Genomic DNA, 72089 nt, shown 5'->3' on the forward strand with positions numbered 1-72089 from the left:
ACATTCAGGGGCCAATTAACTCCTCTGGCAGGCTCAGTACTGCCCCCGCAGGAGTTAAGTCCCTTTAAGCAAACGACTCAGAACTGGGCCTCCGTTCACATGGGCCTGGCCCTGCCCTTGACTCTCCCAGCCCAGCGATGCGTTTTGATTTTGAGGCTTGGACGTAAAATCTCTTCTGGTTTTGTTTATCGAGGACCCCAGCACCTTCTGCCTTGGCCCTGCTGGTCTCCATCTCCCAGTAGCTGAGGGTATGGGCAGAGGAGTCAAAGAAGCTTAGATTCTGGTCTTTTCTTTGTGTTTATCAGTGGAAAGAATTCAGGCAGAATTGTTCCTACAAGTCTCAGTTGCTCACCTAAAAAATGAGGATAGTAATAAAACCTCTGTCAAAGAGTTGGTATGAAGATGAAATGAGATACAGTACATAAAGCACTTAGCACAGGGTCCATAAAAACTGCTCGATAACCTTAAGCAATTACTATTAATATCAATACAATACATACAGAAGTATAGCAATTCTATTGCTCTGTGCTTTATTTAAGAGTCTTTTTCTCTTGGATGGAAATTTGTATATTTCTCCAAAGGTTAAGATTTTCCTTAATTAATAGGTCAAATAACAAATATTTTATGATGTAATTAAAATGGTGCAAGATGCAAAAAAAAAAAAGTCTTTTCCCCCCAACCTGGATTGTAGATTTTTTTCAAGTCAGGGGCTATGTTTGAAATGGTTCTCAGCTCTCCTTCACAACTGGGCCAAAAGGGTACCTGGGGGGAATGAATAGAGTTTTTGATTGGTTTGAAACCAGAGCAAGGTATAAAATCATATCCTATGACTAGAGCTCAGATGGAAATTTTGCACCTGCATGCTGAGAAACGCAGAATAAGTAGTCTTCAGAAAGCAGGACTTTAAGCCCGTTCAACTCAGAGCACCGTTACCTACGTCATGTCATGAGCCCAGGGCATGCCGACCACTGAGAACAGAAGCAGGTCTTCAGTTGGCCCTCAGCTACTAAACTGTCTATGCAGGACCTTGCGTTGAAATCAAGCGCAAGCTGTTAGATAAAGTGCTCAGAAAATAAAATAGAAAACTAAGGAGAACCTACTGTGTAGCACAGGGAACTCTGCTCAGTGCTCTGTGGTGACCTAAATGGGAAGGAAATCTAAAAAAGAGGGGATATATGTATACGTATAACTGACTCACTTTGCTGTACAGCAGAAACTAACACAACATTGTAAAGCAACTATACTGCAATAAAAAGTAATTAAAAAACAAAAAAATTGCTCAGTTTATACACAAAATATTCTTCAAAACAGTTTAAATAAAACCTTCTTGCTCATCAGCTTCGACACCTAATTATTTATTAGACTATCTGGCAATTATAAAACCACAACAGACATAGCCTTTCTCTCTCAGATACTCACTAGAAAACAGGGGTACAAAAAGGGGCAGCAAGGGCAGCACACATCAACCACCACCAGCAAAAAACAACTCTTTGGGTGTTTATGTGTCTGGAACGTTTTTTGTTTGAACACAGTATGGTTAATAAACACAGATTTATGAAATCCTTTCTTTCATCAGTGATCTATGGGAGATTTGAAATACATGGATTCTATTTCTGAGTGTTGAAATTCAAAAGGCCAGAAAAGTCCCAGGACTGGATTCTTAACCATAATCACAATTTTTATTGATTTGGAGAATTACCCTGACATTTCTCCTCAACTGTATTTAAGCATCCAAGTGTATGTTTTCTTCTAGTCTTTTAACTAAAATAATCTGCACATAGGTTGCCTTGGAATATAGCCAGAGAAAGAAAAGGTAAAACTATCAAGCATATTCTAAGTTTGCTATTAGTAATTTCGGGAGCTTGAATATGTTCACTTCAAAGATGATAATCAAGAGTATGTATTCTTTGGAGTTGAAATATTGCTCGTGAGATTTAAGGGACAACACTGTAAATTCTAGAAGAAGAAATCTTTTGCTTGGTTTATGTGTCATTGCTTGGAGAAAGCCATAGAGTATCTTCAATCATCATTGGCTTTATTGTTAACTATGAAAGGTAAAGAGTGGATTTTTTTCACATGGTTTTCTTTATTTCAATTAATTGGTCTGGTATTTCCCAGATATTTTCATCTGTCCCGGCCCCTTTTAATGGTATATTTTATATTGCATTTGTTGCAAGGAACACTGTGCAGTTTCTGAAACCAGGTAAAAGACTTAATTTGTTTTTAAAAACTTTAAAAGTTTTGTTTAAAAAAAGTTCTTGGGGCTTCCCTGGTGGCGCAGTGGTTAGGAATCCTCCTGCCAATGCAGGGGACACGGGTTCTAGCCCTGGTCCAGGAAGAGTCCACATGCCGCGGAGCAACTAAGCCCGTGCGCCACAACTACTGAGCCTGCGCGCCTAGAGCCCGTGCTCCGCAACAAGAGAAGCCACTGCAGTGAGAAGCCTGCGCACTGCAACGGAGAGTAGCCCTCACTCGCCCCAATTAGAGAAAGCCTGCGCGCAGCAATGAAGACCCAACACAGCTAAAAATAAATAAATAAAATAAATAAAAATTTATAATAAAAAGAAAAGTTCTTGTTCTGATAAACAAAGGTTTAGCAGGAATTAAATCAGTGTCTGTTTTGGAATATCAGAACTGGTTACCTGAAAGAAGAGTTTACAAACATGGTTCTTTCAGGTTGACTTGTTTTGTGATATGGAAAAGTATTGGATGTAAGCAAGTCTGGGTGATGTTCATTGACATGAAGGAAGCCAAGTCCAGGACGCTCAGCTTGCTGGCTAGCCACCTGGTAGGGGGTGAAATGTATACTCCCCAGGAGGCTCCCAGATCATCATGTGTGTATTTCTGCCTGTGAAATGGTGTGCATCCAAAGCGTGCTCCCTTTAGAGACCATCTCACACTCTTCACACCATCTTATCTTTATGCGTCTACATGTTTCCTCCTAACCTAACCCTTTCATTGCAGAACAGAACTCTATGCCACCAGCCTGGGCTACGTTGTCATTAGGATAATCTGGAGAACGGTGTCATTCAGTAGAGCAGCACTCCTGGTTCCTTGCCCCACCCCTTACTCACTCCTCCTCGTTGTTCATTCCTCCCTTTGATTGGCATACATCTATTAGTCAACATGTCTTATTTGAAAAGGCAAGTCTGTTAAAAAGCTGTACATACTGGGTATTCCCTTTCTTTTCTTCCCTATCTAAACAGTCCAATGCAGCAATACTAGGTACTGTGGATCTGTCTTTTCACAAAGCCTAGATTCAGGGTGGAGAGGGCATGAATGGTGAAACAAACAAACAAACCAACCATTGGCTACATATCTAAGCCATGTCCTCTAACCCAAGTTGCCATCTTCATCTCCAACTGACAGACTCCTCTTTCAAATATTCAGAACTCAGGCAATTGTTCAGAGCTTAGGCAAGGAAAAGGGGTGTCATTTACTGGGCACCCTCAAATCCCAACAATTATGTGAACAGCTACAATCCAAATTTTCAAGTTATCCTGCTGATTTCCTTAGCCTAGAGGTTTCCTCAAATAATGGGGTGTTGCCATAATTCTCAGGTTGACGGGGCCTCAGTCTTTAGTAAGAATCTGGAAATGTTTCCTTTTGCTTTCCTACAACTTTTTTTTTTTTTAACATCTTTATTGGAGTATAATTGCTTTACAATGGTGTGTTAGTTTCTGCTTTATAACAAAGTGAATCAGTTATACATATACATATGTTCCCATATCTCTTCCCTTTCCTACAACTTTTATTAGGTGACTTTATAACACCTTATTATTATTTTGTCAGAATTAAGCCCTTTAAAAAAAAACCTCCAATTTTCTACAATATAACATTTCTCAGAGAACTTCTAGAATTTAAACTATTTATATATTGCCAACATGTGTCTGCCTTTAAATTCTTATAAATGATCGGGTTTACTCATACTCAGTGAAGTTGATTTTCAACAATCATGGGATAAGAAATGGTTTGTGAAGTAAACGAACTGGAGTTAAAACCTGTGGACCCTTATTGCGTGGGCTTGGACCCATCACTTCACTTTTCTGGATGTGTTGATCTTATCTTGAGAAAAATAACATCGGTTTTGCCTACCTCATAAGACTGCTTGGAAGGTCCGATGACATGAACATTTGATGAAAAGGAAAGTGTTGTGCAAATTTCTTCACTTGACTAGTCCTCTAAGTACCATTCCACATTGTTGACCTCTCATTTTCCCTTGGCATTTGTGACACTCATTTTCTGGTTTTCTTCTACCACTTTGGCTTCTCCTTTAACATCTACTGAGCTGGCTCAGCGAGTCCTTTCCTACCACACCATCCTAGCCAGAGTTTCCCTGAAGGGAGATAAAGGCTTGCAGGCAGATAGTTTATTTGAGCAGTGATCCTAAGAAGCAAGGTTGAGAGAAGGAGAGGGCAGAAGGAAAAGAGGGAAAACCAGTGCCAAAATGAGTTGGCCACTACTTGGGGGAAATTAGTCCTAGATCCTGCAGGAGCTTTTGAGGAACCTTATGAAATGTGTCTCAGAACTGTCTGCCTGGGGATGAAACAGAGAAGCATTTATCCATCATCTCTTGACCCCCATTGGTGATCCCATGGGCAATAGATGCTCTTGACTTCCAGATTACACTTGCATGAGTGCTGAGCAGTTCCTGAGAGTGTTCCAGGCAGCAGAGCAGGGAAGCTCCAGTGTGGGCTGCTAAGAGGTCGTGTCAGCTGGTACCTGTGCAAATCCTGTAGTAGGGCGCGTGGAACCAGTTGCCATGACAGTGGCTGGAATAAGAGAGAGGTGACATGAATTAAAGTGGTGCAAAACAAGTGTAAGTATACAGGCATCTAGATGTTGAGGTTCCTAGATCCTCTTCTCTCTTAATATGTCATATTCTCCCTAAGTGATCACATTTATTCTTATGGTTGAAATGATAATCTATAAACTTATTATCCCCAATGTATATCAATAGTTCAGAATTCCATATTCATTTATGCGGTTCTCTACAAGGCATCAACTCTAGAATATTTCAAGGAATACACAGATCTGTATGTGTAAAATTAACTCTTGATCTTTCCCTGCAAAATCTATTCCTTCCCTCATCTTTAGTAGCTTAGTAAATAGTACCTGCAAATGCTTTACTTATCTTTTGCTGTGTAACACATTACCACAAAATTTAGTGGTTTAAAAGAATGATTCATCTCACAGTTTCTGTGGGTAAGGAGTTCGGAGGCATCTTAGCTGGTTGGTTCTGGTTTGGGGTCATGACATTGCAGTCAAGATATTGGCTGGAGCTACAGTCTTTCGAAGGCTCGACTAAATCTTTTCCAAGCTGTGTCCCTCACATGGATTTTAGCAAGAAGACTTAGTTCCTTGATGCTTGTCGGCAGGAAGCCTCAGTTTCCTGCCACATGGGCATCTTTGTAGGGTTTCTTACCCCAGAGTAAGTGACCCAAGAGGGAGGGAACAAGGTAGAATCTACAATGTCTTTTATGACCTTGCCTTGGAAGTCACATGCCATCACTTCTGCCATATTCTGTTGATCACATAGACCAACCTATTACAATGTGGAAGGCAGTTACACAAGGGTGTGAATACCAGGAGGTAGGGAAAATTAGGGGCCATGAAGGAGGCTGCTTACCACTGCAAGAAACCTGAGAGTAATCTTTGATCTTCCTTCTTTCTAGATTTATTGTCTCAAAATCTGTTGATTTACCTCCAAAATATATCTCAAATCTTTTGACTTCTGTCTCTCCTCACTGCCGTGTCTCCAGGCAAGTCCACCATAATATCTTGCTTGGATTATAGTCTTCTAACTGGATTTTCTTGTCTTTACTCATTCTTCCTTCGCATCTATTCCTTAGACTAGCCAGAGTGATTTTTTTTTTGAAAGCATATCACATTATGTCACTCTCATGAGTCTCTCATCATGGCACATCACTCTTAGAATAAAATTCAAACCTCTTATTAAGGCCTGTTGAGCCCTTCTGGTTCTGACCCTTGCCCATCTCTTTGACCTCATCTCTCACTACTCTTCCCTATTACTTTTTTCTTACAGCCTTTCTTTTTTTTAATTGAAGTATAGGTTGCTTTACAATGTTGTTTTACATATATTCTTTTTCAGATTCCTTTCCATTATATTTTATTATAAGATATTGAATATAGTTCCCTGTGCTATACAGTAGAACCTGGTTGCTTGTCTATTTTATATATAGTGGTTTTTTAATTTAATTTGTATTTTATATTGGAGTATAGCTGATTTACAATGTTGCTTTAGTTTCAGGTGTACAGCAAAGTGATTCAGTTATACATATACATATATCCATTTTTTTTTCAGATTCTTTTCCCATATGGGTTACTACAGAATACTGAGTAGAGTTCCCTGTGATATACAGTAGGTCCTTATTGATTATCTATTTTATATATAGTAACATGTATATGTTGCTACATGTACTCTATGATACAGTTTCCTTACGATACAGTTTCTGTCTCCCCCTCCTTATATATCCTCTTCACCAGCCACCATCACACTATTCTTTTTGACCAACTTTTCCTAATCATTGACTATCAGGTTAAATTTTAGGGAGACCTTGCCTAGCTCCGCAATTCTGTCCCATTCTCTTATTTTCTAGACCTATCCCCAATTTATGACTCTTATTGATATTTACATTAGAAATGTTGCTCTGTGTTTGTTTGACATCCATCTCAGTGGGCAGAACTTTGCCAATTTTGCTCAGACGTGTTTATCCACTGACTTGTACAATACTTAGCATAGCATAGTTATTAACTAAACAGTTTTTGAGTAAATGAATTGCTTTACCAAAGAAAGTCTTCCTGCTGTCACAGTTTAAGCAAAAAGTAGTCCTGTCTCTCTATGTCAAAATTTCCCACGAGATATGAATGACTGTTTATCAAAGAATAAAGAGGAATTCTGCTAAAGGAAATAAAATATGGGTCACTGTCCTCATTGCTATAAACTTAATGGAACAAGATACAAGCAAGCAGAAAGATAACAAACACAGAGAGAAACAAACAAGAAGTTATTCCAAATGAGGCCATTGAGCTCACGAAGCATGTTGTTCTAAATGAAAATGTCCACATAGAGTTGCAATATGGTTAAGGAGTTCAAGTCTAACTGACAAACAAGTGACTTTACATGTAATGCTTTGCTTTCTGGATCATTCATCTACCCACCGTGACAAAACAGAAAAATAAAGCTAACATCTTTGAAATGTTCATTGCTTCGTATGCTACACCCTGGGCATGATTAATCAAAGGCAATCTTTTTCTACAAAACAATCCTTTCTTCATTCTTAATGGTATCAAGCTGAAGGTTCTTATATACAGAAAAGCTGAAATGTTCACACATGATCTGCACACAATAGGCCACTACTTCAGATGAGAGCATTTCAAACTTTTACCTAGTTATAGCTTGCTGGAATGATTTCCCATCCTCTGTCATCATTATTTGTCTTTCACTCACAAACGCTGGTTTTTAGGACTATATAACTCTTACTCCTTTTTCAGGAAAATCAGTGTTTTTTTCTTCTTTTCCTTTAAAATTCAATTGTTATTTATTCAATGTCTTTCGTGTAACAATCAAAGGCCTTGAAATATTATTTCTTCTCTCCTTCCTTCCTCCATCTTCCCCTTTTCCCTCCCTTCTGTCTCTTTTAACCACCCACATATCAACCTGGAGCATCGTAATACATTTAATGATCATTTTTCAAATTCATCCCTATACAAACTGTTACCTCTATAAACATTTAACAAACCTAGCTGATGAAGGGAGGGAATGAACTGCTTTAAACCTATGAAGGGACAATTATAACTGTTTCATATATATATAATCAGAAGAGATTTCTTTTTCAATTGCTGAAGTGAGAACTTAAAACCTCTTTGAGAATATGAACTTTCCGTTTCCTCTATGATTTCTCTTAGCTTAAAGAGGCAAACTTTAAAAAATTACCTTTCCATGGTCAGTTGAGACCTAACTCCTTGGAATGAACATATAATTTCTTAGAAGGTGATGAAAGAAACAGTAAAAAGAAAATGAATTTCAGCACTTGGTCATATAAAACATCTCTGGAAGCTCTCACTACATCTGCAAAGTTGATCTAGCCTAATGAGCAAGTAAATGTTTCCTGAAATAAAGGGAAATATATATATTCTTAAACCCAATATGCCATTTAAATAGAGTTGCAAATAGCTTATAGCAACAGGCTGGGGTCCCAAAACAATTTTTTTTCATGCATTTCAGAATTATTGATAGAATGAGACCTTAAAAAATATGAAAGGGGACTTGTTGATAGAATACACATGTTACTATGGTGATATTTTTGGATCAAACTATTCGCCAGGAACATGGTGTAATTCTGGCTAATTTCAGTTCAAACTAAATGCTGTTGTGACAAAACAGAATGCCTCTAAGTCACATCACTGTGATTTGCGCTGGGAAATTAGATTATTCTTCATTGGAAACATCAGCTACAAGACATGACCACACAGCTTCATAAATCTTTGTGATTTAGAAACGGAAAAATGTGCTTTTGTAATGTAATCATTATTAACAAGTGTCCTACATTCTCAGGATACTAGTTTGTAACTAGAAAACAACTCAGAGCTCCACCCTTCTCATTACAACTCCAACACGTTCCTCTCAGAGTTCCAATTAACAGCTGATGAGGAGCGCCACCCTTCCAAAGAGCAAGCATGGGTGGGTCCTGGATCACAGCTTTCTTGGAGCAGGGGTGCCCGTGAAGGCAAGATTTCAGTGCACATCTCTTCAGCAACTTCTTTCTCATAGGATAGAGTCTGTAAGAGTATGCTTTATTTGATGTCTTTGTGTGGATTTGCATAAAGCATTGGGGAGATGAGTCTATTGTTTCCATACAGTGGAGTGATGAAGGCAAATCGTCCCACTATTTACTTTGTCATATTTGGTGACTGGGTACCTAGGAGCTAATCCAAAGGCACATTTGCCTGATGTCAGTAGATGTTCAGAACGTTCAGGTGTTAGGAAGGAGGTAGAACAGATGTTGATCTGAATGGTATTTTTTGCTTCTCTTCTAAATATTGGCTTCTAGATTGTTCTTTGTATTTCTCAAGGATAGACTAAGCCAATACTTCCCAACACTCTGCAGATGGAAAATATAGAAAATGATCATATTTGTACAGCACATCGGGGCAGGTGAATGGAGTAGTCCGAAGCTGGAGGTGACCTACTGAAGACTCCAGGCACAACTTACCTGCCAGGAAGACTGAGGTGATCAGTATCCCAGAATGCCCATGAACTGTGACATCTGAGTGTGCTGTGGCTGAAGAATGGAAAGCTCGGGCTTAACAATCTGTTTCTCTATCTTTTCGACAGATGCCTGCAGCTATTTCCTCTGAATCCAGGTAAATCACCTATGCCAACCTAAATTGCACAGCCCATCCAAAATTTACAAAGAGCTCATGCAGCTCAATATCAAAAAAACAAACAACCCAATCAAAAATTCGGTGGAAGATCTATTTTGGCCATATGTATGTCTCCAAAGAAGACATACAGACGAACAAAAACACATGAACAGATGCTCAACATCACTAATTATTAGAGAAATGCAAACCAAAACTACAATGAGGTATCACCTCACACCAGTCAGAATGGCCATCGTCACAAAATCTACAAACAATAAATGCTGGAGAGGGTGTGGAGAAAAGGGAACCCTCCTCCACTGTTGGTGGGAATGTAAACTGGTACAGCCACTATGGAGAACAGTATGAAAGTTCCTTAAAAAACTAAAAATAGAACTACCATATGATCCAGCAATCCCAGTCCTGGGCATATATCTGGAGAAAACCATACTTCGAAAAGATACCTGCACCCCAATGTTCATTGCAGCACTATTTACAATATCCAGGATGTGGAAGCAACCTAAATGTCCATCAACAGAGGAATGGATAAGGAAAATGTAGTACATATATACAATGGAACATTAGCCAGCCATAAAAAAGAACAAAATAATGCCATTTGCAGCAACGTGGATGGACTTAGAGATTGTAATACTGAGTGAAGTAAGTCAGACAGAGAAAGACAAATATCATATGATATCGCTTATATGTGGAATCTAAAAATAGAGTACAAATGAACTCATCTACAAAACAGAAATAGAGTTACAGATGTAGAAAACAAACTTATGGTTACCAGGGGTTAAAGGGGTGGGAGGAATAAACTGGGAGATTGGGATTGACATATATACACTACTACAAATAAAATAGATAACTAATAAGCACCTACTGTGTAGTACAGGGAACTCTACTCAATACTCTGTAATGGCCTACATGGGAAAATAATCTAAAAAAAGTGTGGTTATATGTGTATGTATAACTGATTCACTTTGCTGTATACCTAAACTAACATAACATTGTAAATCAACTATACCCCAATAAAAATGAATTAAAAAATAAATGAATTAAAAAAAAATTGCACAGCCCAGAACTGTATCCAATGTCTTGAAAGTAATGTGATAAATTTGTTTAGATATTTATTTTTCAGTTCCTATAAACTATGGTTCTAGGTTAAACATTTTAGTGCCATGTTTATTTTTTAAAATAACCACCACAAGAACCACTGAAATAACAACAGAAGGACATCTTTTAACTCAAATTGTTATCAACTGTAATCCCTGAATCTTAGATTAGGTCATGCCCTGAGAACAATTTCCCAAGGAAACTATAATACCTTCAGTATGCAAACAACTGACTTTACCTTTCTGAGTAGAATGAAACCTATTAGTGAACATAATTCTCTCTTTATTCAGTAGTTAGTTGGGCCTCATGTCTCCAAAGAATAAAGGGTACTCTATTCAACTTCATTTTCTATAATATGTGCGTGTCATGCTTTCTCTCTCACACACACACACAAACACACACACATTGATTGGTACGTGTTCAGTTTCTGCACACGTGTATACGTGTATATATGTGCACACTCATGCTTATATGTATATATCCTTAATAGAAAAATATTCTCTAAACATAGTTTATGGAAACAAGGGCTCTATAGGTTTCACAGAGGTGAGGGTTTATATGTTGTACTTTATCTTATTTTAAATATTCTTTCTTTCCTTTAGCATTTTACTCCATAGGTTCAAATGAAATGTAGTACTTTATTTTATTGAGAGTAGACAATTCCATGGGTTTCATCTCCTGAATAATCTTGAAACCAACCTGTAAAAATAGTTTTATACTAAAGTGAAAAAACAGACCCTGTTTTCCAAAGTTTTATAGACAGCTTCATTTCTTTTTTCCCAAAGTACTTTTATCTATGACTGTCTTTACCAGGCAAATGGGCATTCTCCAATGTCACAGGACTAAGAAATTACAATCAGGGAAGGTTAAAGCTGGAAAAAAAAAATCTCAGAGGTTAACTTGTTTAACCCCATAATTTAAAAATAAACCTTAGAGTTTAACTTGTTTAACCTTATAATTTTAAAAAGGAGGAAACTAACATGGAGAGATTAAATGATTTTCCCTCTCAGCTAATTAGTGGCAGAACTAGGACAGGAACTTAGATATTTTGCCTTCCAACTTGGTGCTTTTGCTGGTGTACCTGCTATTTCTTATTATTTGAAAGTTAGGGCTTCCCTGGTGGCGCAGTGGTTGAGAGTCCGTCTGCCGACGCAGGGGACACGGGTTCGTGCCCCGGTCCGGGAAGATCCCACATGCTGCGGAGCGGCTGGGCCCGTGACCCATGGCCTCTGAGCCTGCGCTGTCCGGAGCCTGTGCTCCGCAACGGGAGAAGCCACAACAGTGAGAGGCCCGCGTACCGCTAAATAAATAAATAAATAAATAAAAAGTTAAAGGAGTCAATGAGATGAAAAGACAGGAAAATAGAAGTGTAGTTTTTCATTGTGTCTTTTCTAAATCCTCTTCTAGTAAGGAAGATTCTAGCAATATTTATATATTCGTTTATCTGAGTAAATAAATGGTATTTTGGAGAACATATTTATTGGAAAAATACACCAAACAAGTCAAATATCAAGAGTTTGTTGGTTTGGCTTTTGTTTGAGGACTGGGCATAGAGTTTGTATCTTGAAAAAACTGTGGAAGTTCTAGTGACTTAAAGAAAAATTCTTATATAATTTAAACTCTGGTCTAAGCCCTTTTTGAATTCTTTCCTCCCATTGTATTCCTAGGTCAGTTAATTCTTAGATCCTTAGTAGACACTTTTGCTGTATATATTTCTCATCCTATCTTCTAAAGATGAGACCTCTTGAGCTCTCCACGGGTTCTTCATCTACACTCAATTTAGGAGACTCCGTGTCCTATATGATGATTATGTACATCACTTTCTACATGCCACTTCTTTCCCCTCCAACATTAGAACTGTCAATGACCCCTTATTGTTTTTCAAGGCAGGTACCAATGCCCAGGTTTGGATTTCATTGCCCATCATCATTTGGCTTCAGTGAATGTGCTGAAATTTATCTTCCACTTCTCTCTACTGAAATTGAACTTCCCCCTTCAACTGGACCAGTCCTTCACCATCCCCTCACTATAAGTTTGCTTATTTCAATCTCTTTATCTTTACACTTGAGTTTCTCTCAGTGGAAAAGCAACCCCCCCACCTCTATAGACAAATCCAAAACATTCCCAGAATGCATAGTCTCCATGAAACTTTTCCAGATGACCTTTAACTAAAAATGCCCAACAGCATTTATCCCCACAATGGCGTTAAATCTATTCTATACCATAGAATAAATTTCTATTCATCATCTCAACTAGAAAGTTTACGTTGCTTCCCCTTGCTTACAGTACACGGTTAATTGGTCGCCATAATAATAAAGATAATTGACAAGTTTATATTAAGTAGTTAAATACATAAATTCATTTACATTACTCTTATATTCCTTATTTTAATTGATCTTCACAAAACTTGTGTAAGGATGATAGGAAAATGATTATTATTGCCCTTATAAATAAGGAAATTGAGAGTCAGAGATGTTACATTACTATTAAATGGAAATGTTAGTGTTTTATTTTCCTGAGTATAGCAGTAAAAATAAGTCTACTATCTATTACCTTCCATATTTCCTAAATGAAATAACATTTTGCTGCCTGGAAATAAGATGTTTGAAATTAGGAAAAACTTAGCTTTTTGCAAAAACCTAATACATTTCTTTACTTTGCCTCCTTCTAGTGAAAACTTCATTATAGTATAGGGAAGAGTTTTAGGATTCTTCTACACCTATCATTCTTTGACTTACCTAATTAAGAAGACAGATAATTTAAGCTTCTTTTTATTTTCCTTGCACTTTAGGGGTACACAGCTACCCAAGAGAAGTTTTCCCTGATCATCCACGTGGAATAGATGGGAATTTTCATAGAATACTTGGGGAAATGTTACATTCAGTCATCACTTTATAGTAGGCTTTATAGTAGCAAATGCACAGTCAGCAAACTAATTTTTGTGAAACCATTTTTGTGGTATGGTTTTTCCTTTCCTCAGCATTCTTTATGCATTTTTCTTTCTTAAACTACAATTTTTATCAGCTTCATAAAGCTATGGAAAACAGTCACAATCCAGTACACCCAAAGAAAACCAAAATAAGCAGATGAGACCTTTAGGGCTGTGGACCCCCCACTTACTTGAAACTTCAAAGCTCAGAGCCATCTTGCACTAGCCAGAGGCTTGGCCAGGACTGCCATTGGCTTGACCCATTCAATGTCCATTAACTTACACAAGCATGACAGGGTGGGGGAAACAGCTCTGAACTTGGAGATGGAGACTAGATTCTGGATCTGGTCTCTGCCCTTTTCTCCAGTGAGTATCCTTGAGCAAAAAATTAGAAGACAAGACTAAGTGTTTTCCATTCCTGTAGCTCTAAAATTCCTTAGATTTTATGATCAGATTTTGCCGGGATGCCAGGAGCCACGTGTCCGCTCTTCAATTTCAGTCCGGGATCACCAACCTGCTTTGTCCCTTCCCTTTGCATCTCAGGCTTCCACACCAGTCTGTTTGGGGCCCGGGTCATTCTTGCCTTTGGGCTTGCCGTGGAGCAATAGGAATTTGGTGGGAGGCCCTTTGACGAACTAAATCCTGCAGTTAGTTACTCTGTATCTCTGTTTCTCTCTACTTTGCCCATGCCAGGGGAGAGATGTTGATACCGTGTGACTTTGCTCTGTGCTTCCAGTCAGATTCCAAGCCAAACTGTGTCCACAGAAAAGAGGATGCTGCTGTCCAACCCTGCAGTCAACCTAACCAGGAGGAACTTGGCATGCGAGTGTGGGTGCCTATGGGGTCACCTTGCCCCAATTTTCCCCTACGACCTTGCCGCACCTCTGCTCGTAGTTTCTCCCTCAGGTACAACAGCTGATCACTTTTATATCTTATTAAAGATGGTTTTTGGCGTATTCCTTTGCGTGAAACTATTTGCCAAGTTTGCACTCTTTTCTACTTTACCCTTGGTCCTATACACACCCTTGGTCCATCCACATACACTTGCTCTTATGTAAGATGATGAACTTCGTACCTAAGGCAAACAACAGACTTAAAAAAATACTCTCAAGAAACGATTTTAGGTTTAATATTTAATTTAAATGTCCTCCATCCGTTATCCAAAGATTTTAATTTTTTTCTTTCTGTTTTTTTTAAGGATGGAAGATGCAGGGGGAAGTGGGTTGCTAAAAACAAGACAATACGGTTGCTGAAAATGATTCCATGTAGCTTTAAACTGTGACCATTCTATCCTCTGGTGTTTTAACAACCCTTTTCCATCTTCCAGGACCTCTGTGGCTGTGTTTAAGTTCATAAGGACCTACGACATTTTGCACCATTTTGAAACCCACGACCTATGTGTTTTTTGACCTATGCCTCCACACATTTAGCTTCAGAGAGGGGCCCACCCAAGTGAGCAGATATCTGTAAATGTAAGTAAGCAGTGCAGTAAAAAAAAAAATCAGATTTCTCTAAAGAATTCTAGAACCCTTTGGTTAGCTTCTCATAATCTATGTGAATCTCAAATAGTTTCCTGACTTTGCTTTTGAACACCAGCAATAAGTTTTCGTTTTCTAATAGTGAGATATTGAGAGTATTTGGCTGTCCTCTCCTCCCAAATCTGGGATTTTTGTCCAGCAGATGTTTCCAGTTGTGTTACTGGTGTTGAGTTGTGCGTGGGGTATGATGATGTAGAAACCCAGAGAATAGTTTGAGACCGTGACAAACATTGTTGCTTGTTGCTTACTACAGGCCAAATTTGAACTCATGCTTCCAAAGATTCAGAAGTTAGCACATTTGCTCTTCCTGGAAAATATAGACTCCAGAATAATAAATCACTCTCAAAAGAAAATTCTGTCATTTTTGTACATCACTTCATTACTACATGAGCCCACTCTCTTTTAAAAGTGGGAAGGTGCTTAATGTATTAATTCTCCAAAAGTCAGGAACCAAGTTCCTCTTGCAGACTGAAGAAAATATGTCCTAATGAGGCAATATCTTAAAAACACTGTCAGTGTAAAATCCACAGTCAAGAGACCTGGTAACGCATCCAGTATCTACAGGGAAGATGAAAAAAAAATGTTGAGCCAAATGGTATCATATTTCTTCTGGGGTTTTCCGCTTTCCTGGTGTGGATGGGAGCTTGAGGTTTTATCATAAAAGGATAAAATGGCAAGAAATCATTTACTGGCCTGCAGTCATGGAGAAAAGACATTCACATCTGTTTCTGGTATTCTGTTGAAGAATCTCTCCAGTTGATAATTTGGATTGGAAGCAAACTGGTTTGTTTTCATAGGTCCTTTTCTTCCAAGCTCAGATAAAACAAACCTATCCTGTGGGTCCAAGGGTTTGCATTCTAAATTCTTGGTTTACGTGGCACAAGATCCCTCTATTATATTGCTAACACATTATTCATCTTAAAGAGAACAAAACTCGCTGAGTTTTAGCAGGATTTATATTACATAAGCTTGCGTGACTGACAACACATTGTGTGTGTGTATGTGTGTGCACGCATGACTGACAACACATTGTGTGTGTATGTATGTGAAATTAGAATTCTTATGGATTTTAAATGTAATTCTGTCTTTTAATTTATATTTGCTTTAAAATAGCTTGCACCTGTAATAGTTACTGTGACTTCTTGCTTGGAAGACTACTCCGACATTAACCTAGCAAGGAAAAAGTAAGGATGTTAAGCCAAGTGATTAAAGGTGATGGTAAACTTTCTTGTGATAAGGTGGGTGGCCTTTTCCTTTCTTGACTTCTGCTAGTTGAAGAATATGGAGTATTTTTTTTTTCTTTTTAAATCAATCAGTAAGGGATGTAGAGAACACCATATATAGACAAGTTTTTAAGCTGAAATTTTTAAGGTCAAGGAAAGATGAAGTCCCTTTTCTTCACAGAGTATAAAATACATGAAAAGAGGACAAACACAGCAGTAAATAAAGAAAAAGTGAAAAAAGGTTGTGAATGCGTAAACAAAGAAAAGCACATAAACACAGAAAAACACGTATACACATGCTGAATACGGCTGTTTATTAGGTTTGGTGATAGGCTAAAATGACCGGGTCCAAGTAGAAGCAAACTAGGAAGATAATAGGAAGTTATTAGAAAATAAGAAACATCTGTATCACAAAAAGAGAGAGCAATATCTTAGATGAAAGATGCTTTAATAAGTATCTAATTAATCAGAAAAATTACTTGCCCTTTATTTCACTTTATTTCTGTTGGAATTCTGCTATAGTTTTCTCCCGAAACAAGCGTAGAATTTTTTCCGAAATTATTATGAAATTAAGTGAAACTCTCCAATATGGCTTTGGTTCTTTCAATTAGATTTTTTAAAAGAGATTCAAATTAGTTTAATGACTATTCTTTTGAAGTGACGGAACTTTAAAAAATATTTACAAAGGTAATTTTTAGGGAGTTATGAGACTTAAAAATGTGAAATTGTTTTAGAAAAGATGTTGTCTCTGTCTTTTCCTAAGGCACAGCAATATAAACAAGTAGCAGATTTCCTGTAAAGCCTAATGAGACATAAACACAGATAGTAAAAGAGAAATGAACACCAGAACACAGTGTTTAAAAAATTTTTTGAAACTGGTGACATTCATAGATTTATTGAGACATATTGTTTGGATTTTCTAGCTAAAAAGCAATGTTAAACTGCCTCAGCCAGAAGCAACCTGGTTGACGGACTCCATTTTGAAGTTGGTTACCATATCATCAGCCGTGTGAGCTGTCCCCATAACCTCTCTCTTTCCTGTATTACATATCTCAGCGGAATGCATTCTTTTTTCTATTGCAAGAATTCACCCTCCATTGGAAATAAATAATTTTGCTTTTAGAGCTCTTAAACTTTGGAGTCTAAAGAACTGAAAAGATACAAAACCAGTTTTAAAACATAAGGATATGATTTTTATATAGCCTTTTGACAAAAGCCTACCTCTGGGCAGAACTTATCAATTCTACTTTTTGTAAAATAAATAAATAAATAAGTGAAATAAAATTTAAAAAAAAGCCAAAACCCAACAAACTAACCAACTAAAGCCTAAACGGACCAAAGAGTTATACCATGATTTAAAACCCAGTATTTCTGGGTTGAAATCAAAGCAGTTGGTGCTTTAAACAAATTTTATAATATTTCTGCCTTTTCCCACTCTCTGTCCTCAGCTCATGTAAATTATTTTATTATTTAACATGCTTTAAAAGTTGGTTATTGAGTCTGGAACCTTGACTGATTACTTTTCATCACTTGGCATTTCAGAGAAAGAGGCAAATCATAGACAACAAGCTGACATCAGGAATTTATTAGATAAAAATGACAAATTCAAAATATTCCCTGGATTTAGTAAAATCATAGCATGCAAGGACTGGAAGTAATCACAAAAGCAGAGAATCTCCCCTGAAGTGAACAGGCTTTGCAATTGGACAAACTTGGGTGAAAATTCCAACGCCACCACTCACTTGCTGTGTAGCCACCTTTTAGTTATTTAATCTACTACTTTAAAAGTATACAAACATGATTAGAAATTTGTAAATAAAATCAAAACATTACAGATATTTTAGAAATAGGAAGGACTTTGGACAGCAAATAGATACTCTGAAGTCTCAAGTGTTGCCTATCTCTGTGTTGCCTTGACCTGAGGAGGAAAGGAATTAAGTAGGGAGAGTATCTTCACCGTCTCCAAGACTGAGACCCAAGAGTTACATCCAGGTGGACCCCACCTTCCTCAAGTTTAATCATAAGGTCCCTTACAGAGGAAGGAATCCACTGTGAAAGCCACAGTGTGTGTGCTTTATCTTCTGAAAATGATCTTATAATTTAAAAACATATGATAAGATATATGATAAAACTATGTTAAAACAAAACTGTCCCCAGATCCATCATTTTTGTTATTAGAAGTGGCATTGCAATAATTACTAATAAAACAATTTCAAAAGGTCAAAAAGTCAGAGGGAGGGTAATTGTCAGTGTTCAGACAGGTCATACTCTTCCAGATTATTTCTGCTCTTAGGTATAAAATTTAATGCTGAAATTCTTAAATTTATAAAATATTTATTAAAATTATGTTCTTATATTTCAAAAAATAGAAAATATTATGTAAATTAGAGGGTATTTTTAAAAGAACTTAAGAAAGCCTAAGGAAGAGACTACTTGTGCTTTTTTATTCTTTACTTTTTCTCCAGAGTGATATCCATAAAAGACAGTAAGCGGTATTTCCATCATTTCTTCAATTACCGTTGATAGAGTAATACTTATCAAATTTTAAAAATTAATTTAAAGCTTTGGATATTTGTTTCAAAATGATGCATTGAAGCGAATTTGCTACGGAATAGACCTATTTGCTTCAGCATTATTTTACCTGCAGTCGAGCAGTCCTTGGCACATTGGGAAGAAAAAAGGCTTTGGGGTCATGCAGACCTCAGCTTGTGGTCCAGCTGCTTCCCTCCCTGGTTATGGGAGTTTAGGCAAGTTGTTTAACTTCAAATACTGGCTTTGAACATCAGTATTTCTATCTGTAAAATGGGAATAAGTAGAAAGTTAGGGTGTTATGAGGAGCGTTATTTTATTTCAGTGTCTGGCTTTTGATATATGCAGAATTTTTTTAATTGTGTAAAAAATATTATCCACTCACTATTTTTTATGGAGTGCATAAGAGGTGGTCAACAAATATGTCAAAATTCTAACAAATAAGGATGTAATTTCAAAGTCAAACAAATGTCTCTAAACGAAGTCTCTATCCCAATAGGTTTTAAACATATAAGAATATTAAAGTAAAAAAAATTTCCTCCAAAGTGATTTTGAAAAGCTTTCTCTCATGCTCTAGATTTCTAAGAGAACTGAACACAATGGATGATTCATATTTCTATAAATAGAGCAGATTGTAGTAATGAAGAATTTCAAAATTGACTTAGGAAACTCCTGCACATTTAGAAGAGATACACTTTTCTATCCTGTCTGAGGTCAGTTGTTTCATATTTTTATTACTTTTCCCCTGTCAAGACCAAGGGTACATTTTAACCATTAAAAAGCATATCTCTAGGAGGTATGTATAGCTGATTCACTTTGTTATAAAGCAGAAACTAACACACCATTGTAAAGCAATTATACTCCAATAAAGATGTTAAAAAAAAAGAAAAAAATTTTAAAACTAAAGAAAAAATAAAGAACACCTGAAAAATAAATAAATAAAATAAAAAGCATAAAACATCAAATTAAAAAAATGTAGTAAAACTACCATGAATATTGTTGAAGTTTATAACCTGAGTCACTCAGAAGAGTGAAGGTGGGTTTTGAAAGTTAAAAAAAGTGATAATACGAATCCAAAATATTTGGGAAATGTTCCAGATTATGAAATATTCATGTATTATAACAATATACGTGGGGCATGAGACAATTTTTGAAAATGACTGCACACAAAAATACATGTAAAGTGAATCCTTACTGCTCTTCTTACTGACAGATACATTTATTGGTTCACATAACCAATGTGCACCTCCTTCACCAGGGGAGAAACTTTCTTTGTGACTTTGTAGAGATAAGTGATGCTTCCGTGGTGGCAGCATCTCTAATGAATGAGATGGTGTTCTCTTTGGGGGGCCTGCAGTACAGTAATTTTTTATCCCTAATTAGAGTACAGGGAGGGTCCTGGGCAATATCACTTTTTATAGTTCTTTTAAAATGTTTGACTCATAAGTAAATTAGCCTGTGGCAGAAAAAGCCCCACCCTTCTCATTCCTCCCGTAAAGATAACAGTGGTAATAATAATCACAATAATAATAAGGAGGGGGAGAAGAAGAAAGGAGGAAAAAGAGAAAGAGGAGAAGGAGGAAGAGATGGCCAAAGGTCAGCCTATGCACTCACTGTCAAGGGTCACCTTGAGGATAAAATCTCAAGATTTATGCTGCGTGAGAATTGCCTGGGAGCTATATTTTTGAAAGGCAGATTTCTGGGTTCCACCCCCAGGTATTCTGATTCAGCATGTCTGAAGTAAGGCCTAGGAATCTTCAGCTAAAGTGTAAGTCCCCAGGTCTGTAGACAGCCCCTTGAGAAATGCCGCTCTGTGTGTTTTAGGAATGAAAGAGTGTCTCTGGTCAGCTCTTGGAAGCAGCGACTGACAGCTGTCTATGGTTCTGACTCTGCTCACCTTGTCACCATGGATCACCTGGCCATCCTGCAACTCGTTCCCTATGTGGCATCCATGCAAGGGTGGGTGTGGACTGGTCCACGCATTCCCTTGCTGCCACTCTTGTGTTTTTACGCCTTTGTCACACAATGCTAATGTAGGAGCAGTCTCAGACTTCAGTGAAGGTCTGGGGTCCCAAAACAGTTGTAGGTGCAGAATGATGAATTTGTGGCTCTTCGGCGCGTGTGCACACACCACAGCCACCACGCAAGCTCAAGCACACACGGCTCACAAAGAAACATGTTAATTCATACAGACGTCACAGTCTAGACTCTAGATCCCAAGTAAGAAAAAAAATTCCATAAGTAATATGCTCTGCACAAGATGGCAGTCCACAGTAAAAATGACACATGGGGACTTCCCGATAGGGTAATACGAGTCGCCTCTTAGATTAGGCTTTATTAGGGGCCGATCAGCATTGGAAGTTCACAAGAAATGTCGCTCATTACCTAGCCATCTGCTCACAGAGACTAACACACAAATCCAGGGGAAACTAAAATTATCCATCACGGCACATTTCTGGGTTTGTTGTGAGTTGGAGGAGATGCGATATGAAGACTTGTGATCTTCCCAGAGAAAGCAGTCCCCCAGGGGTTGAAGTCTGGTTGGAGGTGTTTAGTTTATACTTCCAGTGCTAGTTATAAACATTTTACGTTTCTTTATTGTTTTAAATTTTATCATTTTTGTTGTCTTACTATTATTTTTAAATCAATGTGCAGTAAAATTGAACTTTATTTTCAGTGTAGAGCTCTAAGAATTTTAACATATGTATAGATTTGTGTAGTCATTAGCTGAATCAGGATACAGAGCAGTTCCATCACCCCAAAAATCTACCTCATGCTAAGGCTTTATAGTCACACCCTCCTCCTAACCCAGTCCCAAGCACCACTGATCTATTCTCTGTCATATAGCTTTGTCATTTTGAAAATGTCATATGAATGGAATGATGCAGTATGTACTCTTTTGAGACTGGCTCTTTCACTCACATAATCCTTTGAGATTCATCCAAATTTTTGAAGGGGTCAGTAGTTTGCTTTTTTACAGCTGAATAGTATTCCATTATGGACATACCACTGTTTATCCATTCATCCATGAAGGATATTTTGATCATTTCCACATTTTAGCTGTTATGAATAGAGTTGCTACAAATATTCGTGTATAGGTTTTTGTTTGAACACGAGTTTTAGGGAAATACATGAGCATAGGATTGTGAGGGCATATTAGAAGCCTATGTTTAAATGTATAAAGAACTGCCAAACCCTTTGCCACAATGGCTGTGCCATTTTGCAATTCCACCAGTAAGGTATGAGAGTTCCATACTCTCCTTGTCACCTCTAGGTATTGTCAGTATTCTTTTTTTTTTTTTTAAACATCTTTATTGGAGTATAATTGCTTTACAATGGTGTGTTAGTTTCTGCTTTATAACAAAGTGAATCAGCTATACATATACATATATCCCCATATCTCCTCCCTTTTGCGTCTCCCTCCAACCCTCCCTCTCCCACCCTTCTAGGTGATCACAAAGCACCGGGCTGATCTCCCTGAGTATTCTTTATTTTAGCCATTTTGATAGGTATATAGTGATACCTCATCATCATTTTTATCTGCATTTTCCCTAGTGGCAGTAGATACAGTTCTTTTCTTCTATAATATTTTTGAATATATCTTTCATTGCAAATCTTGCATTGTCCATTTCAGGATACCACTCAAGAATGAGTGAGGCACTGGTCACAGAAGGATGAATAAGACACAGTTCCTGTCCTGGGGAAACTCACGATATGGTGGTGAGTACAAATGCTGATCATGATGACATACAGATATGTACACAATGTAAATTAAAAACAAAATTATTAAAAGATGACTACATAATTCTAAAGTTTTTTCTATAGAGTTAAAAAGTATTGACGCTTCTCTCTGTTGTCCACACATATGTGTAATTATTATTATTTATAGATAATTGAAAATGAGAGAGAGAGAGAATTTTTCCCCAAGTTTAAAAAGCACATGGAATTATATTTTCATTAAATTATAAATTATTTGCAAATAATTTTAGGAAAAATTCTATTGAATATAAAACCTCAACCATTAAAATTGGCTTAGTTTTAAGCCCAAAAGAAATAGACTCATTTCAAAAGATACCAACCATGTCCAAGCCATGTGACCTAATGCTAATCAGTGTCTGAGAGCTGTTCTGTTGTGTATAAAAAGAGAAAAATGAAAATATTAGAAACATTTGTTGTCACCTGTCTATACAAGAATACCTTGACTTACGAACTCTATGTTAGAATCACCACGTACATATATCGCATACACATACCGGTATTTCCATGTATATACCCCAGCTAAGGGCTCACTTTCCCAATGGTGTCCCAATGGTGACTCCTGTGATACTTCTTCTCTACTTGCCATTCTTCCTCTCATATCTCCTCTTCCTCTTGGCCTGTTAACCTTGCCATGAACTCTATTGATCACTGCCAGCCCTGCCCCAGAAATAGGCCCATGGCCAAGGTTGGCCCCACTAATACAACTCTCAGGTTTCTGCCCTGGACTCAATACTGTTCCTTTTTGTCCAGTCCCTGTTGTGCCTTACTCTGAAAGCTTGGGAAAGATATTTAAAATATGGGAAATAACAATAGAATAGTAGAGGGAAGGGAAGGAGAAATCTCAGGCCACTACCTATTATTATAATTTCTTCCCCTTATCCTGTTTCTCAACTTGTAAATCTTGCCGCTTATCACTCCTCTTTCCCCATCAGAACACCAGTCCTGACTCTTATCACAATGCAGCCTTACTTATCTGTGTAATGTGCAGTGGTGGATAGTGTTGACTTGGAGTGGTGGTAGGATATGGGAATGGATGAAGACAAGAAAGAAAAAACATAAGAGAAAGAAAAGCTCATTCTTTCATAATCTCCTCGGATTTGTTTCAATTTATATATTTTAGTTATTCTTTCAGACCCTACCTCCATTCTTCTCTAGACTTATAGAGATTAACAGTCCCATGTTCACAGCTTGTAAACCAGCTACCCAAGCCTTCTTGTTCTAAATTATATGTCCCTAGATATCATTTATCACTACATCCTGAACACCTAACAGAATGCCTGGCATGTGACTGCTTGGTGGACAATTGAAGGAGCCAAGACTTGAGATCCCTGAGTTCTTACTTTACCTGCCTACCAAGAGTATCTGACCACACTGTGGGATTGCTGTCTGGGTGGGTTGTCCCTGAAATCCTCAATTGGAGTTATGACCCCGTTTGTCCAGAGAAATCTTATGGTTCTTGGAAGACACGCTTTGAAAAGAGCAGACTTACTCAAGACGCGTAAGATCAATGCTTTTGAGATGATAGTGATGGTGACCATCGTGAAGCTTCTGCTGTTGATGAATCCTCTGCCAAGACAAAATTGGTTATCAGGCAAAGTTAACTTTGGAGGGAATTTTACCCTCTTCCATTTCCATTCCATGCTGCTCTTTGACAAAGTTGGCGAGACCTCGTGCCAAAGAATCTCCTTATCTTCTCTTCTGCCCATCAGCATTTTTTTTTTTTTTTTTTTTTTTTGCGGTACGCGGGCCTCTCACTGCTGTGGCCTCTCCCATTGCAGGGCACAGGCTCTGGACGCGCAGGCCCAGCAGCCATGGCTCACGGGCCCAGCCGCTCCGTGGCATGTGGGATCCTCCCAGACCGGGGCACGAACCGGCGTCCCCTGCATCGGCAGGCGGACTCTCAACCACTGCGCCACCAGGGAAGCCCCGGGAAGCCCCATCAGCATTTTAACAATATTCTTCCTATGATCTCAGAGCTCATATTCTCAGGTTTCACTGAAGCCAGAGTCTAGTAGGAAACAATGCTTTGTTCATGTGTTCCAGAAACTATTCTGCCTAAGGTCATTAATGACTTTCTATAAGACCAGAATCATTTTAAGTTATTTATCAAGCCTTTATTTTTTTAACTAAGGTGTAATTTACCTACAGTGAAGTGTACAGATCTTAAGTAAATAGCTGGATCAAATTGGATACATCAAGAGTAACCTATATCCTATTTCCATCACTCCAGAAGATAGTTCCATCGTGCCCCTTTCAGTCAATCTCCCTTGCAGTGGGAAGCAAGGTTATTTACTATTATTATTATTGTTGTTGTTATTATCATTGATTATTTTCTATTACATGTTTTAGAACTTCTTATAAATGGAATCATATACTACATATATTTTTTGTGTCTGACTTCTTTTACTCAGTATTCTATGTTTGAGATTTAATATTCATTGAATACTCAGTAGTCTGTTCTTTTTTGTTACTAAGTAATATTCCATAATATGAATATTCCCTAGTTTGTTTATCAATTCTCCTGTTGATGGATACCTGGGCATAAAGTTTTTGACAGTTACGAATAAAATTGGTATGAACATTTATTCAGAAGGTTTTCTATCGACACATGTGTTCATTTTTCTTCATAAACAACTAGGAGTGGAATGCTGGTTCACAGGATAGATGTATGTTTTACTGCTCAGGAAACTGGCAAACAATTTTACAAAAATGTTAAAGTTTTACAATTTTACAAAAAATGTTAAAGTTTTAACATTTTACTCCCATACCAGCAGTATAAAAGAGTTCCAGATGATCTGCATCTTCACTGGAATTTAGTACTGTCAGTCTTTTAAACTTGCTATTACTTGATGTAAAATGCTTTTGTCATTTTAATTTACAGTCTTCTGACAAATAATCATGCCGAACCCATTTTCATACACTTATTAGATATATGTATCTCTTTTTTGCTGTCTTTCCTTTTGTCCTTTTTTCTTTTTTAAAAAAGACTATTTTTTCCTCATTTTTTAAAAAAATAGTGGGGTTTTTTTTGGTCTTTTTATTATTGATTTTAGGAGTTCTTTATATATGATGGATACAGGTCTTGTCAGATGTGTATTGGGAATATTTTCTCCCACTCAGTGATTTTTGTAGTTTCATTTAATAACCAAAAGTCTTAAATTTTGATGAAGTCCAATTTAACAACTTTATTTTGTATATTTAGTGCTTTCCATATCTTTTCTAAGAAATTATCATTGATCCCCAAAGCTGTGAAATAAACTCCTTTACAGTTGTAGCTCTTACATTTAAGTTTATGATCCACTTTGAATTAATTTTGTGTATGATGTGAGAAAGGGATAAAGTTATTTTTTCCATATAAATATCCAGTTGTTTCAGCACCATTTGTTGAAAAATTTGCTTTTTCAGATTGAATTGCTTTGATAGTCTTGTGAAAAATAATTTCACCCAAAAAGTATTGTATACTCTTCTGCGTTCTCCATTCTGTTTTAATGGCCTACTTGTCTGTTCTTTTACCAACACCACACTCTCTTGATTACTGCAGCTTTATACTAGGTCTAAAAATCATGAAGTATAGATCTTCTTTCTCTATTCTTTTTCAATATTGTTTTGTGAATTCTAGTTACTTTGCAGTTGTATATTAAATTCAAGTTGTCACTTTCTAAAACAAAAAGTGTCTACTTGGATTTTGATTGGGATTGCATGAGATCTATAGGTCAATTTAGGGGGAATTGCATCTTAACAATACTGAATCTTCCATTCCATGAACGCGGTATATGTTATGGATTGAATTGTGTCCCCCAAAATATATATTGGAGTCCTAACCCCCAGCACCTCAGAATATAAAGTTATTTGGAAACAGGGTCATTGCAGATGTAATTAGTTAGAATGAGATCATACTGGAGCAGAGAGATTCCTTAATCTAATATACATCTGGTGTCCTTATAAGAAGAGACAGACATGTGAGGTGCTGTGTGTTGACAGAGGGAGAGAATGAAGTGCTGCTGCTACAAGCCAAGGATTGTTGGCAACCCCCTAGAAGTTATAGGGAGGGAGACTGCTCTGTGATCCTTCCACTGTCTTGAAACCAAAAGACCATTTCTAAACTCTCTAAATTTGGAAAAACATTGTCACCTAAGTGGAAAACTTAGAGGTCATCCAAAAAGAGAAGCATTAAAGATCTGTTTATTTTGGGGCAAAAATTTTAGCAAACAATAATTTTGTTCCTTGAGCACTTCTAAGGTATGAATGTAAATTGATCAAAGTACTTTATAACCTGGAGAAAATCAAGATATTATAATAATGTTCAGCATATAAAAATTGCTTTATAATTATATGTATATTAATATTATATAATAGCATGTTAATGAACGCAAATTAATCATTTCTTTCCGGGGATAATGCATAAGACAGCTTATAAAATAAAAATTCTAAATTTAAAGATTTTATATACTAATAATGATGAGAATTTAAGCCCTTATTTCCATAAAGAATAAATAGGACAAAGCTAACTGATGCCCGATCTACTCTCAGTTTATTTTTTCTAGTGCTTTCTTTGATGTCTTTTAATCAACATACTCCTATTATTTGACCTTTTAATTCCTTCCTTTCTGATAGCTTAGCCTGCCATTTGGTAGTACCTTCATTCAACTTTCTTTTCCTGTAGATCCTGTCATATGACATTTATCTATCATGATCAGTTACTACTCATTGAGTGCTTACTGTTTAGAACAATACAGCCCAGTAGTAATAATGATGATAATAAGAGCAACTTTATTTATTGAATGTTGACTGTGTAATAGCTACTGTACTAAGTACTTCACCTGTGACATCTGATTGAAATCTCACAAAGGTTCTTCACCTATGACCGAAAAGGAACCTAAGGCTAAGAGGGTTTAAATGGCTTGCCTAAAGTTATAGAGACAATATGACAGAAAAAGATTTGAACCTGAATCTTTTTGACTCCGGAGCCTTGCATATAGCAGATGTTTAATAATTTCTTTTTATTTCTCGTTACTTTTTCTTTCTTTATCATCTAAGTTCCATTTTAGTTCAAAATGTCTGTAATCATGTTCATATACTTTTCAATTTTTTGTTTTCTTCCTGGACAAATTTCATTCCAAGAAGCATATATACCTGACAAAATTTCAAATGAAACACTTTTGTGAACAATCATGCTAACAAAACTTCAAGTTATACCCCATATTATCTTTCCAGTTCTTCAAGGGATAAGACTTACTCCTCTAGGCTAAAATTACACATCTATGAAAAAGCTCATGTGTTGCTTTTAGGGCAAAGTTTCTTGGTTAAAATAATAGTCGTATTGTTTTTAATACACTTTCATTTATATTCTCTCTTCTCTTACAACCAGACTGTGTAATGATTGAAGAGATTAAACAGCCTGTACAGGAGCAGGGAGTGGTAAGTGATAGATCCAAGAGGGGACCTCAGGTCTTCCTACTTTTGTCCTAGTTTCCAGTTCTTTCCAGTGCATCATCAGCCCTGTGCCCCCAAGGCTCATGTTGGGCACATTGATTTGTCTTCTTTGAATCATCTCAGAGCCCAGAGATAAAAACCCATTTTGAAATGAGAAAACTACTTTACTCATGTAATAATTCATCTCCATCTTCTTTTTGATGAAAAATACATGCTTAGTCTATGTTCTATGCTATTAGTAGTTCCAAACAGCACCAAAAGTGTGTCCAATATATATGTCCTGCTGACTATTAATTTCAAACTTAAAGGATATATTTGGTATGTTTGATATCAATGTTCTCAGTGTTCCACAGACCCTTGCAGAGCTTATATCACTCTGTATACTTCCCTCCACATAAGGCAGACATTCCTTAGGGGAAATGAGAGGGAGGGGGCACTTTTCCATACTCTCTGGAAATAATAGGTACAATTGCCCGTGAAACACACTTTATCAAACAGTGCTGGACTAAGGTGAAAGCACATTTTGCTTACAGTTAAATTTCTGGTTCAGTGCTTTCTACAAACTAATTCATAATGGAAAACAAATGTGTTTTCAATGGAAAACAAAGGGGGAAGTTACAAACTCTTCTCCTAATTAAAGAATGCTTATCAAACATGTGGTGTTTTTCATTGTAAATAAATCTAGAAGATACCTTACTGAGTTGCATTTGTTTAGCCCTGCAGATCTTGGGCGAATTTGTGACAGATAACGAAAAATTATGTATATGACTAAAGCAAGACACTAGCTTTTTTTTTCTTTTTACACAATGAGAATCATGATCTTTTCTCATTAACATTCCTACGAACTTCAAACATACAGTGAGATTCTGTTCCACTTCATCAGAGTTTTTCTACACATGGAAAGGTCTTTGAAGTTAATTGGAGCCCTCCATGTTGAAGCAAGATGAGGGTAAATGTGAAAGCCAGCCCTGGCATCCACCATGGAACTTGTGATAACCTCCATTGGAGAACTAGACCATTCTAACCACTGTAGAGAGAGCCCTGCACGCAGGTGAGGCTTGATGGACGATGCATGACAAAGACAGCAGAGCAGTCAGCTGCCGTAGATGAGTACAATGATCTAAATGTGGAAAGTAGATTTTTTGTTTCTCTTATGAGTCTAATATCACTGAATTTTTGACCTGGAAATAGAAAGAAATCAGAGGAATTTTATTCATAGGTAACCTACTAAAGAAATAATACCCATTAGAACAGTGGTTTAAAGCTATAAATTATTGATCAGCCCTTCTATCCGTTTCTTAATTAAATATTTGCTCAATTAAATATTATCACGTTTCTTTGAGGAAATGTTATGGCCTCTGACTACTTGAGTATCTTTCTGATTCTTTTGTTCTCTGCTTGTTGATCAGTTGTTTGTTACATGGATGGATGCTGCCTCATAAAACAGGAAGGTTTCTTTCAGCTTGGGCAATTCACTCAATAATTCTTCAAAAATAATTTATTGAGCATATAATATATTCTGAGCACTTTCTTAGTCAGTGGGGATTCAATGGGGAACAAAGTAGAAACAATGCTTATAGTCTATCGCCTTGAATGAAAAGTCAGTTAGTGGCTATATTCATTTATTTTATATTGGAGTATAGTTGACTTACAATGTTGTGTTAGTTTCAGGCGTACAGCAAAGTGAGTTAGTTATACATATACATATATCTATTCTTTTTCAGATTCTTTTCGCATGTAGGTTATTACAGGTTATTGAGCAGAGTTCCCTGTGCTATACAGTATGTCCTTGTTGATTATCTACTTTATAGTGACTATATTCTTAATCAGGAGTTATACTGGGGTAATTTTTAGTAATAAAAAATGTTTTCTATTAACACTTGGTTTATTAAGGTTCAATTTATTTTTATTATTAATTTATAATGCTCATTATTGTGAAGAATCTTTATGATTATCTCATTTAATTCTTTCAACAGCCCTATAAGATAGGTGTCTTTCTTCATTTTTAGCTGCTTGAGAGATGGAAGTTTAAAGGGTTAAATACCTTGCCCAGGGTCAGATAGGGAGTGAAGAGTTCAAACCCAGGTCTGCCTCAGAAGTTTAAAAACAACAGGCTAAAAAGGTCTTTAAAATGAGAAGTGTAATTGGCACATGATATCCAGAATCTTACTGCAACTGCGTCATGACTAAGAAATGCAGGGAAAAACTCTTTCTCGGAAACTCACTTTCTTCTTGGCAATCAGTGACCCACACTCGACAGTGTGTGAAGAGATACGTAGCACCAATGTACACATTTTCTTTTCTTAAGCATTTAATGAAGCATTGCGCTGGAATCCGTTTCTTTTTTGAATGTTTTGGGATGGGCATTGTATAAAATAGATGCTTAGCGCATGCACGTAAGTAGATGCCACAATGGCACGTACTCTCCTCCCCACATTGTCATGTGCTCTGCCCAGTTCTCTTCCCCAGCAGCTGGGTCTGCCCATCTCTTTCTCCACAATCCACATGGTCTCAACACTGGCCGCAAAGTGTCTTCATTCATGTGTTTAAATGTTAAGAGAGCTAAAACTTGTAAATGAGGTTGAAGAAAAACAATCCCATGCACCTGGTTCTGGATAGGAAGTTATATTAAGCCACTGTCAAACTTATAAGACCATGGAGAGTTTCCTCGAGAGAGTTGCTAAGGGGAATCTACAATTCAAAATGATTTCATAAGAACTTATTCTGAAGACAGGTCCGAGACAGGACGATTCTCTGAGAACCCGGCCCATGTAAAATGCATATACTCTGTGTACAGTAGGGCAATATATTTAGAAAGTAAAAAATATTTCTTTTAAGCCTCTATGCTTGATTTTTTCCTCTGCTGTTACAATGTTTACCTTTGAATAAATAGCACGTGGTTATAAGGTAATGCTCTTCTAAGGAAATTCATTTTAAATGTGAGCATGTAGGATAAGATCCATTTGAGCATCTACCTAACAAATAAATTTAAAAGACATAAATCTGCTTCTTTGTCCAATGAACCCAAAACAAACTGCTATCTCATGAGCACGTTGTAAGTTTGATGGTATCATCATTTTATTTTCTGAAGGAAAAAATAGAATAATCTCTTTCCTAGGCTAATGCGATGTTCTGTTAAATGGACTATTCACAGCCACTCTGAAACCCATCCACTCTGTTCTGAAACCTCAAGCAAAATGATCTTTTCAACACAAAATCTGTCTGGTTCTCCAAGACTCAGTCAAATTTTACTCTCTTAAGGTACAGGATAGGCATGTCCAGTAGCAGAAATCTCAGTTGGAATTTTACATATAACTGTTTCCTTATTTGATATTCTGTTTCCTCATTGTTCTTATTCTTAATTATTCTGAAACCTCTGTGAGTTGAGGCCAGTATGGTTTTGTTTTTTTACAGCTGATACCTAGCAGAATATGTAGCATGTATTAGGGGTTTAATAAGTATCCACCGAATAAATGAATAAATTAGGACAAAGAAACTGATGAAATATGTTTGTTTTTTTCTAAGTTTAAAAGATTTCGTAGCTTGAGAGCTATTAGAAAGAGTTACTGAGTACATGTCAAGCACCATGCCACACACTTGCATACACCATCTAATTCAGTCCTTACAACAGCAAGAAGAAGTAGTTATTCTTGTCCCTATTTTACAGATGGGGAAACAGGTTAAGATAGGTCACACAGCTAGAAAGCAGTACAAGCACTCTTCCTGATAAGGGAGGCCTGTCTGGGTACTAAGACCATGCTGACTCCTGTGCAGTACCCTCTCTTACACATTGTTCGATCAAGAGGTGTCTGAGGGTTTTAACAATATGAGAAAAATAATAATGTTGATTTAAAAATTAAAACATCAATATCATAAGATATTGCTTATATTTGGAATCTAAAATAATGATACAAACAAACCTATTTTCAAAGCAGAAGTAGACTCACAGACATAAGAAACAAACTTATGGTTACAAAAGGGGAAAGGGGTGGGGAGGGATAAATTAGGGGTTTGGGATTAACATATACATACTATTATATATAAAATAAACAACAAGGACCTACAGTATAGCACAGGGAACTATATTCAATATCTTGTAATAATCTACAAGGGAAAGGAATCTGAAAAAGAATATATATATAAAACTGAATCACTTTGCTGTACACCTGAAACTAACACAACACTGTAATCAACTATACTTCAATTTAAAAAAAAAAGGAAAAAAATTAAAACATCAAGATTGAAACTGGTCCAGATAATTCAGGAGGCGGTATGATCACTAGACTGATGGCCAGCCAAGTGAACTAAGGTTTGCCTTAATTGCCTCTCGATTATCATAATCTCCCACAGCTCATCCAGTGTCCCCCTTCACCTATCAGTCAGGGAAACACAACCGAGTTTCACTGAGACAGTTCCAGTCTACGTCTATTGTCTTGATGAGGTTATTAGTAGCACCCACTTTTGCTGTCGGAAGTGTTGTACTTTAGATGATGTATCTCCCCATGCCACCTTTCAGGGCTCTCATGGCCTCTTCTGCCTTCCCAGGATCCACTGTCGTTATGCTGCTTGGGACCGAAACTACAGTTCACTTGCTAGGAACTTTGTCTTTCCTCACACTCTTTATCAAAGTTACTTGCTCAAAAAAAATCATTGCTGTCAGGCCTTACTCTCTACTGCCAACTATTCTATACCATACTCTGCTTGACTTAAAGTTCCACCTCTCATGGGGGACACAGGTATAATGTAAATGGAGCTTATTAGATACACAGATATTTTTAAAATCCAAAGTAAGTTGGCCCTTCTAATTATGCCAGGTTATATTGCCTGCCTGAATCGACTTTAACATGGAAGCTGCTTGGGACTTGTCTCCAATTTTCAGCAATTCTGAGTTTTCTGCTCCTGATACTAAAACTTTATAAGCCAATCTTCACTTATAAGGAAAGGGGCTACATTTCCTCTCCTCCAATATGGTTACTTGCTTGGAGTTACTTCCATTTTAGGTTTATTGTAATCTTGTAAAAGTCATAAGTAAATATTGGGTTGAAATTTGGTGAATCTAGTTACTTAGAATGAAGGGTTCACCAAATTCTATGAGAAGTCAGATTTGCATGTCTCTTTTGTTCCCCTTTCCCACCAACGCTATATGAGACTGAATGCTATGGCTGTTAACTTGAATCATTTAAAATTTAAATGACTCAAGTGAACGGGCTCCTATCACAATTTCCTGTGACACAGCAACTCATCTGACCCATAAATCTTTTATCGTTTTACTCAGTGTCTTTCAGAAAATATAAGGCAGACAATTAATTTGTTAGAATTTCAGAAATGTTTGGTCAGACTAAAAATGTGTTTATCATTTTAAAGAGAAGATTATGCACCCAGTGATACAGTTACTTTTCCGAAGAGAAAATATCGTTGTATGGGATAAAACAGTAATAAGTCTATACTTGAAAAACATTAATTTGAAAAATATAACCAATATTCTCTGTCACTTCAAAGGACCTGTCATTTTTCTTATTGGAAATTTTGTAGTTATCATGACAAATAACAATGATCCAAAAGCATCATTTTTCTCATAAATTTATTAGTATTTTCTCTTCCTTTCCCCAGGACAAATTTGAGGAGTTTTAAAATTAGATTAACACCTTTTAACTGAAGTCACTTTTCAAAATGGAGTTTTAAATTCTTCCTTTTTTGTTAAATCCAACTATGTTTTTTAAAAAAACAAACAAGGCCAAAAGTTATCTGCAGGCTTCTCTGCACTGATAAGATGGGTCAGAAACAAATGCAAATAAGAGGAGCATGCAGGAGAGAGAGAAGTAGGTTAAAAAGGTAGCATAAGCCCTCCTACTACTAAAAATTCAGAAGTGTGCCCCGCACTGGTTTTTTTTTCTAATTTTTAAAAATTAATTAATTAATCAATTAAATTTTGGCTGCATTGGGTCTTTGTTTCTGTGCGAGGGCTTTCTCTAGTTGGGGCAAGTGGGGGCCACTCTTCATCGCAGTGCGCGGGCCTCTCACTGTCGCGGCCTCTCTTGTTGCGGAGCACAAGCTCCAGACGCGCAGGCTCAGTAGTTGTGGCTCACAGGCCCAGTTGCTCCGCGGCATGTGGGATCTTCCCAGACCAGGGCTTGAACCCGTGTCCCCTGCTTTGGCAGGCAGACTCTCAACCACTACGCAACCAGGGAAGCCCTTTTTAAAGTTTTATTGGATTATAGTTGATTTACAATGTTGTGTTAGTTTCAGATGTACAACAAAGTGAATCAGTTATACATATACATATATCCACTCTTTTTTTTATATTCTTTTCCTATATAGGCCATTACAGAGTATTGAGTGGAGTTCCCTGTGCTATACAGCAGCTTCTTATTAGTTATCTATTTTACATATAGCAGTGTGTATATGTCCGTCCCAATATCCCAATCTACTCCTCCCCTCCCTTATCCCCTAGTAACCATAAGTTTGTTTTCTACATCCGTGCCTCTACTGCAAGATCAATTAAGAATTGGTATAATCTAGGTCAGCGGTTTTCCAACATCACCCGAATCACCTAGGAACTTGTGAGAAATGCAAATTTCCAGGCCCTGTCCTAGACCAACTGAGTCAGAAACTCTGGTGCTGGGGCTTAGCAACCTGGTCTATAACAAGCACTCAGGTGATTCTGATGCACCTGAAGCTTGAGGACTGTCGTTTCAGAATAAACCTTCCAAGCTAAGTACTGTAGCCAAGGTACAGGAGACCATAAAAAATAGCTGTTATTCTCAAAGAACTTAGAAACTAGTTGGAGAAAAATGCTATTTGGGTGGAACGGTCACTCATGATTCTAGCACAGCTAAATGCTACCCCCAGTATGCACAGGTCCAGAGACAGAGGGATCCTGTCTGGCTGGGTGATGAGAAACGTAAGATCTGACATGGGGTTTTTGTGGCGGAGATCACTAGCTGTTCACAGAAACCCTGCTTCCTTTCTTCCTTGGCTCATAGCAAGGCTATATGCCCAGCTTCCTTTACTGTTACATGTGGCCAAGACACTAATTTTTTTCAATGAAATATGAGCAGCAGTGATATGTGCTGTTTCTGAGCCGTGGCTTTTCAGAAGTGGGTATTTTCTCTCTTTGAGCTCTCTGTCATTCTGCAGACTGCAAGGAAGTGGAAATGTCAAGACTCTAGGAATAGTGAAATCCCAAGATGGAAGAAGTTTGGTTTCCTGATTTATTACATCAGAGAAACATCTTCGGACTATTAAGCGAATAAGAAGTTAACTTCTATGGAGTTTTATCAATTATATCTTTTTTGTCTATTTATAGAGAAGGTTAGTGTGCCCTAAAAGATTGGATTATACTGTAATACTAGAAGTAAAAGAAGATGTTATTTCACTGAGGGAGAAAATATTAGTAGATTTATGGAGATATCACCAGAGGGTAGCAACAGTCATATGTGACTGTAGCATCAGTGTGTGCCGATGTGGACAAGTTGACTGGGGTTAGAGGATGGGGCAGGGAGGATTGAGTAGATCCTGGGGTATTGTATAAGTTAGGATGCTTTGGTTGCAAGAGACAGAGGACTGAAACTGGTTTTTTTAAAAAGGCAATTTATTATCTAATGAAACAAGAAGTTCTGAGGAGTTAGGCTCTGGGCACCTTCGCTGAGGCTTTGTACTATGAAGTCTCTTGTTTCTTTTCTCTTCCATGTGTTGACTTTATCCTCAGGTTTGAAACAAGAGGGCTGCAGCCCTTCCAGATGAAATATCCAGATCTAACAACATCCTGGGGGGAACATAGTCATTTTCCCCATGATCACTTTTTTGAAGTGAGGGAAATTTTCCTGGAATCATGTTCCCATATATACAGACATCCCATTAGATGCCCATGCCATGTGCTCCTTCCTAAAGCAGTCATTGGCAAAAGGAAATGAGATGACTATATATGGCTTAGGTCACTGGATCTTAATCCTGTTTGCATATTTGAATCCCCCAAAGACGCCCAACAACAGAGTTTTGATTGATTGGTCTGACTTAGGCCTTGGTATTTTAAAAAATCTTCCCAGGAAGTTCTAATTTACATCCAGAATTAAGAAATACTAACTTCAATGAATCACTGGAGATGGAATAGATGTTGGGAAATAAATAACAAAAAAACACTATAAATTCCTCATTTTAATTTTAATTTTTACTGTATTTTTTAGGCTGAGGGGAGCCATAAAATGTTTCTAGGCAAAGACAAAGACTGCATTATCAAAAGGTAACTCTGTGAGGCCTGGACCTCCCCACCTAGCAAAGAGCCTCCTAAGTCCTCAGGAGGTGTTCAGTCAACATCTGTTGGATGGATGGAGAGTGATGGGGACCAGGACACTGGTGTGAAGGTTCAGCCTTTGCATCCACAGAGCATGTGAAACATTAGAACAGGTGAAAAATCCACCAGACATTTTGTTTTTATCTCCATTATAAGCAAAAATATAAGAGTATTTTGGAAATCTCTGGATACATAACCAGATTTTTCACTTTTCAGATGATCATTTTATGTCCCTAAACTCAGATTCTGAGTCTTTTTAATCTGGTTCTGTTCTCAGGGCCTCATGCTCCTCAGAGCTCCTTTGATTGCACTATGGAATGAAGCAAATTTTCATAATCCTCTGAAACAGTGGTTCTCAACTGGGGTGATTTTGCCTCCTAGAGTACCTTTGGTAATGTCTGGAGACATTCGATGCTGTCTCAAGTGGGAGAGTGCTGTTGGTATCTAGTGGAAAGAGGCTAGGCATGCTGCTAAACATCTTGCAGTGCACAGGACTCACAAGAAAGAATGATCTGGCCCCAAATGTCAATAGTGCTAGGGTGGAGAAACCCTGCTCAAGAAGGTATTAGTGAAGCGTATTTTGGTAAGCACCCTATAATGGGTGCTGCAGTTATTCAGACATCTCCCCAGGAGTTCAGGGAGTCTTAAAGACAAGTTGGTTAATAATAGCAAAAACTCAAGAGACTAAATCTTGACTATTTTGGGTAGATCTAGCTTTTGTTTAAACCTTCAAATAAGCTGTTCCAAGCTTTGAAGACCCAAGACAGGGGACCTGGGAGTCTCCCCTCAGGAGCTGGCAGCCCTGTTGGTGATGTACACAGGCGATACCAGCCAGTTGATTTTACCCTAATCAAGATTTGTATGAACATGACATTTTGTTTATTCTGTTGCCTTTTTTTCTTCTGATTCATAAACAGCAATAGCAGAGCTGAACAATAATCCCTTCTTGTTGCAGACACAGATGTGCAAATGCATGGAGGCTTTCGATGAGGCCAGTGATGCCAAAACAATTCAGATTATACCTCATCTACTGTACTGTAGGATTTCAGACTACAAAAGTGTGCAAAACACTGTATTCTTCTATATTTATATTCAAACGGTCTTAGGAGTGGCCCCATGGAATTCTGTGTAGGCATGCACTTTCAACACTTGTTATTAAAATCATTGAAAATGTTCTACATAGGCCCAGATGAAAACTTTTTGATTCAACCCGAGGGGATAATGTCCCATCAGAAAGTAAAAGTTCAAAGGTTGGATCCAAGGAACTTCATTTCTTGTACGTCCACTTCTCCCTTTTCTGAAGCTAGGGGAAAAAAAAGGTAACACTTTCAACATTTAACTCGAATAGCTAAAAATATTAAGTGTAAGAGCTACACAATGCAATATTGTGGAGATGCATTCCTACCTATTATATAAGATAAGGGTCAAACTTTCCACAAAGGGCCAGACAGTAAAAATATGGTTTTATGGATCGTACATGCTCTTTTGAAATTATTCAGCTGGGAACTATACTCAATATCTTGTAATAATCTATAATGGAAGAGAAAGTAAAAGAAGAATGTAATTATTTGTATACATATGTGTAACTGAATCACTTTGTTGTGCATCTGAAACTAACACAACATTGTAAATCAACTTTATCTTAATAAAACTTAAAAAAAATAAGAAACTACTCAGCTCTTCTCTTGGAGCAGGAAAGCAGTCACAGACAATATGTAAGTGAATGAATGCGACTGGGCTCATTCTTTATTTATGGACTCTGAAGTTTGAATTTCATATAATTTTCATGTGTCACAAAATATGCTTCTTTTTTATTTTTTTCCAACCATTTTAAAAATAGAATAACCAGTCTTACTTCATGGACCACAAAAACAGACAATGAGTTGGATGTGGCCCACAGGCCATAGTTTTCTGACCCCTGATCCAAATAACATACCTGTTTATATAAGAAATGTATAAGATAAAACACCTGGGCTTCCCTGGTGGTGCAGTGGTTGGGAGTCTGCCTGCCAATGCAAGGGACGCGGGTTCGTGCCTCGGTCCGGGAGGATCCCACATGCCGCGCAGCGGCTGGGCCCGTGAGCCATGGCCGCTGAGCCTGCGCGTCCGGAGCCTGTGCCCCGCAACAGGAGAGGCCACAACAGTGAGAGGCCCGCGTACCGCAAAAATAAATAAATAAATAAATAAAAATAAAACACCTAGCACAGGAGGAGCAAGAAAGACAGGAGACCTACTTCAAATTTTCATCTTTAGCCTAGAGATATTGTAAATACATCATTCTAAGTTAATAGTAAAATAATTTGATTTAAAAATGGTATTACAGTAAATCTGCTAAAATACTCTTTCATTAAAAGGAAAAAATTTTCAGAAGATTTAAATTCTCTGACAATATTCAATTTTTTGTGGAAATGATGATGGATGACTTTGAACAATTATCAGAGCAATTCAATCAGGAATATTCTTTACATACTCTAAAGTCTTTCCCCCATATTTTATTTCTGCATCATTTTCAAGGATTCCATTCATGGTACATCTATTATCATTAAACATGGTAGTAAATTTATTCCTAAATCCATTTTACTTAAGTTTCATTGTTACTTATCATTAGGAATAAGAGGAAATTCAGTGAAGATATTCAGTTTACCTAAATCAGGTACACACATCCTAAAATGTAAAAATATCTAAGGGTTCAAGAAATGGACTCCACATAATGGGTTATTCCCTTTCTTCTCTTTAAAAAAGTCCTGAATATGCATCTCAAAGATAACTACTTGGATGAGTATTCCATTGATCTGTATAGACCTTCCCCCAAAGGAACCATTAGAATAAATGAGATTACTCCTTCCTTCCATAGATAACCATCTGATGAGTGTCCATCCTTCTTTTTCTCCTCAGCTGAATCCTGAAAGTAGTGGTTATAGGAAGCCAATACTATCTGATTCCACAGTATTTGATACCCACCACACCAACTGAAGTTGTGTCGGTTCCTATCATATTTCATCCTGCTGCTGCTTCTGCCTGAAGGCCCTTTGTCTCTTGTTGTTCAGGAGTAACTGGCATATAGTCTCCTCTAAGAAATGTTTTGGGCACCCCGCTTCCCACGTTCTGTCACTGCAGCAGTGTCTATCATAGTTCTTACACTATGTCATGCACACATTGGTTTACATATTCTGCCTCTTTATCTTGTGCTATAAGCTATAAGGGCAGAAGTTTTGTATCTTCAGCACCCAGCCTAACGCTGGGTGTGGAAGTTGAGTAGATATTAAATATCAGGTGATCAGAAGGTTGGTCTTATTGAATCTCTCTTGTATCATTTTGGATGTTTACAAGGAAGTAGGTGTCTCCACTGAAGCTAATCACTTCCTGTGCCTTGCTGTCTGAACTCTGCTGAAGGGTCAAAGCCCCTTCCCTGATGGAGCCCAGGAAGAGCATGGAATACATCCACTCACCCCTAACCCACAAACAGCTCCAGAATGTCTGTACTGAAGAGGCTTAGAGATAGAAATCTGATAAGAAAGTGGAAATGGGAAGGGGACCTGGAAAATATGTCTCTAAGTGACAGTTGCAGAGCAGGAACTATATTTTGATTGTGTGCTTATTTGGAGTGGCTTATGGGGGCTCTCAGAGACAATAGGAAAATGGGCTAAAGCACCTTCAGCCAACTCTTGCTTTAAGCTATTATGTTTTGGAGTGGCTTGTTATACAATAAAAGATAACTGACACAGGCTGTAGGTGCCACACACTGCTCTCACCTCTCAGTCCCTGCTACGTCTACCGGCATAAGACTCTGCACTGTAAAACATAAACATCTGTCTTCCAAGGCAAGTGAAATATCAGAAGGAGATGAAAACATAAGTGAAACAAAATTTGTAGCTAATTTGGATTTTCCCTTGCATTGCACCAGGAGGCCTGAAAAATTAGCAATCAGGAAGAAGCTTCTTTACTTTCTCTCAACCATATCTTTACACCCACATCTATACTTTTGGTGGATTTCAAATTTCTCCAAATATCCTTTGAGATTCCTCCCTTTAAGAGGTAGACCTTAATTCTTTACTCCTTGAATATGCGGTGGACTTTGACTTGCTTCTAACAAACATGATATCGTGGAAGTTACAGTGTGTGACTTTGGACTTGGTCATAAAAAACACTGTGGCCTCCTTCTTGCCCTGTCTCTTGAATCATTTGTTCTGGGCAAGCCAGATGACATGTTATAACACTCAAGCAGCCCTGTAGAGAAGTTCATATGGAAAGGTAGTAAGAATTCCTCTCACAAGTGATAAGCCATCTTAAAAGTGGATCCTCCGGCCTTGGTCAAGCCTTCAGATTGACTGTAGCCCTGGGCAGCTGCTTTACTGCAGCTTCATGGGAGATTATGAGAGGGAACCACCCAAATTACTCACTCATTAAAACTGTGAGATCATATGAATCACTATATTGTACACCTGTAACATACAATATTACACAGCGACTATACTTCAATAAGAAAGCTGTGAGATAATAAATGAATTTTTAAGCTATTAAATTTTGGGATAATTTTTTATATAGTAACAGATAACAAATATAGTATTTATATTACCTGATTTTTCTATGCAATGCCAAAAAGAATAGTCACGTTACAGGGAGAAAAGATAGTCTGCAAAAAATATCATTTGATTTAACAGATCAGTAACTGAGTTTGTACTCAGTTTTTGGAATACTACTTAGCAATAAACTCATGCAGGTGAATTGAAACTTCTCCTTTTAGCTCCAGACTCATATTTAATTGTCTACATGATATTTCTACTAGGATGTGCCACTGGCAGATGGCTTTTAAAGATGGCAGCAATAGTTTCTCCCAAGGTCCTTTGCCCTGTAACCATGGTGCTCTTCCCAACAAGAGCAGCAGTCTATTCTCCTTCCCGTGAATCTGGCCTGGTCTCTGACTTGCTTTGACCAGTAGAATGTGGTAGAAATCTAAGGCCCAGGCACTGGTCTTGAGAAGACTTGCAGCTTCTGCTTTCATTTTCTTAGACTGCTAGCCTGACAGATTGCCAGGTAAGGAAGCCAGTCTAGCCTCCTGGAGGCTGAGAGCCCAAGAGGAGGAGAACTGAGTTTTCCCAGCCAACAGCAAGGACCAGCTGCAAGATGTGTCTCCTAGATCATAAAATCCTCTAGCTGAATGCAGCCACATGAGTGAGGTCAAGTGAGATCAGCAAAAGAACCAGCCATTCAGCCCATATAAATTCAAGAAATAATGATTGTGTTGTGCTAAACTATCAATATTATGTTTTGGAGTTCCTTGTTATACAATAAAAGATAACTGACACAGGCTAGAGGTGCCTCAAATTAATATGTAACAAATGGAACTGTTTTATTCCCCCACCCAAATCTGATCCTCATCCTGTATTCTCCTTCTTACTGCTACCTAGTTGTTCAAGTTAAAAACCTTGTGTCATCCTTATTTCTTCCATTTTTTTCATATTCCCGTACAATCCATCAGCAATTCCTATCAGCTGTCCCTCCAAAATATATCTTAAATATGTCATTTTTATAATCCTGAATTATTTGGACTACTATGATCCTAGCCTAAAACATCATCAACTCTTGCCTGAATTCCCAAACTAGCCTCTTAGGGGATGTTTCCGTTTCTGTCTGTCCAATTCATTCTCCATATGCTAGCCAGTATGCTCTTTTGAAAACATCAATCAGATCATGGCACTTCCCTTTTTCATACCACCTGATGGCTTCCTGTCATGCATATTCTAATATGCAAATCCTTTGTCATGAGTTGGTCTCTACCAACCTCTAATCTCATCTTGCATAAGAATATTCTCTTTTTGATTTCCCAACATGCAAGATCCTTTAGCCATAGGATGTTTGCACTTGTAGGTCCTCCTGCATGGCATGCCTTCTCTTGGCACTTCTCAGCCTGGTTCTTTCCAATTCTTATGGTTTCAGCTCAAATTATCCTCAGAGAGATGACCACATGGCTCAAGGAGTCCCTCCTCACAGTCAGAGTTCAATTGTAAACATGAAAGATTACTCTTGCTATATTAAAATGAAAGCCATTAGATACCTACCAAATTGTTGGAATGGCCAGGGTAGGAGGTTCTATGCTATATCCTCCAATGACTATAAAAACAACACATACCAGAAAAACAGGGTGGAGGCTTCCTCAGAAAACTAAAGATAGAGTTGCTGTATGATCCAACAATCTCACTCCTGGGCATATATCCAGACAAAACTATAATTCAAAAAGATACATGAATGTTCATAACAGTGCTATTCACAATAGCCAAGACATGGAAAAAACCTAAATGTTCATCAATGGATGAATGATAAAGAAGATGTGGTACATATATACAATGGAATATTACCCAGCCATAAAAAAGAATGAAATAATGTCATTTGCAGCAACATGGATGGATCTAGAGATTATTATACTAAGTGAAGTAAGTCAGAAAGAGAAAGAAAAATACCATATGATATCACTTATATGTGGGATCTAAAATATGACATGAAACAGAAACAGACTCACAGACATAGAGAACAGGTTTGTGGTTGCCAAGGGGGATGGTGAGGTGGGTGGGGAATGGATTGGGAGTTTAGGATTAGCAGATGCAAACTATTATATACAGAATGGATAAACAATAAGGTCCTACTGTATAGCACAGGGAATTATAGTCAATATCCTCTGATAAACCATGCTGGAAAAGAATATGAAAAAGAATGTATGTAGATGTATAACTGAATCACTTTGCTGTATAGCAGAAATTAACACAACACTGTAAATCAACTATACTTCAATAAAAAAAATTTAAAAAAAACAACACATACCAACAGAACTCTTATTCTGTGGGGACAGGATGCAGTACCATAACTGCTGGCTTCAGAACCGTACAGAACCGTACAGAACCGTACAGCCTCAGCCACACATCCAGGGACTAGAAAGCAGGGGCTGTCCATGTCACCTCCAGGAACATACCTGAGATAACTGCTGCCTCAAGGGTCACTCTGCATCTGCTAGATCTTTACCAGAAACATACGTGCCTCACAGCCACTGTCTCCCACTTAACTCACGTCTGCATTCAAGTCTTTCATGTATACATTTGGTGGAACCTATGTCACGTTCAGAACTCTCGTTCAAGGGAGCCTAAAATATACTTTTGAATATTTGGTCTCTGCAGTTAGAAGACCCGCTAGCAGGAAGCTGGAATGGATGCTGAGTAGGTTAATGTGCCACATCTGTCATTCTCCCTACCACACTCCTGCTACCTCCTGAAGCTTCCTATTCATTCCTCTGTGAAACTGTATCACAATTTAAAGTTGCACATGCATGTGTGTGTGTGTGTGTAAAATTTTCCATTTCCTTGCACTTGTGAAAGAAACCTGCCCATGAGTGCAGGGACATTGTCTTGTTCATTGAAGCACTTAGAATGGTGGTTGGCACATGGCAACTCCAACCAATATTTTTAGAATGAGAAATGATTAAATATAGAAATCATAAATAAATAGTCATTTAAAAAATAATAGTCATTTTATGATGCAGACTGTCTGAGGGGGTGTCCCTAGAGGTGCCACTTCCCCTTCTGATGTGGCTCTCCTGACCTCAGGTGTACCCCCAGCCTGCAAGCACTTCCTTCTTCTAGTCTCTTAATTTACAGCCCCACCAGCATCTCCATCTTTTCCGCTTTCAAGAAGGTTCTCTCACTCCTTAGTGAAAATCTTTTAGAGCCTGGTAGCATCGCAGGCATTAGCTGGATATGGAATAATGTCCGCCTGTATTCCATTTTAAAGTTGTGTGTAGGAGGGGGATAAGGTGGGGAGGGCTTGGCTCCAGTTCATGGACAAAAAAGAATATGGCGCTCCCACTTCTGCTTCAATCTATCTTTCCACCAGTGACAGGTGTGGGTATTCTGGATCCTTGCTGAGATGTATTTAGTAATCATATCTTTTAAATATAAGCATTACTTATCATCTTCATTGACAACTTATTGAAGAAAAAATATTCTTCTATTTGAAAACCTCTGTCCCTTCCCAATAGAATCCATAATTCCTGATAAATGGACTGAAGGGCATCAGGTTCTTTCCTCCTCTCTCGGAAAACTGGTGCATCAGCCAGGAGCTACACTGTTAACGTCTTCTTTCTTTGTTTACCGGGGCATGATGATAGCTCTGAGTTAGTTGAATTCTTTTGATATATTCTGGTAAATTTGTGGAGGTGGTAAAATTGTAGGGACAGGAGGAATGGGGTGCTGGTCATTTCTTACCAGAACACCAATAAAGGAGGTCAGAGGGTAGTTTATCTAGAATCTATCCTCTGCAGACTGTGGTTGGCCATTCGTCCCTTAGCACCTGGGATTATGTTTATTATTGCAATTTTCTGTAAAAGAAGCAATAAGAGAAGTAAAAGCTGATGAGCAACCTCACATCTGCATCTAATGTCCATTGGGCAAGTGAGTTTTACTTTGTATCCTCTTTCCTACCCCTAGTCACAGGCCCCATTTCACCTCAACATATTAGACAAAATATGTTCTTTCTTCCTTTGAATCTCTGCTTAGTGTCTAATTAACATTAATCTAACCTTCATAAACCTAATCTATGAATGTGGTCCTACCGTAGGCCACAGGAAAAGGAAAAGGAAACAAAAGTACAGTAACAAAGTAGACAGCTCAGAGGAAATCAAAGGGCCTGAGGTTTTAAAGAGGGAAGATGAGACTTTGAAAGCACAAGCATACAACTGTTGCTTCAGACTCAGGGGAAACAAAACCAGCAATTCTATATTTGTTCCTAAGTTATGATCAATCCCAGTTTGCAAATAGGTTCAAATGAAAATGAATCTATAATTAGGGATAGGAGAAAAGAATCACGGTGAGCAATTCACCTTTCTAATTGGTACAGAGGTGAAGATGTTTATCTGTCCTTAGGGACTGAGTGAAAGAAGGTTATGACAGATCTAATAAGAAAGAAAAAAAGCTGTTTAGAATTTCCAGACAAACATAGAATGTTCATTAATCTTGGTAAAAGTAATGTTGCTGCCCAGATATATTCACTCTAACTTCATGCGAAAATATGAGGCTGAGTGCATGATAAGGCTCACGTTTCATGGTGCCATCTTGGTGGACCTGTCCTAGGTCTCAGAGCTTGAAATATGACAAGGGAACTCTCACTGTACTATGAGAAGCCAAGGCCTACAGTGCCATGCAGCTTCATCCTCCTAAAGCAGTCCGAGAGCACCAGGAATGAGAACTCCCAAGACAGGCTTTGGTCAAAGTGGGTAGATGTTAAAATAAATGTTGATCTTTGGGGTTAAAGGGAAACTCGGGAGCTTACTACCCCAAACCGGGAAGAGACCTTGAAGCTTTTAACCTTCTTTTCAGAGTCTAGAAGTCACACATATGAGGCTTTAAGTTTACTCTAAACTCTGCAGTCTATGATGGACAATAATGTGGTTTCTGTTTTTGCTTGCTAGATTGCCTGTCTGTGTTTATTTGTGGGTTGCAGCTAACTGATCACACACCATATCTGTTCCATTGCGGTAGACCAACGCTATTTGCTTTGTTATTTTCCTGGAGGTTGTTTGTAAAGTGTTTCCAGACGTCAAACAAATGGGTTATTCCAAGCACTCTTGTTTTCTAAGCATTGAGTGCACCTCCTCCCTTGACTTGGGTTGAAACTGGGATCTGTTGATTTAGGTGGTTAAAGTATTTAGATGCAAGATGGATGGATGGATGGATAGTTTAGATAGATGGATACATAGATGGATGGATGGTTAGATAGATGATAGATAGATAGGGATATACCAATGATCTTATTTTTTTAATAATTTGTTTATGAAGTCTTGAGAATTAATTCTGGGATTGTATATTAGGAGAGAGTGGGGAGAAAAGGATAACAAGTGCAAAAGAACATAAAAGGGAGAGAGAGGCAGAGACCAAGAAACAGAGTGAAAGTCAGTTCAAGTGGGTGACTATAACCTCTGGCAAGAGATCAGACGAACAAGTTCAACACAAAGTCAATTTAACTTTATTGGACCACACTGTCTCAGGCAATTAGAAAAATATTTGTAAAACATAAGATGAGAAAAAGGAACATGGAGCCCAATAATGCAAAACAATGTTTATAAGAGAGAAATCATGAAGTGGGAAGAGTAAACACAATTATTCTATCAGCACCTCCTGTTCTTCTAAAGATTTCTTAACTTACATGTAGAGAATGCCTCCGAACAAACAGCCAAAAGAGTTTCTTTCTAGCATATTCCTACCCCCAAAGGAGTTAGTTTTAAGACCCCTACCGCCCCTCCCCCCCAAAAAAAACCCTGAGGAATTTTCCGTTTTGAGGAATTAGAAATAATTACAGACTAGATTCCATGGGATTATGGATTATTTTTAAATCAACTGATAACCCCAAACCAAAAATAAAAATAAAAATTGTCTTTATAGTTCCTATTTTGCCTTTGTATTTCACTTTAAGTGAAAAGGTAATTGACAGCACACACAAGTGATAGTCCCAAAGCTGAAACTGTAATTATAAGTTTATTTGGAGAAGAGATTGCACTGAAACTCTTCATCCAAATGGACTTTCAAGGTTCTTCATAGTTCGTGTCAAACTGAACTCACCTCAGTGTGGTATTGGATAGTTGAGTTTATTTTACCAAGTCTTACAAACTACAGCAGCTGAGTATCTCACGCGGCCGGTCATCTTCTATCACACACAAAACACACACACACACACACACACACACACACACACACAATTCATGGTCTGCACCTAACTTACGTCCAATAAATGGTGGTTCTGCATATCTGTCTCTTCCAAATTCCTCTTTTCTACCAGTCTGGCTCTCTTTCCAGAACTGTCCTCATTATTACCTATCCTTTATCTTTATCTAATCCTTCCAAATCACCAAATTCTCTACCCACTATCGAAAAAAAATTGGTCATATAGTTTCCTTCTCAGATCACAAAAATATGCTATCTATGTAAAAACAAAATGAGGTTGATGGTGTGATCTTCCACCTCTGGGACATTCCAGTTAATAGGTCAACCCTCAAATCAGTTCTGCTTCTCTGGAAAAGCAGTATGCAACAAAATCTTTGCCAGGTTCTCTTTATTTTAAAAAATACTATTACGAAATGCACACAGAGATGTATTTCATATAGTGTGACTCAGAGAAATATTAGGTAATAAATATTCAGATTTCTAATACTAACTATATTCTTGAGTATTTCTAGTCTGGGACTTTGTATGTAACCATCATTTGCTCTTTGAAATCCAGTGATCCTCGTGACTTTTTCAAAGTGTTTTAAAAAGAGAGAGAACCACTCTCTGTGTGTTGACTATGATTATGTATAACAATTAGTAGGAAAATTTGGAGACTAACAGAAGGAATGGCTACATGCTTATAGTGAGAGAATACTGGAAATAGAGAAATACCAACTAGATGATACGTTGACATCTATACATATGTGTGTGTGTGTGTATCCATGAGTTTGTGTGTGTGAGTGTGTTTTTTTTCTGTATCGTTCTACTTTACATAGTTTTAGAATTTGAGGTATTTATTACGCCCCCCCAGCCAAAACAGTGGAAGAGGGAAGTTTCCATGGGCATCTGGTCACTTTTTAAGTACTATTATTGAATCAGTGTTCTTGGAGAGGCTGATGTGGTAAAACATTTCTGTTAATTTCCCCTGAAGAATGTCACATTGGGTCATGTTCTGTGGGTGGTCATGTAATGAGACGCTGGTGACTGTCTATGACACATACTGTATATGAAAGGAGGCATAGATAAAGGTAACTTGAATTCCATCCCTCTCTGTTTATACGATGCTTATCACCATGCTATCTAGACACCCAGACGAGAAGCTTTACAACAAGGAAAATTTCCTCCAACATTCAACTGAAATCAACGGACAATGAGTCTGGGCAGGCTCTGGAAGGGTTAATAGGCACACGTGCTTCTGGGAAGTCAGAGACGAAAATGGATTGACCCAAGTGGCAACTGTTTCTCCATTTCCAGTAATGTAAGCAACTGCTTCAGTGGAATACCACTGGAAATGAATGTTCTAGATTATGAACATATTCTCAGTGCATTTGCAGGCATCTAGCTATTTAAACTGTTTTTTACCTAAACCAGTGACTTTTGTAAAGATGTAGCTCTTCACAGTCCTAGTCATCCTAGTTTATTTTGCAGAGGAATAGCATGGAAAATTTCAAAGGAAAATATTAGGCTATTTTTTTCTGTAGGAGAGAGCAAATTTTCTGAGTGTATGTGTTGTGCGTATGTATACGTATACAGATAATATATTATATATATTACTGTTAATTAAAAAGTGTTAAAATTATATATTCCTTTTTTGTACCTAAATATAACTTTTAATAAGATTGGCCCCAAGATATTTCCTTTTCCCTGGCCCACGATGGAATTGACACAATAGAGAATGTTGTTGACTAAGACCAAACATCAGTAAGTTCAACTGGACTTTTTACAAAGTCAGATTATAACAATAATGAGTCTCTTAGAACATCTGTATTTTCTTTTGGAGAGTCTTTCACTTCCTTCCTCTTTCTAGCCTCTAACTTCCTTTATTTTCTTTTAGTCTTGAACTGTAACCGGGACATTCTGGAACATATATTTATTCATCTTGACCTCAGCTGTGATTAATCCACCCGAGACAAAGATCAACTTCTGGCCAACACTGGTTCCCTCTCCCTTATATAAATAATGCAAATTCACCTTCTTGTTTGTAATATCTGCCCTAGGTGTGGTTGAAAAGAAAATCCGGACAGCAAAGATGCAAGAATTATCCGTGACTCATGTAACAAACATGTGTTGGGTACCATTTATGTACAGGCACTGGGTAGGCAGTATTTTTAATGAATGAATATTAACTTCACTGTATTTGAAACTCAGAAATGCAAATGAGGTTTAAGAGGATGATGAATGGCTTACAGTCCACATTTATAAGTCCCGTTCTTGTTCCTTCACCATATGGTATAGAAGCAAAATTATCATTCTCTTTGGGTGGGAGGAGGTACTCAGGTAGATTAATCAAATATGCTGGCAGCTAGGATGAATGAAACCTTAGTTAATACTAAAAACCTCATTGGAACCATTAGTTCTGACCTGTTTATCAAAACTTTTACCCAAGCTGCTAACAATTAACAAAATTGATGAATCTGAGCTTTAGCTTTTGCCTTTTTCTACTGGTCATTTGTCAGTCAGCAGCATTTATTGAGAATTCATTACACAGAGAATATTGTGCAGACTTGGAGCCTCCAAACTCTGTTAAGGAAAAACTACTTAAAGGAGTATTAATAGGCTTCTGGAGACAAAGTTTTCACTTTTGCAAATAAGTTAGTTCAGTGGTTTGGAAATGGATTTCTTAGAGAAAGAAAGAAGCCTTCTTAGAGAATCTAATCTTCCAATATATCTTTTATATTGTCAATATAAAAGAGGAGGATTTAGTGTTCAACATTTCCCTTTGTTATCCAAGAACCAATTAATATTTCCTGGAAATAGCATTCTGCAGATCTCGGTAAATAGGAGCTGTGGTCACTGCTTTCAGAAAGGGAGGTTCATATCTCTATTGTAGAGGTGATTTCAGAACCAACATTTTTAGAGTAAAAAACATCAGAGATCACTTAACCCTGTGGTACCCAAGCCAAAGTGACTATTAAGTTTTCCTTGGAAGCCATTAAAAAATAAAATTCTCAAAATCTGGCCCTCCCCCAAACTTACTTAGAATTTGGGTGGATAGAACCGAAACTCTCAAGGTTCTCTGTCGATTCTGATGATGAGCCATGTGTGGAAAACACTGTCCAGGTCAGTCCAATCAATGTGCAAGTGAGGGTGACAACCCTTTCAAAGACTCTCTACACCTCATTGCCCAGGCATCACTGTTCGATAGCAAATGACTACATCCCTGTCCTCTCCCCAGTGTGTCAGAGAGGTGCCCTGGACCCACAGCCTAGCAACAGGAACACCAACAGCAGTGCAAATGGTTCTGCAAAGATGTGCTACGCCCATCAGGGACTCTCTCAGCATTTTGCACTAGAAAATACAGAGATAATGGGATCACTGGGTCAAGGTAACTGGTGTTGAGGCAGAAGAAAAATTCAGGAGGACAAATTGGAACCATGATGGGTTTTGAAGTTAAAAAGAGGCAGAAGCTAGGAAGAAACAGCTATGAGATAAGAAAAATAAAAACAGTAAACAGAATATATGGGGAGACTAAATCATCCCAGCATTTCTAAAACTGTGGTTGGGAATTTGGGATTGACGTGTACACATTGCTATATCTAAAATAGATAACCAAGAATTAGGTAGAAACTAATTCTTACCTATTGGGAAGACTTCACAGAGCAAGTAGGAAATAAATCGTCTTTGCAAAAAAAGGTAAAACAGATTTGGTGAAAGACAGGGGAGGGGACTTCAGGGAAGGGCATAAACTTGGTGTAATAAATGCTCGTGCACACAAGGATGTAGGAAAACTGGGAGAAAAGAGCAGTCAAATCAGGAGGCATTTTTTGATTGGCGCCCTGCCATAAAATCTATGACCTAGATCTTAAATATGGTCCAAGAATTAATTAGGAAAAAGATCACCATGTTAAAATGTCATTATTTTAAAGCTAACGTGTATTTAAAACTAACTATGTTTAAGATAGAGTGCTGAGTACTTTCTACCCTTTGACATTTAATCCTCCAGCACATTCCGGAAGCAGGGATGAACACGTGTGCCCATATGCTGGGGAAGAAATGGAAGCCGAGAGATGTCAAGGGTTTTGCCCAAGCTTGGTAAGAATTAAGGTTAAGATTTCAATATGGACCTTAATTCTTAGGCTACCCTGTGAGTGTTATAAATATTTTCTGTAGGCAAAATAGATGTGAAGCCAGCTTCAGAGGGAAAGAGAAATCAAGGGGCCTCATTAATCCACTTCCTGGATCCTGAAATTTCTGTTTTGCAAGAGTTAATTTTTTCTCATTAAAGTTGATACAATAAAAATATGTTGGAGCAGAAGTTTGGAAAAGACCCTGCAGGTTCTGAAAACCACACTAGAGGAATTTAGAGAATCTGAGGTGTTGCAATGATTAGAAATTTGTGTCTTATAACACATGTATTTAAACTGGAAATGTTTATTGTTTAGTTTAAAATGAGTGCTTGAAACTAATAAATTAACTAAAACGCCGGCACGAGGTGCTATTTTCAGCACATTCTTAAAAAAATTTTCAAGGATTATGTTTTCTCTGAAAATATGTAACAAAATACTCACATTGTACAGGAAAAAAATGACTAAAGGATGCATACCAACCATTTTTCAAATCAATCTATCTTTTTCAAAGGCTTCACATACATGTCTCGAGGAAACTTACATGTTTAGTAAAACTCTCTGCTTTCCTAAAGGACTTGTAGAGAATATTACTGGATCTTACAGCAGAAGAAACATAGATTTTGTGGGAAAACACCCAGGATGACTGAAAGTATTGTTAGGTTAGGAACTCTTTAAGGATGGGGGCGATAACCACCCTCCTGGCTAAAGACATGCAGGACAAATACAGGAGAAGAACAGTTTAGCTTAATGATTATATCTCACTTCTGTCTTCAGTAGTCTGTTCTGACCTCACTGATGTTGTCTTAGCTTTCGATTAAGTTTGTAGCATGGAAAAGAAAAAATGTTGTGTCTAGAAGCATTTTTCAAATCATATATATTTCTGCTAATTTTCATGTTTTTGTCAATGGAAACACACAAAGATCCAGAATCTTCCTTCTCTTTTTGAGTTAAGGGTACATTTTGCAGACATGTTTATCCTGGGTTATAGGAACATGAAAAAAATAAAGGAAAGGAAAGAGAACGTAAATTCCCTGAGAGTCGAGGTCATGTGAATTTGGACGATTCCAATTACCTTGCCATGCTTGAATTTATCTATCTATACTAAAAAGCCATGTGCTTTTGGAAACCTCTATAATAATATGCCACATGTAATCACAATTACATAATTATACAATATAAAAACGATTACTTAAGTAACATTCCCGGTTAACCCTGGTAATTACCTGTACATGTAGGTGGGCAAACAGGCAATTTGACTACGGAAGACCGCTCCGTTTGAAATTGTTTTTATAATGAAATTGTGGCAGTTCCAAAAAAACACACTCGAAACTAAAAAGGCACAGCTTTGATTGCTTGGCCTGTGAATAAACTTTCCAGAATGCTTTTCGGATTTGGCACAGAATAATGTTGCAAGCCAAAGAATCAAAGACAACTTGCTGAAGAAAATGTGTGTGGGGTTGGTAAATAATTCAGCCAGACATTTTAGAGTGATTTGAAACTTTAAACAGGAGGTATTCTAATTGAGGGTAAAGTTGAGGAACTAGATATGTGTACAAGTGAAATCATGCTTGCCCCATCTAATAATAGGGTGACATTAGCCAAATAAGGTCTTCTAGAATCCCTGCCTCCCAGACACTGAAACTGGAACGAGAACAGGCACTGGGAGGGCCAGACACTCAGAGCTGTTCTCTGAGGAGGGAACATCTCACTTAAACCTAACCCCGACGAGCAGCTCCCTCCAAAAATATTTACATGTTATGAGTTGCACTCTAGGTTGTGTGATCCATTGGGTCAGTTTAGTTGAATGAGTAGCTGTCTTTCGAGAAAAGAAAGGAATGTGAGCTCACCAATTTCGTGAGGAATAAGTTCAATGATTTGATTGAATCGACCTTCACTTAGTCAAAGAGGACCCAAAGTGTTGGCGGGGGAGGTACAGCCAGGGAGTAACTGAGGTGACTGCACGCACGATCTTCTTGACGTTCTGTCAGTGGCTTACATTATGGACGTTGCACCGTGTAATTTATGACAGAAGCCAAGCCAAAGAATGATCCATCCGTTGGAGCAAAAAATAAAATGTTAATGGTGATTATACCATTACAGGTTAAGAGAGGATGCATTCAGCAGAAAGCTTTTTTATTTTTTCCTGCTTTATTTTGCTTTTCATAAGTAATCTTCATCTTGGCATCTGGCTCAAAATTTAATTCAACGTGCTTTTCTCTTTGCTCCTAAACTTGTTAAGGAGATGGACTGCTCTACGTGCTTTTCTCTTTGCTCCTAAACTTGTTAAGGAGATGGACTGCTCTACCTGTAACTGTCCATAGAGATCAATACATAGTATCCCAAAACTTTATTTACCTGATAGAACTTGACCTTTTTTTCTTATATATATCTGTGTCCTCTATCACTGTACTACACATTTCTCAGCATTTCTCAGCTAAAACATGCATAGTAATCTATATTTATTTTAATGAGAATATTTCTTTGCAACGAAGGCTGGAAAAGTAAAGATAAGCTAAGTATAGTAAGCTGCAGATAAATCAAGTAAAATTTGGCTGAAGAGAAGTTTAGAAAATTGACATTCACCCCCCAAACCTGCCTTTGAATTAATAAAAAGACACAGATGCAAACATCACGTACAGTGAATTTCCAACACTGAGTGTCAGTTCTTTCCAGCTGTTTAGGTATGTGGCAAGGAAATGACCCATGGACAAGAAAAATACACTCGGTGGTTTTGCAATGTGCACTAAATAATCTGAAGCAGAGGCAACACACAAGTTCTAACACTTGTGAGCTCACATAGGGATTCCACGGAAAGGGGGTTAAGGAGGCACAGGGGGATAGATCTTTAGGGAGGAAGAAAAAAAAAAATCAGAGAATGAGGTTTGAAATTCTCCAGATACCAGCCCATAAACTCCATAATTTTTTTATCAAGGAACAAAGGCCAAATAAAGACATCTTAATCTTACTAATAAAAGCCTCGCAAAACACAAGCAACTAAAAACAGAGGTACATCCTAAAAAGACAAGGAAAACTGACAAAAACTTATCTGAGATGTTAGGATTTAAGGGATATTCAGTTTTCCCTTTAATATTGGAACATTATTTTCTTTACATTTATTTTAAAGAAAAATGAATACCTGATTAAGAGGTACTCATTTGCGGGTAATTTTATCCTTGGACAAATGATAAAACTTTGGTGGGTGAGCTAGTGTTTACTTTTTCCAATGCTGTAAGTCATTCAGCTGTGACTGCAACATTTGGGGCCAGGTCTGATTTTGTAAAATTGGTGTTCAGCAAGATGATGGCAGAATTTAAGTTTAGCTTGAAAAGGAAGTCTGGGTTTAGTAGACCCAAAATCAAATTAGATTCACAAAATGCATTGCACATTCATAATTATAACTTGGTTGTTACAGTGCTTTATAGCTTTCAAAGGATGACCCATTGGTTATCTATTTTGATGTTCAAAAAACTCTCAAATCACAGAAGGTGATTGTCATCTCTACCTTACAAATGAATTAACAGGTTCAAAGAATCTCAGTGGCTTTTCTCTGTCCTCTCAGATCCCTTCTTGGAGTCAAGTGGCCTGTGGTTGAGTGTTTGGGGAGGGTGAACCGGAGCCATGGACCCTCTGTGGCATCACATCAGGTCTCTGACCCACTGTAGTCATTTGGAGGCCACTATGGGTTATAGTTTTGTCACCTGGCCTGTATTGTATGCAGTGTGGAATAACAGTCTAAGTTCATCTTTCTGCATGTGACATCCAAATGTCCTACTGTCCTAGTGCCATTTGTTGAAAAGAAAATTATCCCTTCCCTATTGAAATTGCTTTGGCACCTTTGTAGAAAATCAACTGATTATAAATATAAGGGTTTATTTCTGGACTCTTGATTCTGTTCCATTGCCTATCCTTGTAACTTGGTTACTCTTTAATTTTGTCAGTAGGCATGCATGATGAGGGAACATGTTCTGCTTATATAAGTAATTCCATGTCACTTTATCTTCTAAAGAAAATAAAGTAAAATAAGGCAGAAGTTAAACTAAAAAATGTAAAGTGAGGCACAGGTTAAACTAAATGATGGACTACAGGAAGAAGAGCCTTGGAAATCCTAAGAACTGAATTTGAATTTGAACCGACAGAATATAAGATAATGAAAATTCACAGCTGATAGCTTCCCGTTTTTGCCAAATAAAGAAAGAAGATGGATAAGAACCATTGCAAAAACTAAAAGGTGCGCGGGCTGGGGTTAGGGTAGGGACTATATCAGTACTGATAGCTGTGTCACAGTCTACATCCCCGAAATTGATTTTCCTGCCACAAAATACCTCTTTATTATTGCCTTGGCAGTGGGCTAAATTAAAGGGCAGGGGAAAGGAAAGAATTGTTGACAGAATTCTACACGCAGTCAATGGTAGCCAGTGTCCTGGGGAGGAGGGCTCACGGAACATTACCATTCTTGATGCAATGCACATGTTGTACTCCGGAAGGAATGCAGAGAAAACTCTTGACAGTCGAAATAGGATTTGCATGTGCTTAGTTGATGGACAGTACAGGCTCCTATACCTGCCTCAGACATTGAGTTCTACTTGTAGTCAGCCTTATGGAATTCTGCCTACGAGATGTAGGAGGCTTTAAAAAAGCAAGCTAAAGGAAATACAGCAGGGCCATATACTTCTCTCAAACTCAGATCCGTTTGGATATAGGGAACGTTGGGAGAAACCACACAGAAAAGATGGGGAACTAGAGTTTCTGTTTCAGTCCTGCCTAAATTTCTAGTCATTGTATTTAGTAGTGTGATACAAACAGAAGATAAACATACGAGAAAATGTCAGAGTTGAAACTACAAGTAGAAACATGTTGGTTCAGTAACAGAAAACAATGAGTAAACAAGAGAGTCATTTTATATGTCAAGGGACAAGGTAATGGCACTTGCTCCCATAAGGAACAGGTCTCAGGAGTCTTGAGACTATTTAATAAATATTACCTAGCTACTTAAAAAAAGTAAACAAGGGCTTCCCTGGTGGCACAGTGGTTGAGAGTCCGCCTGCCGATGCAGGGGACACGGGTTCGTGCCCCGGTCAGGGAAGATCCCACATGCTGCGGAGTGGCTGGGCCCGTGAGCCATGGCCGCTGAGCCTGTGCGTCTGGAGCCTGTGCTCCACAACGGGAGAGGCCGCAACAGTCAGACGCCCGCGTACCGCAAAAAAAAAAAAAAAAAAGTAAACAAACAAACATAAACTACAAGAGGTAGAGGAGTGAAGTGGTTAAGAGAATGGATGCCAGGACAAGACTCCCAGAATATGATTTCCAGATCTGCCACTTACTACTGCCTCTGTGAACTTGGGCAAGGAATTTAACTTCCCTCAGCCACTGTAGCCTCTTCTGTAAGAGGAGTGAACCTTGTAAGTACCTCACAGAGTTGTAGTAAAGATTAAATGGGTCACTACTTGGAAAGCACTTATTAATACCTTATTGAGTCCTTATTAAGTGCTCTGTAGGTGTTTGCTGTTATAATACCTCTTATTTCCTTTTATTATACATCCTTTTCAATTCCAGCTGAAAAGATAAGGAGTCATTTAAAGCTGAAAATTCCAGTTCATCTCACTTTTGTTATAAGGTTAGTGTGTAAGGTAGTATTAATATTATTTGATGATAGGTAGTAAGAAATCGAATTTGATGGGGGTTTTAAATTATTTATTTATTTATTGGCTGTGCCGGGTCTTAGTTGAGGCACACAGGATCTTTAGTTGTGGCGCGCTAGCTTCTCTCTAGTTGTGGCGTGCAGGTTTTCTCTCTCTAGTTGTGGTGTGCGGGCTCCAGAGAGCGTGGTCTCTGTAGTTTGCAGCACGTGGACTCTCTCGTTGAGGCGCGCGAGTTCAGCAGTTGTGGCGCGTGGGCTTAGTTCCCTAACTAGGGATGGAACCCGCGTCTCCTGCACTGGAAGGTGGGTTCTTTACCACTGCACCACCAGGGAAGTCCCTCGAATTTGATGTTTAATGGGGTATTAAAGGTACTAATTACATGATGTCCTTGACTCATAATGAAGTCAGCACTTTGGAAAAGAAGAGTAAAATGTAGATAAAAATCCTTCAAGGGCTTCCCTGGTGGTGCAGTGGTTGAGAGTCCGCCTGCCGATGCAGGGGATGCGGGTTCGTGCCCCGGTCTGGGAAGATCCCACATGCCGCGGAGCGGCTGGGCCCGTGAGCCATGGCCGCTGAGCCTGCGCATCCGGAGCCTGTGCTCCGCAACGGGAGAGGCCACAGCAGTGAGAAGCCCGTGTACCACACACACACAAAAAAATCCTTCAAAATGAAAAATAGACCTATCATTATGGAGGTAGTAAACACATATTAAGTTTGAAATTTTTGCCTATAAATGACTATGTTTTGTAAAATAGCTTTACTTATAAAAACAGAGCAAAGTCAGGTTTACATTATTTTCATAAAAGATGTGCTACTGAAAAGTTAAGTACAAGCAGGATACTTGAACATTTAATAGAGTTTTAATGATCTTTTTTGTGAAGTGACAAATCCTTTCTGTAATGTGAATTGCCCTGCTAATTTAATATATATATACACACAAACACAAATGTTTAAAATTTAAAGTAAAATCAAGAAATATGAGCTTCATTGGAGATTAATGTATAGTTTCTAGAGGCCTAACATCTCTAGGTGATCAGGAGAATCAATATCCCTTTTCTTTGTGGTCATTAAAGGGACGTGCCACATGAGAAATAGATGCTCTCCCAGGCTCCGGCCAACGTTAAGGTCAAGGTCTGGCATGGGACTGCTTAACATGGCCTGTGGAGTTTGGGACTAAATTATATGCCCTTTTACCTATGATAGAGACAAGCTGCACATAGCTCCCTCATGAGATGACCCATTTCATTCAAGTGAATGCTGTAACTTCAAATGAGATCTTCACAACTCTGTCTTAGCCTTAACTTTACATGGAGTTTAATCTTCCTGTCCTGCATCCCTTTTCTTCCCCTCTTATTTCTTGTTCTATCTCAATCTGCAGAATTTTGTGTTTAATAATGCTTCCTAAGGTAATTTTAGCCTCACTGCTTTTCTTCTCCATTTCTGACCATCCCCCTATTTTTTCCATAAAATCAATTTCTATTCACCACCCTCCTCAACTGGCCTGCTCTAGTTTCTCCAGCCATCCTGTCAGAGTTTTATGGTTTGTTTGCACCTACAGTTTGTAATACTAGACTGTTCGCTGTGGTTGCCAAGCAATGGCATGTCATTAACCCCCAAGGGAATTCCTAAATTCCCAAACACACTCATTCAAGAAGGTCACCCTCGAGACATCTGTCTTCCTTTCTGACCTGCTGCCGATAGGCAACAGCTGTTGGGCCATACTTAACTCGTATCGTGTCTATTGTCTACCACAATTATTACACCCCGAGAAATTCGTGCTTCCTACAGGGTGATATAATTGTTCTGAAACACTAACCCTACCAGCTGGCTATGTTGGTGGGCAGAGTAATTTTCCCTGAGGAGTACTGGTTACAGTTCCCAGGAATGCAGTTATCTAGGGAGACTATGCACCACCAATAAGGAAACACTTTATGCAATCCAGGGGTCACCCTTGTCTACAGTACGCATAACAGTTCACAGCTGTCCTTCCAGCCACTCTCCAATGCCAGGCCCAAGGGAGTATCTCAAAACTCTTGTTTGGCGTGCAGTGCCCACCTCAAGCTCCATTCTTATCGATTACTGTCTTAGGGGAATAGATGCATTCGTCTCTTAATTCTCCCTAATACCTTGCCTCATGTCTACTTTTGCTCACAATCTGTTTTCCTGTGTAGCACCTCCTCCCTCAATTCTCCCCCACTGGCTTCACTCTACTCATCCTTCAAAATCAAGTTCAAGTCTCTCCATCTTCTGTGAAACCTGCCGCCAAGTGATTCCATCCTGTGAGATTCAACCCCTCACAGTTTTCTTTAGTACTTTCTTTTTCTACCCCTGATTTGAACCTTGTCACTTTTCTTCTACAGAATTCCAATATTTTATCGTTGGAAGGGACCTTGGATAATCTACATGTTTCCTCTTTTAAACAAGTGATTAACTGAGGTCTAGAAAGTCTGAGTGGCTTTTTCAAGGACCCAACCTCTCTCCCTCTGAACCCAGGGGGATCTGAGGCTCTGCTCTTCTACACCTGGGGTCTTGACATTGAAGAATAAGGCACTGGCCCACAGCTTCGAAGTACAGAGAAAAGGGAGCCTACGTCTGAGTCCTGGATGGAGGAAGGCTCAGGAAGACTGAAGGCTTTGATTCCAAGGTAATAGACCAAGACCAATAATCAGCCACCACATAAAGGGTTAACCATAGGAAGTAATCACATCTGAGCAACTAGCTTTAGGAGTTAAGGCAGGCACTATCTACTATGGCCATTAGAAACCTTTTAAAAATAATGAGAAAATGAGACCTTAGGGCAGAAGCCACTAGGAAGTGCATACCAGTTCATATATAAGATTGACAGGGTGGTAGTGTATATACTCATATACACACGTATGTATGTATATGTGTATATATACATACTGCCATGTATATATAATATATATTGAATTATATGTATGAGTATATATATATGCATATATATATGTGTGTATATATAAATATGTGTATATATAAATATGTCAAATATCAGTATGGTACTTGATTATGACTTTCTTGAGGGCCATGACTACCTGACATGTGAGCATCTGGAGCACCTAGCCGTGCCTCATTCACAGTGGGAACACACTAAAAGTTGGTTGTCTATGATGGTGAGTTTCATCTGGTGCTTAGGAAACTTTCTCAGTTGAGATGCAAGTCTTAAAGTAACAAGATAAGGGCCTTCATGAGTTGTGAACTCCCCTAGGACTTCCTTCCTACATCCAAGTGTCCTGGTTGTGGCAACATTCCTACCCTACAGTTGCCATCTGAATGCCACACTCAAGCACCGAGTTTGCAGGCCAAACCCTCTGATACAAAGTGACATCCCACTGCTCCCTGAGGTTCCAGAGGGCAGTCAGCCCAAAGGGCATCTGAACATCAAGGTCGCTGGAAGCTCCATCCGCTGGCAAGAGAATTGACATGATCCCCTTAACAGACTTTCTGGGACAGACCCATGTTGGATTCAGCGTAAGGAGTACAGACAAGTTTGAAACTTTTAAGGGCCATTTGCAATTATAGTGCCAGAGCTATTCAGAGAGAATGATGTTGCCAGTTTCGGAGCAGGCCTGCCCCAAGTCACCCTCGTCACCTCACTCACTCCCGGGACCCCTCATCTTTTCCTCTATCTCCTTGGTCCTTCTGAGCACACAGCCCTGACCCTGCCTACGCAGAGCCTGCCTCGGTGGCCCTTCGTTCTCAGCTCAGATTCATTTATTCTCCTGCCAGACCCGCCTCCTCCCAGGCTCAACTCTAGTGACAGAAATTCTTTGCATTAAGTGGGAAACACAAGCTGTCTGCTGCTCAGGAAGGAACGTCAGGACCAGACCTCTCCTGAAACTGGGTGAACTTTACCAGGAAGGGAAAAGTGAAATTTTAGCCCTCACACCTCTGTCAGAAAATATGCATATGAAGACATTCCTGCTCTGAAATACTAAGGGGGTGGAAATGGATCATTAGGGAAATTTGATAGGCATGAGAAAGCACTTACACCGCCCCTCTGACCCCTGGTGTTCTGGTGCCCCTCAGACCCTGGGAAGTGGTGTGACTCAGGTCAACTGTCGCTTATCCACGGTGACTGGGGCCGCAGGAGCATGGCTAATGGACATACTTTGTGAACTCAAGCCTTGTTTTAGTCATTAATTTCATCCTTCTTCCCCACCAAACCTTTTACCAGAGCTGCCAAGTGGCCAGGCTGGAGCCTCAACCCCCAGCCCACCCTCAAGAAAGGCGCTAACTGAAGTGGGATAGAGGTCTCCACTCAGGTTCAAGGACCACAGTAAATTAACGAAAAGAAACACGGAATGGTTTCTCAAAGTAAACAGATTCCCGGCTTCCTGGGGAAAGCTATGATAACGGAAAGTAGGGGAGCTGTGCCTGCCAGAAGCATATTACTTCATGTCAAGATGTAAGTACATGTCCTACTCTAGCCCTTAAGCATCCTGGGGCCAGGGAGGGCCTAACAATTCACTTATGGGCAGAAGTACCCTTTCCCTGATCCTAATTCACAGTTAAATTCCTTTGGTTAGCACTAGTGTGGATGGTAGAAAAGGAGTGAAAGTGTTCATTTATAGAAAGTAAAGAGTCAGGAAGAAAAGCTGAGCCTAATAAACAGAGTCTAAGCTGAGACCCATGGGGAAGTGGCATCCTTTGTATCATTGGCTTTGGTGTTTGCCAGGGCTGCGGTGAAGCAGGTGCCTCCAGAGTCTCCTGCCAACTGTTGGCACTGGTACACAAAAATGCTCAAAACAAATCAACGAATTCTTGGCGCTCGTGTTTGATTTATAGAGTCCTCAGACTCTAGTGTCTGGTCCTCAGATATTACCAGTCCAGAGATATCAGAGGGTATGTCTCCCAACCCTCTTAATTGTAGATACTTTCCACAGGCAAAAATATGCTTACTAGGAATGATTAGAAAGATTTTTGCTTCTCTCACAGCTGCCTCTTCCTAAGTTTGTAGAAGAGCTGACTTTGTGGGGAGCCAAATGATGTCATATTAGTCATGGCATCGTTTTTCAACTGGTGAAAAAAAAAAAGCAACTCCTTCCACCTGCAAAAATAAAATCGATATCATTTTCCATACATTTTTATATCATGTCTTAGGAAAAAGAATCCACCACCCAAACTCTTCACTGGATATCACTTTATCCAGTGGTTGAAAAATGATGCTATGACTAAAGGACTATCATCCTTCCTCCCATAAGAGACTAAGATTTAAGGAGAAAGCAGTTCGAAGGGAAAACATCAAAGAAACGCACTTCTCACGTACCTTTCCCAAAGCAATGACACTTTTATGTGAAATGCTGCAAATAATATTTAAAATTCCTTTCAATCCTGATCACAGTTTTAAAAGTTCTGAAAAGAATTGCCCCAAATATAAAATAGCCCCAAAATGTTTCTGTCATTAATCTTTTCCATATTATGTAAGTACATGAGGACAGGAGTGACAACTTTTCTTATTTTATATGCCTTCTATTATGTCAGCTACAAATTGCTTGGAAAACAAAAACCAAAAAAGAAAGAAAAACTGTGGAACAGAATTTCAAAGTACTGATAAATAGACACTTTTCACTGTTCATATGCAGACAAGGGTGGGAAAAAGAGTTCTGAAATTTCAAACCACCAGTATTATTAAGTATGAAAACGGGATTAGAAAAAATAGGCTATGCATTTTTTAGGCAACCTCTAGTCACTCCAGTTAAAAGCTCAAAACCAAAACACCAGAATTTTACCGAGTTCACAACAAATTTTGCAGGTTGATTTCTTTTGAAAATACACAAAAGCTTTTTATTTAGACATTAAATATCATTGATTCAGTCAAGAACAAGTTAAAATTTGTAATTCCATAGCAAACCAAATCCAGATTTAAACCAGTTCACAGGTCTTTTCACAGAATAATTTTGGGAAAATAAATCAGTGTTTCTTTGTGTTTTTTTGTATGTTTGTTGTTTATTTCTTTACTCAAATTTGCTCCTAAATGACTCTGTCCTTGAATAAATTCCTTTTACAGTGTACATGCTGCCATTTTCTTGTGTTAGAAGATTCCTAATTTTCTTTTACAATCTAAGCTGTGAGAATCAATTCAATTCAAGATAGCTGAAAGGGTTAGAAAGAATAATCTCATTATGAGAGGAAAATAATAGATATAAACCCCATTCTGTCCTCAAACACAGCCAGTTGGGTTTCCTATTTTGGGGCAGTGCTATCAAAAATCTGATCAAATTACTCTGTGAGATCACAGAAGAAGGCAACAGTTCTATTAAAAGTATTCATGCTTCTTCTAGTTTGTGAGAAAAGTTAGAAAAAAATCTAGATCTGTTCAATGAAAATATGAAGCAATTCTCTCAGAGTATGATCAATGTTTTAAAATGTATGGAGGAGTAAAGCTTGGGTGGAGCCATTGGGTTCTCTCCTTCCCACACATAAGATAGCTGTTCCTTGAGCAGAGTGTTTGTGCAAAGTATATGATGCTGTCTCCTTTCCCACCATGGCTTTCATATGCCTAGTCTTTTCTAAATTCCTTGTCACTATTAAAATTCACCTGCCCTAGGTTTTCCTCTCTCAGGGTCTCAGAGAATTAAGGTTTTACTCTCATACTGCAGCACTAATACCTTCTGGAAGTCTGCAGATTTCTTCAGAAGGCACTAGAGCTTAGACAACAATGTATGACTTTGGGATTTTCCTTTCTCTAGGCTTTTGAGGGTGGGCAGTCCTCTTCCATCACAAACATCCTTTTTTTAAAAAAATTAACAATATTAATAGATTCAATTTTGTTACAACAAAATCTTACAGATGTGAGAGTTATTTATTTTATACCTACAGTGAATTTCCCAACCTATAGCCTGATCCACCTGCAGAAGATTTCCTCATTTAACTTTTGGAATGAAATCTATTTCTTTTACTTGGATAAAGGTCTCAAGTGATTCCCCCACCCGCCCACCACTTCTCTAAGAACTAACAATCAGTGGTATGTTAAGAATGAAATTAAAATATGGGCTATGGCAAGTAAGCTACTCAAGGTTAATACGTATTTTTCTACTGATGAAGAGTTCAAAACATCAACCATAGTTTGGACTTGATGACCTTTTAAGATTCTTTACAACTGTGAGTATCTATTATTCTAAAGTATTCTTTTTTTCACAAACATAAATCCTTAGTTAATAATTTCAGTTATCATAGATAATAAAATCACAAGGCCTTAGGACAACTAATTCAAAATTTAACACCATCTTCTCATTTCGCAGAAAAAGTAATTGAATACTTAAAGTCTTATAACTAGTAATTCAGCCCAGATATATTTCTTCCATTTTACACATTCCATCCTGCCCCTAGAAATTCCATCCTGCCCCTGAAGCATTTGAGAAGTTAAACATTTGACATCTATTTTTTTTAATGGTTACCATCAAATTTTTAGCATGCATAGTTGACATAAGTTTATTGCACCTGCATTCCACTCCACTTTTCTGAGATCCATCTTTCTTGCTCTGAAATATATTTCTTAGTGTTTGTTTGTTGTTGTCTTAGTGAAAGTCTGTCTATGAGTGATAAGTATTCTTAGTGCTTATCTAAAAATATCTTTATTTCACCCTCATTTTGGAGTCATAATTTTTTGAGCTTAAATACTTAATTGAAAATTATTTTCTCTCAGAAGATATGATTACAGTGTCTTCTTTAATATAAAGTCTGCTATCAACCAAAAAGATACTTTCTTTGCAGGGAATTTACCTTTTCTCTTTGATTTCTTTTCCAACTCTGCATCATACTTATCCATTATCTTTTTGAATATTGCTTTCCCCAATTCCCTATGTTCTTGGCCCTTCTGAATTTCTTCTTAAACATATATTAGATTTTATAATTCTATTCTTTATGTTTATTAGCCTCTCATATTTTCTATTTTGTTTCTCTGGGCTATTTATTCTGTGTAATTTCCTAAGACCTATCTTCTAGTTCACTAATTCTCTCTTTGGCTGTGTTGAATTTACTTTATTCACCTGATAAATTTTTAATTTTAATGACTATGTACTTTAAAAAAAAAGTTTTCAAATGCTCAGTTTGTATTTATTTCAAATCTGCCTATTCATTTTTCATACAGATTTATTATTTTATCATGGGTTCTACTTTTTACCTTGGTCATCATTAAAATTATTATTTTATAATTCTTTTTAGATTATTCTATTACCTCTAATTCTTAGGATACTGACTTTCTTGTCTATCGAATATGCTAGTTATCCCTCAGTAATTAATGTCTTCCTGCAGTTTATATATTTTTATTGTGAGCTTGCTCTCTCCCTCTCTCTGTCTCTCTCTCTCTCTCATAAATCTGTGAGAGTCCCACACTTTGAGTGGTGTGAATGCCCCTAGAAATTGGTTTCAAATTTTATATTTTATCATAATTTCTTATATATTGAATTTTATATTATTTCTTTAAAAGATACCTGTATTAATTTCTTATCTAGGAATTCCACAATGTTAGGGTAGTATCTTCCCAAATCCCCAAGCTTTGTTGTGTGCTGCCCTTTGGTTTCTTGTAGGTACCATATTTTTTCTTACCCACAATCCCAGTCAGTTGACTTTATTCCTGAATTCCTGGGGCATGGAAAAGCTTTCTAGTTCCCTTTTCACAGGCTGAACAGCTTTTGGTTTTGTGCAGAGGGCTTAGTTCCAGCTCCCTACCTTCCTTGGACTCAAGATTCCATCCCTTGTTTCCTGAAGACTGTTTAAAAAAATCACAACCCAGTATCCAATGTCTAGGGGACATATCTGTGGCTGAAGCCTTCATTTGTATTTATTCCTTTTTCTGGCACATGAAGATTTCTTTTTTAAAAAATTTCAAGTTTATTTTACTTTTATGTTTTATTAATGTTTACTTCACTTTTACTTTTTATAGGATTGAGAAATAAAGTGGTCATCTTTATTAGTGTTGTCAAACATCCTAAAGCATTTAGAAAAAGATTTTCTGCAGGTCTAGTCCATACCTTTTCTCATTCTATTTTAATTGTGATTCCAATGTTCAAGTTCCCAGAATTTAAGAAAACGAAGGGACTTAAATTAACGGACTCAATCATCTCTTCAGTTCTTTTAATATTAATTCTTAAACAACACCAATAACATCATATCTTAGAAAACAGCTCATCCCATGTTTAACTGTGGTCTGTTTCTCCGTGGAGGATCAAAAACTTTGCAAAGTCTTTGTTTGAGTCAAACCTTGAAAGACAAATAGGTACCCTCAACAGGCAAAAAGGAGTATTCTTGGCATAAGAAGGAGGATGAGTAAAGGTCTGAACATGAAAGAGCACAGCAAGATTAGAAAACTGCGAGTAGTTCTGTAGACTAAAGCATCAAATAAATTTGAGGATAGAGAGAGGTGGCAGCATTGAGAATTGAAGCCAGAGAGGCAAGTAAAGATCAAATCGTGGTGGTTTTTTGTATCAGGCTAAGGAATTTGAACTTTGTTCCTATGGGAAAGAATAAACAGAGCTTTAAGCTTATCTGCTTTGTGCTTTAGAAAGATTAGTCTTAAAGAACAGTGTGGAGAATAATCAGAAAGGGAATAAAACTGGAAGTAGAAAATGAATTAGGAATTCATTGCAGATTAGGAGAAATCAAAATATACAAAGAATAATAAGGAATGAAGAGGAAATAGACAAATACAACAAATATTAATGGGCAAGAACTGGTCAGATTTAGTCAGGTTTGAATGGTGTCATCCACCATGATTTGAAATAGAGAAACAAGTTTGGAGACATGTAATGAGTGCATTTAGATACGTTGATTTTGAGGCACCTATGGAACATAGGCAATTGGAGACCCTAGGACATTTATCTGGCTTAGATATACAGATTTTGATACAATCATAAAGTTGCTTCTTTGTTGGGCTGAAATCTCTCTTGTAGCTTTTGCTGATGGAGAGAAATTGACTCTTTTCATGATTTCTTATAGGGCATTTATTCTTCTTTCATGCAATCGGTCAATATTTATTTAGAACCTGCTCTGTGATGGACACTTCACTCTTCACTGGAGATTCTACAGTGCATAAGAAAGACATGGTTCCTGCGGCCCCCTTCCCCTCCGTAAAGCTTATGTTCAAAATGGTAAAGAGTTAATAAAGCAGTGGACAGATACATAAACAAAATAATTACAGATTAAGACAAAGACCATAGAGTAAGTAAGAGGGAGTTATTTATAAAGAAAAATGGTCCAAGGGCTGATTTAGCTAGAGTAATTTTGAAAGACCTATCTTTGAAAGTTCCTATAAAATGATTCCTGAAAAATGAGAAAAGGCCATGCAAAATGCCAGGAAGTTCCAGGCAGAGGGAACAGCAAGAATGAATACCTTGAGGAAGGAAAAAAATTGATGTAGTCCAGGAAATATCAGAAGTTTAGTCAGCCTGGAAAATATAGGCTTAAGATAATGGTGAAGAAATAGGTTGAGAAAAGATCATGTAAGAAAAGATTTACAGATACCTCATCATTCTAGAGTTTATAGCAGAAATAAATTTCACAATCATAAAAATTGGAACTTTCTTATTTTCTCTATTCCTGACTTTATATTCATTCTCAAGTGTTCATTTCCACTGACGGTACAAAATTGAATCTTGACAATTCAGGTCAAATTTTGTCAATTTGGATTTTTCTTCACTTCTTTTGGGTAAAAGTTAGTCACTTTAAGGTTATTTTTTCACCATTCTCATTCTCTTTTCTCTGGTAATGATCTAGATTATTGAACAGGTAGGAGTAAGAATGAGAGAGAGAGAGGGAGAGAGAGAATTAATTATATACCCTGATTTGCCTGCTATGGTCTTGGCTTATTTCTTTGTCCCGGGGTTCCATCTGGTTTAGCAATTATTCCGAAGTTTTAAATTTTAATAAAGTATTATTAATAAAAAATTTATTAAAGTAATTGGAATGGATTTGGTAGACCTTCCCTTTACACCTGTAGCCTCCACGTTAGTCTCCTCTAGTAGTTTGTAACCCATGTGCCTGGTGAACACAGTTCTCACTTTATATGTGGTAAAGCTGAAGATGACCAGTGAAGATCTGCCTCTTTTTTAACCTTTCCTAGACTGAGGGAATTAACATTTTCCTCTCAAAGTCAGCACGTGAGGCACTTACCAATACAATGAAATGCACTGGATCCTGAGCAACTAAGGAATTCATTCATATCCTAAGTGGTAGTAGGGAAAGTATTTGACACTCTGCCCCTGCTGGTCAGTTGGACACAAAACCTACCCCTCCCTCCCTACCCCCCCACTGGGAGTGGAATGGAAACTGAAAAATAGACATTAGATATCATGAAACAGGTGCAGAAAGTAGAGGTTGAGAGTTATTGACATGGAATACATAGTGACAGTGCTCTGAATGTGCTTTCTAATGGTGGTTTTGCTAGTCACTGTATGTTGCAAATCTAAAGATAATTTTGCAACATATTCTCTGAGGTGTCAGTCAAGAGACAGATATAGCACCAGTTATCTACAGAGGTATTTTAATATAAAGAATTTTTAAATAGATATAGATTGCTAACTAGGTTACAAAAAGAGTAAAACAAACAAAAACAAACATCCTGTAAGAGAACACTGAGATAGCCACTTCAGAAAGTAATTATCTTCCCCAAGGTTGAAGGAACAAAGGGAAGTGACTGGAATTATAAAAACTTAGAAACTTAGAGGAGAGGCCCCCATAGAGCTGACACTCAAATCTCTGAGGGGGAGGCTCTTCTCAGCTGATACGGGTCAAAAAACACTCAGTTCGTAATGAGAAGCTCGGGCCACAGTGTTGCTTGATGTTTCGTGATTCTGTGTACAGACTCACAAGGTCCTCATTATAAGCCCAGAGCTGCAAAAGGAGTTACACATAAACAAAGCTTGGATTTGCTCCCGAACTCAAATATTCGTGATGTGATATTCATCTTCGTGCTTGCAGGAGGCTCCATCCTGCATCCTTCTTTGCCTCTGATACTCCTCACACATTCCAGATTTTGGAAGCGCTGAAATATAAGGCCCAGGCGGGAGAGCAGCTCACACTTCAGTCTGGACTTGCTGTAGCAGTTTCTCTTGCTCTGCTCTCCACTGTCAATATTATGGATTACTTCATAAATTCATCAAAATAGCACACTTAAATATAGTATATATAGACTAAAATTTTTGTAAAAAATTCCAACCAAATACAGTGCCTCATTTTTAGGGGTAGATGCACAAGTACAGCAAGTTGTTTTCACCTTGAAGAGGATGTCTCAAAGTGGTCCAGACTCCTAGACTCCCACAGACTTCACTGAGGTTGAGAGCTGCTCAATTTTCTTGGAGTTGATTCCCATGCTCTGCATTGCATACGTCTTACAAAGGCATATAAAGTGCTTTTCACTTGCATCTCATCAGATGCAATCAGAAGAATGTCATCACTGTACTGGGCCCTTGGGATGCTGTGTGGGAGGCAAAGGTGGTCAAGATCCCTATAGACTACATTATGGTAGAGTTGATAGAACCCTGAGGGGTAAGACCGGGAAGGCCCTGTTGGTCATTCCAGTTAAAAAAAAAAAAAAGAACAAACGAAAAACTGTCTCTTGAGGTTCTCGCACACGGATATGGAGAAAAGGGTATTTCCTAAGAAACAGCTTCATAGCAGGCTCCAGAGACTGTACTGATTTACTCCAGTAAAGACAGTAGACCTGCGGCATAATTGCAACTGAGGTTACTACCTAATTAAGTTTACAATAATCCACAGACGTTATCTAAGATTCATCCGGCTTCTTCCTAGAACGGATAAGCAAGTACAATGAGGTTACGATGGACGTCACTACATTGCATCTTTTGAGTCTTAGATGGCAGTACTAATCTTTACATTTCCCCAGGGGATGTGATAATTGTTTTTTATTTACTGTTCTGGTAGGGAGGGGAAGTTCAAGGGTACATTTGGCCCTTCTTAGGTCAGAGAGCTAATACGGAAATTCTGCCAGTGGTAAGTATATCTATTCCAATGACAAATCCAGAAACTGGGGAAGTAACCACAGAGTGGTTTTGAGGACCTACCGAGCCTAATGTGATTCACACCTGGGCTAGAACTTCATTAGTTATTTGACTACCATAAACCCTCATTGTGACTAATGGACCAGAGTTCAGTTTGGGGTTTTAAGAAATTATCATTATTTCAGAGTTGGTGTATAGTAATCAACAAGATAAATAAATAATAAATAAATAGATAGATATAGATACAGATTTATGTATATATATATTTCTTTTACAATCATTCTAGTAAATAGCTACACTTTCCTTGGAAGATTCTTACAGCATACATTTGTGGCAGTATTGAAGGTTCTTTCTTCAAGAATAAGGATCTGTCCCATCAAAGAGAAAGCTCTGGGTCTTCGGGCTGGCTTAGGTCTAGAAACTGGGTAAGAGACCACACTTCTAAATTACAATGACTCAAGTCAGATTTTGGTTACTAGATCTGAAGCCTCTTCCTTGTTATATACACAAAGAAATATTTTTAGAAAGCTACACATCCATCCCATTCCTAGGGGAATGGTGACAAATGAGCTCCTCCCAAAAATTCCTGAAGGTCAAAACATTTGATTACACTACACCCCTGCTGCCCCTTATTGTGAATATATCCACTTTGTCCTTGGCTTTTAAGAGCTCTTGACCTCTGCTACCCCAGGATTGAAGTCAGGGCACCCATCTCAATGGCAGCATCCCCTACCATCACATTTAGGCAACAGAGGACTGACACCAGAGATATCTTCAGACATACTGTTGCTTCCCTCACTAGTTTATTCCTCCAAGTTTGGGGAAAGGGGCAGCCGGTGGGCCCTCTCATAGGATGGAATTGAGAAGTGGGAGTACAGATTGCCTATAATGAATCCACTCCAAAATTTTCATCTCCTTAAGCCTTTGAATTCTTTTGTCTATGTTATGCCAGGGAAGTTGTTGCATAGGCCACCTCTGAGTCTAATGTTTTGTCAACTAGCCAGATAAATGGCTAGAGTCATTTCCATATGCATTAGTGTAACAGGCAGGCTTCAATAAGAGAAACAGAACCAGTACAGATGCTATAGAATATGAGATTTATTATAGAACCTTGACCTCATGCACTTGTGGTAGCTAATTAAACAGTTTATATGTGAATGTTGTTTCTGTATCTGGTGCTGGGCCTGAGGTCAGTAGGGCAGGAAGTGGAAAGCAAAGGTTAATGCTGAAGCAAGGCAGTGCAGAAAAAATTGAACCTGTAAGAATGAGCTAGAACTTGTTGATGGTTTCCATTGGCATAAAATGGGCATAAAAATGGCACCCCAAAGATTGCACATCCTAACACCCTGAACCTGTGACTATGTGACATTACATGACAAAAGACAACTGAGTTTGTAGATGGAATTAATGTTGTTAGTCAGTTGATATTAAGATAGGAGGTCGGGGGCTTCCCTGGTGGTGCAGTGGTTGGGAGTCCGCCTGCCGATGCAGGGGACACGGGTTCGTGCCCCGGTCCGGGAGGATCCCACGTGCCGCGGAGCGGCTGGGCCCGTGGGCCATGGCCGCTGAGCCTGCGCGTCCGGAGCCTGTGCTCCGCAGTGGGAGAGGCCGCAGCAGTGAGAGGCCCGCGTACTGCAAAAAAAAAAAAAAAAAGATAGGAGGTCGGAATGGGAGAAAGGCAGGAGGGATGAGGTGTGAAAGCAACCTGACCCCCTGTTTTAAGCTTTGAAGATGGAGGATGGGGCCCAAAAGCTGAGGGCTGAGAGCAGCCTTTAGAACCTGGGAATGACTCTCACCTGGCAGCTGCAAAAATATGGGGACCTCCATGCTACAACAGCTAGGAATGAACTATGTCCACAAACTGAATGAGTAAAGAAATGGATTCTCTCTAGAGCCTTCAGAAAGGAACGTGATCCAGCCAACACTATGTCAGATATCTGACTTACAGAACTGTAAGTTCATACATTGGTGTTATTTTTTTTATTATTATTATTTTTTTTGCAGTACGCGGGCCTCTCACTGTTGTGGCCTCTCCCGTTGCAGAGCACAGGCTCCGGACGCGCAGGCCCAGCGGTCATGGCTCACGGGCACAGCTGCTCCACGGCATGTGGGATCTTCCCGGACCGGGGCACGAACCTGTGTCCCCTGCATTGGCAGGCAGACTCTCAACCACTGCGCCACCAGGGAAGCCCCCCTCCTTTTTTTTTTTTGCAGCAATTTATGAATGCAACAATACAAAAGTAATACAGTCTCTCACCACTTCCAACCTTCCAAATTTGATGTGTAGCCTGCAGAAAAAGTGGGCACCCTTTGTTATGGCACCTGGCCCAGAGTTCAGAGAAGCTGAAGGAAAAGATGAAGGGAGAGGAGCTGTGGTCAGGCTGCTGCCCTAGTGCCAGCAGAAGGACCCAGCAGATCAGGGACAGTGTGAAGGGCCTTTCATAGCACCCAGGGATCTGTACA

This window comes from Monodon monoceros, unplaced genomic scaffold (genome assembly GCF_005190385.1).
Source record: "Monodon monoceros isolate NGI ecotype Baffin Bay Population unplaced genomic scaffold, NGI_Narwhal_1 Super_Scaffold_20, whole genome shotgun sequence".
Classification (NCBI taxonomy): Eukaryota; Metazoa; Chordata; class Mammalia; order Artiodactyla; family Monodontidae; genus Monodon; species Monodon monoceros.